The following is a 68,535-nucleotide window of genomic DNA, read 5'->3' as shown; positions in this document are numbered from 1 at the left end:
TATCAGGGCAGCACAACATTTAAAGAGTCTAATTTCATATAACCATGGATTTTTCAATCAATGATATTTATGTAGCATTCAGTTCATCTCCTTTTTTAATGCATTTTTATTTCATGTTTATCATATTGTACAATACAGCCAAACATACAAAAAAGAAAAAACAACGACAGTAGTACCACACTACCTTCCGCTCTCTACTGGTCCGGGCTGACCAAGAATCTCCACAATAGGGACAATAAATTTACCTTTGTTATCTGACTCCATTTTAAAGTATAATTTAATCATGCCTAACACTCCACTCTCCCTTCTATGCCACCAGTACTCAATGTATGCTCCCAGGATTAGCACTATTGCTGAAAAAGGTATAAAATGAATTAGAGCCATGGAGATCACACAAGTTAAAAGTAAGAATTTCTTAACAGGCCAGTATCTTAGAATTCAGCAGTCAATTAATACAGAAATGAAGAAGACAACTACAAAGTCAATAATCAGTGGTGCGGCCTGTAGCATAGCGGTTAAGGTAAATGACTGGGACACGCATGGTCGGAGATTCTAATTCTGGTGTAGCCACAATAAAATCTGCACAGCTGTTGGGCCCTTGAACGAGGCCCTTAACCCTGCATTGCTCCAGGGGAGTATTGTCTCCTGCTTAGTCTACTGAACTGTATGTTGCTCTGGATAAGAGCATCTGCCAAATGCCAGTAATGTAATGTAATCTTACCCAGTCTTAACTACACACAAACACAGAAAACGCACATGTGGGAAGTTGGATGTGATCTTCCCTGATTGGTTTGTCTTCCTTCCTTTTATGTGTTATTTTATGTTTCCCTACATCCTCTGGCTTTGCTTGCACTATTAAAACTAACTGTACTGGTGTGACAGGGGCACATATCTGGAGGACTATCTTTAACAAATTAAAAAATATATTTTTGGTCTTTGATTTTACACCAAATTACAACTTGGATAGGTCCTAATGCATCAATCTCCTGGTGACCTGTTGAAGAAAGGCTGGTATATCCTCAGGGAAACATTAGTTTCTAGAATGGTGGATGCTGTTAAAATCAGCTGATCAGTACAAACATGAACTTAACATTAAAGTAAACAAATCTGCTAATTTATTTACTGTGGACAGGACTGAAGCTGAAGTGTGTGTGTGTGTGTGTGTGTGTGTGTGTGTGTGTGTGTGTGTGTGTGTGTGCGTGCGCATGCATGTGTGCTTGCGTGTGTGATTTCCCTGCAGGCTGGGTGGGTGTAATCTCACAGAGGGCTGCTGTGATGTTCTGGCCTCAGTCCTGCGCTCTCCTCACTCAAAGCTGAAAGACCTAGAGCTCAGCGGCAACAACCTGCAGGAGTCAGGAGTGAGAGCGCTCTCTGCTGGACTGGAGGACCCACACTGTAAATTACAGAGACTGGGGTGAGTATGAGCACAAACCCCTTCAACCAAAAAGGAGTCCAATGTGAGAAAATAGAACAGGGCCACTCCAAAGTGCACCGCAGTAGTACCACAAGACAGTAGTACCACACTGCCTTCCGCTCTCTACTGGTCCGGGCTGACCAGGAATCTCCACAATAGGGCCAATAAATGTACCTTTGTTATCTGACTCCATTTTAAACTAGAATTTAGAATTTGGTTTTCATCATGCGTGACACTCGACTCTCCCTTATATGCCACCATTACTCAATATATGCTCCATATATATTAGCACTATTGCTGAAAAAGGTATACAATGAATTACAGCCATGGAGATCACGCAAGTTAAAAGTAAGAATTTCATAATGACCTACCTACCTTAACAGGCAGGTAGGTCATTTTCTTAGAATATAACAGTCAATTAATACAGAAATGAAGAAGACAAATACAAAGTCAATAATCTTACCCAGCCTGCTTAACTACACCCAAACACAGAAAATGCACATGTGGGAAGTGGGATGCGATCTTCCCTCATTGGTTTGTCTTCCTTCCTTTTATGTGTTATTTTATGTTTCCCTACATCCTCTGGCTTTGCTTGAATGATGAAAACGGACTGTACTGGTGTGACAAGGGCACATATCCCCCCCCCAGTGAACTGGCAGGCAGTTCGAAGCATTTTCCCCACACTGCCAATACATGTCTAGTCCATTTCCTAAATCAGTCCCTTCAGTTAAATTAGTGTTCGTCATTTCCCGGATATTGGTGACATTTAAGGTTATATTACATTGGGTAGTTGTTCCCATATCTAAGGTATTGCAACATGGCCCCATTTTCCTGGTGTCAGCATACCTGGTTGTGTGGTGTTGGGTGGGGCACTGCTGTGTGCAGCATTTCCCACTGAGCAAGCTAGCTCAAATGATTCATTCTGGGAATGTGGTTGCGCTAAAAGAAAGGTAGGGGAAGCAGTGGAGTGAGGCATTATAGCACATACATAGCAGTCTGTGGTTATTTTAGCTTGTCCTTGTGCGGAGTGATTAATGTACCTCCACCAAACGTTTGAGTGGAAGGAGACATATTCAGCTCTGTGGAGCCATGATACATTTCTTAGAAGTGGGTTCTGTTGTCTGTCCCTTCTCTGAGCTAATTCAATTATTACATTTGAGTAGATGTGATCACAAAATTTTTTGGAGGTTCTGAGAGTAGGGGCAGCCGCATTTAATTTTGGCCTGTAACAGGCAGAGATGTCATTTGTACCATAATCCATAGTGCTTTTCATACAACCGCCACCAGGTGGCAAATCCCTGACTCCACAGTTTAGTTCCAATCTTCAAGCAGCAGTATTTCATATCAATTGGTGGCCCATAGCCCCTTCCCCTGAGCCCAATTAGTGGGTCTCAACAGCCCTCTCTCCTGAGAAGTCCAAGCCAAACAGCCTCTGCTCCTGCTTAAGACTGCTGCAGGCTGATCAGCAGTGCAGCACACCTGTGGCTCCTGCTTGTTGGGGGAAATGCTGGCCACTTGTGTGAGGTGTGAGGAGCGCTCCATGGTCCTGGCCAATTCAATGGGATAATATTGGTCTTCCAGCGACATCCCTTAGGCCCCGTGGCAGTAGTATGGCAGCTCTCCATGGTGCTGTCGGTGCTTCTGCAGTTCTGTGGGGCACCGATCTGTTATCAGGGCAGCACAACATTTAAAGAGTCTAATTTCATATAACCATGGATTTTTCAATCAATGATATTTATGTAGCATTCAGTTCATCTCCTTTTTTAATGCATGATTTTTATTTCATGTTTATCATATTGTACAATGCACCCAAACATACAATAAATACAAATAATATTACACCACACTACATAACACAGACAAAAATTAAAAACGTTACAAAGACAGTAGTACCACACTACCTTCCGCTCTCTACTGGTCCAGGCTGACCAAGAATCTCCATAATAGGGCCCATACATTTACCTTTGTTATCTGACTCCATTTTAAAGTAGAATTGAATCATGCCTGACACTCCACTCTCCCTTATATGCCACCAGTACTCAATGTATGCTCCCAGGATTAGCACTATTGCTGAAAAAGGTATAAAATGAATTAGAGCCATGGAGATCACACAAGTTAAAAGTAAGAATTTCTTAACAGGCCATTATCTTAGAATTCAGCAGTCAATTAATACAGAAATGAAGAAGACAAATACACAGTCAATAATCAGTGGTGCGGCCTGTAGCATAGTGGTTAAGGTAAATGACTGGGACACGCATGGTCGGAGATTCTAATCCTGGTGTAGCCACAATAAGATCTGCACAGCTGTTGGGCCCTTGAGTGAGGCCCTTAACCCTGCATTGCTCCTGGGGAGGACTGTCTCCTGCTTAGTCTACTGAACTGTATGTTGCTCTGGATAAGAGCATCTGCCAAATGCCAGTAATGTAATGTAATCTTACCCAGCCTTAACTACACACAAACACAGAAAACGCACATGTGGGAAGTTGGATGTGATCTTCCCTGATTGGTTTGTCTTCCTTCCTTTTATGTGTTATTTTATGTTTCCCTACATCCTCTGGCTTTGCTTGCACTATTAAAACTGACTGTACTGGTGTGACAGGGGCACATATCCACCCCAGTGAACTGGCAGGAAGTTCCAAGCATTTTCCCCGCACTGCCAATACATGTCTAGTGCAATAGCGGTTCCATTTCCTCAATCGGTCTCTTCAGTTAAATTAGTGTTAGTAATTTCCCGCACATCGGTGAGATTTAAGGTTAAATTACAATGAGTAGTTGTTCCTATATCTAAACTACCGCTTCCTTTGAAGCAGACAGGAAAAAGGGTTCTGGGTCGTATTTTGGCAATAATTTTTATAGGGGATTGGTGCTCGGTAGTTTGGGGTGGCTATTCCAAAAGGTATTGCAACATGGGCCCATTTTCCTGGTGTCAGCATACCTGGTTGTGTGGTGTTGCGTGGGGCAGTGCAGTGTGCAGCATTTCCCACTGAGCAAGCTAGCTCTAATGATTTATTCTGGGAATGTGGTTGGGCGAAAAGAAAGGTAGGGGAAGCAGTGGAGTGAGGCATTATAGCACATACATAGCAGTCTGTGGTTATTTTAGCTTGTCCTTGTGCGGAGTGATTCATGTACCTCCACCAAACGTTTGAGTGGAAGGAGACATATTCAGCTCTGTGGAGCCATGATACATTTCTTAGAAGTGGGTTCTGTTGTCTGTCCCTTCTCTGAGCTAAATCAATTATTACATTTGAGTAGATGTGATCACAAAATTTTTTGGAAATACTTATTTCATGTGAAAATATGATATTAAATTTATTAAATGTATATGATGTTGTTGAGGATTATTTTGTGATATGCTGTCTCTCAATGTTAAAATGTACCTATAATATAAATTCTACACAGTTCCATTCTTTGTAAGTGGGCAAATGTACAAATGTTAAAATTATTCAAGCACTGTTGCCTAAAATTGTCATTGAGAATGTGTTACTTGACGAGTGAACAATGTTAAGTGTTTAATAAAACATATGGATGTATGTTGAAAGTGCATGTTACCCTGTGTGGGGTTTGGGGGTGGCTGGGGGACTATCGGCTGGCAGGCAGCCCATGTCGCCCATACCAAAATCCACACCTGCAAAAGAGGATCCCCAAAGTCAAAGAAACCAACAAAGATTTTTTGGAAAGACAAATGTCCCAGAATTAAACTACAAACCATACAAACATAGGTGAAACGTCATCTGGAGGACTATCTTTAACAAAATAAAAAATATATTTTTGGTCTTTGATTTTACACCAAATTACAACTTGGATAGGTCCTAATGCATCAGTCTCCTGGTGACCTGTTGAAGAAAGGCTGGTACATCCTCAGGGAAACATTCGTTTCTAGAAAGGTGGATGCTGTTAAAATCAGCTGATCAGTACAAACATGAACTTAACATTAAAGTAAACAAATCTGCTAATTTATTTACTGTGGACAGGACTGAAGCTGAAGTGTGTGTGTGTGTGTGTGTGTGTGTGTGTGTGTGTGTGTGTGTGTCTGCGTGTGCATGCATGCATTTGTGATTGCGTGTGTGATTTCCCTGCAGGCTGGGTCGGTGTGATCTCACAGAGGGCTGCTGTGATGTTCTGGCCTCAGTCCTGCGCTCTCCTGACTCAAAGCTGAAAGACCTGGAGCTCAGAGGCAACAGCCTGCAGGAGTCAGGAGTGAGAGCGCTCTCTGCTGGACTGGAGGACCCACACTGTAAATTACAGAGACTGGGGTGAGTATGAGCACAAACCCCTTCAACCAAAAAGGAGTCCAATGTGAGAAAATAGAACAGGGCCACTCCAAAATGCACCGCAGTAGTACCACAAGACAGTACTACCACACTACCTTCCGCTCTCTACTGGTCCGGGCTGACCAAGAATCTCCACAATAGGCCCAATAAATGTACCTTTCTAATCTGACTCCATTTTAAACTAGAATTTAGAATTTGGTTTTAATCATGCGTGACACTCGACTCTCCCTTATATGCCACCATTACTCAATATATGCTCCATATATATTAGCACTATTGCTGAAAAAGGTATAAAATGAATTACAGCCATGGAGATCACGCAAGTTAAAAGTAAGAATTTCATAATGACCTACCTACCTTAACAGGCAGGTAGGTCATTATCTTAGAATATAACAGTCAATTAATACAGAAATGAAGAAGACAAATACAAAGTCAATAATCTTACCCAGCCTGCTTAACTACACACAATCACAGATAATGCACATGTGGGAAGTGGGATGCGATCTTCCCTGATTGGTTTGTCTTCCTTCCTTTTATGTGTTATTTTATGTTTCCCTACATCCTCTGGCTTTGCTTGAATGGTGAAAACGGACTGTACTGGTGTGACAAGGGCACATATCCCCCCCCCCCAGTGAACTGGCAGGCAGTTCCAAGCATTTTCCCCACACTGCCAATACATGTCTAGTCCATTTCCTAAATCAGTCCCTTCAGTTAAATTAGTGTTCGTCATTTCCCGCATATTGGTGACATTTAAGGTTATATTACATTGGGTAGTTGTTCCCATATCTAAGGTATTGCAACATGGCCCCATTTTCCTGGTGTCAGCATACCTGGTTGTGTGGTGTTGGGTGGGGCACTGCTGTGTGCAGCATTTCCCACTAAGCAAGCTAGCTCTAATGATTTATTCTGGGAATGTGGTTGCGCTAAAAGAAAGGTAGGGGAAGCAATGGAGTGAGGCATTATAGCACATACATAGCAGTCTGTGGTTATTTTAGCTTGTCCTTGTGCGGAGTGATTAATGTACCTCCACCAAACGTTTGAGTGGAAGGAGACATATTCAGCTCTGTGGAGCCATGATACATTTCTTAGAAGTGGGTTCTGTTGTCTGTCCCTTCTCTGAGCTAAATCAATTATTACATTTGAGTAGATGTGATCACAACATTTTTTGGAAATACTTATTTCTTGTGAAAATATGATATTAAATTCATAAAATGTATATGATGTTGTTATTGTGGATTATTTTGTGATATTATCTCTCTCAATGTTAAAATGTACCTATAATATAAATTCTACACAGTTCCATTCTTTGTAAGTGGGCAAATGTACAAAATCAGCAAGGGATCAAACAATTATTGCTCTCACTGTATGTGGGGATTCCTTACATATTTTGTTTTTTCAATTCACAAAAGTTTGCAGAGGGATAATGAGAATTGTGAAACTGCACTTCTGCAGTGTACTCAGTTCCATCAAATTTCCTAAATGACTCCATGCAGGGATGACATGATATTGTGGTGTCCGGGGGTACAGGCTGGCCAACAAGGGGGTCCCAGCATGGGTCAGCCACTTCCGGGTTGGCAAAATAACTTTTTTTAATTATTCAAGCGCTGTTGCCTAAAATTGTCATTGAGAATGTGTTACTTGACTAGTGAACAATGTTAAGTGTTTAATAAAACATATGGATGTATGATGAAAGTGCATGTTACCCTGTGTGGGGTTTGGGGGTGGCCGGGGGACTATCGGCTGGCAGGCAGCCCATGTCGCCCATACCAAAATCCACACCTGCAAAAGAGGATCCCCAAAGTCAAAGAAACCAACAAAGATAAATAAGGCAAAAATAAATAAAACTATGAGACAATAACATAATGGTAGCCTCGAGATTTTTTGGAAAGACAAATGTCCCAGAATTAAACTACAAACCATACAAACATAGGTGAAACGTCATCTGGAGGACTATCTTTAACAAAATAAAAAATATATTTTTGGTCTTTGATTTTACGCCAAATTACAACTTGGATAGGTCCTAATGCATCAGTCTCCTGGTGACCTGTTGAAGAAAGGCTGGTATATCCTCAGGGAAACATTAGTTTCTAGAAAGGTGGATGCTGTTAAAATCAGCTGATCAGTACAAACATGAACTTAACATTAAAGTAACCAAATCTGTTAATTTATTTACTGTGGACAGGACTGAAGCTGAAGTGTGTGTGTGTGTGTGTGTGTGTGTGTGTGTGTGTGTGTGTGTGTGTGCGTGTGTGTGCATCTATGTGTGATTGCGTGTGTGATTTCCCTGCAGGCTGGAATGGTGTAATCTCACAGAGGGCTGCTGTGATGTTCTGGCCTCAGTCCCGCGCTCTCCTGACTCAAAGCTGAAAGACCTGGAGCTCAGAGGCAACAGCCTGCAGGAGTCAGGAGTGAGAGCGCTCTCTGCTGGACTGGAGGACCCACACTGTAAATTACAGAGACTGGGGTGAGTACGAGCACAAACCCCTTCAACCAAAAAGGAGTCCAATGTGAGAAAATAGAACAGGGCCACTCCAAAGTGCACCGCAGTAGTACCACAAGACAGTAGTACCACACTACCTTCCGCTCTCTACTGGTCCGGGCTGACCAAGAATCTCCATAATAGGGCCAATAAATTTACCTTTGTTATCTGACTCCATTTTAAAGTAGAATTTAATCATGCCTGACACTCCACTCTCCCTTATATGCCACCAGTACTCAATGTATGCTCCCAGGATTAGCACTATTGCTGAAAAAGGTATAAAATGAATTAGAGCCATGGAGATCACACAAGTTAAAAGTAAGAATTTCTTAACAGGCCATTATCTTCGAATTCAGCAGTCAATTAATACAGAAATGAAGAAGACAAATACACAGTCAATAATCAGTGGTGCGGCCTGTAGCATAGTGGTTAAGGTAAATGACTGGGACACGCATGGTCGGAGATTCTAATCCTGGTGTAGCCACAATAAGATCTGCACAGCTGTTGGGCCCTTGAGCGAGGCCCTTAACCCTGCATTGCTCCCACCCCAGTGAACTGGCAGGATGTTCCAAGCATTTTCCCTGCACTGCCAATACATGTCTAGTGTAATAGCGGTTCCATTTCCTCAATCAGTCTCTTCAGTTAAATTAGTGTTAGCCATTTCCCGCACATCTGTGAGATTTAAGGTTAAATTACAATGAGTAGTTGTTCCTATATCTAAACTACTACTCCCTTTGAAGCAGACAGGAAAAAGGGTTCTGGGTCGTGTATATAGCAGTCTATGGTTATTTTAGCTTGTTCCTGTGCAGAGTGATTCATGTACCTCCACCAAACTTTTGAGTGGAAGAAGGCATATTCATCTTCCTGGAGCCATGATACATTTTTTAGAAGTGGGTTCTGTTCTGTCTGCCCCTTCTCTGAGCTAAATCAATTATTATGTGATTGAGTAGATGTGATCACAAAATTCTTTGTTATCATGAAATGATAAAAGGAGGGACATTTTCTTAATTGCTTCTTAGTTGACTTAAATGTGTGTTAACAAAGACAATGATGTTAAATAACCTTTTATTTTTAATCCTTATTACCATTAGACCACTTTCTGAATTAAGTCCTTACTAGGAGTCTCTCTCTGTCTCTCTCCCAGCAGACAGACAGCCTTTGACCTTAATGTCTCTGTTTCTCCTAGGAGGGGGTAGCTAGCACATTCCAGTCTCACAGCAAGGTCAACAAGGGGTGATCAGATGAGAAAATACTGATAAATGATCATGGCCAGCTTCATATCTTTTTTTTTTGGTAAAGCCTCCCCTTCTGGGAGAAAACTGTTTTTAAGTCTTACGGTAAACTTTCTTACTTCCTGTTATTTCTTTGCAAATAAATACGAAAGTTAAACTCAAGTATAGCTATCATTGTTTGACAGTGGATCTGTTTAATCAGACGATGCTCATCTGTGAAAGGTTAGAGGGCATTTTCCCTAACAAAAGCAAAGAATATTAATGTAAGTAATCCATGATGTTCTATCCCAAAAGCCCATTTTAAAACCCCTTGGGTTAGGTGTATCCATGGTGTGATTTCCTTGACTTTAACTGCTGTGGGTGACTTTAACACTTTGGGGGAGCTATGTGGCGATGATGGCCTATTTACATTCCAGCACCTTCAAACTAAGTTTGCTCTTCCAGTATCCTCACATTTTTTTTATTTACAACTGAGATCTGCTCTAAAGGCATACAGTGCCATGGAGCTCTCCACTTCCAACCCACCCTATGACACATAGGATTGAGCCCACTCCAACCTCAGGTGGATGCGTATCTAAAAGTTACTGTAAACTATTGGAGGCGATCAAAAAACCAATTGCAGTAGAAGCCAAATGGAGTCGAGAGCTTGGTGAATTAGGTTTCCGCCCAAATTGGAGTACAGTATGGTCCAATCTCAATTAAACCTATTCATTTCAAAGTCATCCACAGGGCCTATGCCACACCCTAACGAAGGTGCCAAAGTTACAACCCAATTACTACTGTCAGTTTTGCAATGCTAATACTCCGGGCGCATTCCTCCACATGTTTTGGGACTGTCCATCTGTGAAAATCTTTTGGAAACATGTCAACTCGTTTTGCCCTTATTGCTTAAGATTAATTTTGTTTCCAATCCATGTCTATGTTTGCGTAGTGATTATTCTGATCTTAACCTTAGAATCACCCAACAGAAAATGTTATTTGCTGGCTTTACATCTGGAAAAAAAACAATTCTGCAGCGTTGGATAACACCTGATGTATGCATGAATACATTTTGGATATGCTCTTTACAAAGGATTGTTCATCTTGAATGCACTACTGCTAGTCTAAACAAATCGAAACCGGCAACAGTTGACGTCTGGAAGCTGTTTTCTTCTGATATATATCCATTTATTCTGACTACAAAGTAATATGTTGATTAATGCTTGCCAATCTGATCTATTTTAGATATAACCCCCCCCTACTAAGAAGTAGTTCAAGACGGCACTGGTTAGGTATAGTCCCGGCAAAAATATAGTTCTCAAAAATGGCTGAACGGATTATGAAATAAACATCATGGTTCCCTGAAATGGGGAGACTATGCATAAACACTGCTGTAATTTCTGCATTGTGAAACCAGAATGTATAAACTGCCCTTTATTAAAATCGAACAATTTAACCACATGTGATTTTTTTATTATGAATCTCAAATTGTGGAAATAAATGATTGGTCTTTGTTCCAAACATTATGGAGGGCACTGTATTTCTGCCTTTAAGTCTTCTAAAAGCCGATTCACTGAAGTCATCTCAGCCATCACAGATTGCAAAGTTGTCTGCAAGGCTGTAATTGAGTCAATATCAGCAATTTTTTTCGGAATACATGCCCTCTGACCTCACATGAATTAAAAAAATATTTCTATGAACTCTTTATGATATAACCCTCCACAGACACACATTCCACAGAAAAATTCCAGAATCTGATCAGTTTATAAACCTCATCAATTTTATTCAAGCAAGGAATTGCTGAGTGCTCCTGGAATTGCTTGTGTCTGGTTTCTACATTTGTTTAAGTTATTGCCCAACAGACCAGAAGATTAACTTTTAGACACAGAAATGAAATAAATTCTGAGTAGTTCCTCAGTGCTTGCTGGAACAAATTTGTGAAGACATTGACTTCCTATGAACTATGAATCTATGATTTTTTTTCTGCTGGAACGTAGAAGAAATGTACAGTATCAATTTTTGTTGATGTACAGTTGTACAACTATTGTGCCATTGAGATGCGGTTCTACGCCTACTGCAGGAAAGAGCACAAATTTAACAACCTGGAATTCCTCATGTAGCTCAGGTTTGTGTCTACATAACCAGTAGACGTGTTCGTCGGATTGCCTTACCTCCTTTCCACTCACCGAGCCCCACCTGCAACAGTCACATTTTGTGAGCAATTTTTGGGGGGTGCGAGTAATTTTCACTTTTGCCATTTTGTATGAACTTTTAAAATTATTTGCTCTTTCATCATTTGTTCCCACTGCAAATTACGCAACTTGGGGTAAAATTATGTGGGGATTCCTGACACATTTTGTTTTCTCAATTCACAACAGTTCTTCAGTTTGCAAAGGGATAATGACAATTTTGAAACTGCACTTCTTCGGTGTGCCCAGTACCGTAAAATGATGCAGAGACACCTGCATGATATAAAAATAATTTCCTAAATGAGTAATAGATTAATGAATCAAGTGCACAAGTTTTTGAATTGAGAAACAATCCTCGTTTGATAGCCTATCACCATATGTCATGATGTGGAATTAGCCTATTTAATGGCCTTATTAAAAGAACGGTGGTGGTTCTCGCCTGTATGGCGCCCTGGGTTGACATACAGTACTGTGCAAAAGTCTTCACCATAACATTCTGTACAGATGAGATTCTTTCAAAAATAATGAATGGTCCTAAATAATCATACTATATATTTTACATTACGTTTTAGTAATTTGGCAGAATAGTTAAAAACTGAATCAAATCAAGATTTTTTGGGACCACCGTTCGGCGTTAAAACTGCATCACTTCTCGGAGATATAGAACTGCAGGACAGCGTTGGCAAAGACAATCGGCAGGGAGGTTGTTCCAAGCATGTTGGCGAACTTGCCAGAGTTCTTCTGCAGACTTTGGTTGGCTCCTTGATTCTGATCTCAGACCGCCTTGATCAAGTTTTTATGGAAAAAGTTTTTTTTTCTTTTCATTAAATACAAAAATATCTCTATAAAATGAAATCTTTTGGAAAATTGATATTTGGAAATATCAAATGTGTTCCTTTATACTAACACACACACACAAAATAAACATATATATAATAAAGACTAGGGTACCTAAGATTTTGGCACAGTACTGTATATAGAAAAATAATATTATATAATATATATTCACAGTATTATGAATAATTATTATTATTATTTGGTAGCATTCACTATGTGACTGATATTATTAATTGCTGTACAAAGTTAGAGGTGCACTATTTGATAGATTCACCCTCTCCCTCCCCCCTACCTCGGGTTTCCAGTGGGGAGACCTGACATCAACCTCCCTCCGCCCCCCTCCCCATCTCATACTTCTGAGTGGGAGACCTTCAGGCAGCCTGCCTAGCTCACAAACTAGAATCAGGGCGCCCACTCCATGCAGGGATGCCATGATATTGTGGTGTCCGGGGGTATGGGCCGGCCAACCAGGGGGTCCCAGTGTGCCTCGGTTTGCTAAGTCAGCCACTTCCGGGTTGGCGAAATAACTTTTTTCGTTATTCAACAAATAAGACACGGGGTCCTAATGTGTCAGTCTCCTGGTGACCTGTTGAAGAAAGGCTGCGAAATCTCCACAGACTTCATGATGAAATCCACTGAGCTTTTTCTCTGTGACAAGCTCAATTGTGTTCCAGGCCCATAATCCTGTATCTTCACACAATTTGGGAAAAAGTCAAGAAACAAACACAAACCATCTGCAAATGCCACTCCCATTTTTCATAACTATACACTGTCTAACAGACTTGCAACCTTTCTCATTTCCTGAAATGAAGAACACAGGGAATTCATACCTTTGCTGACATTGTTTAGCAAAATGGTAAATTTGTTTAACCTACTTTTGCACATAGCAATGAAAATGTATGGGGTCCCTGTAGAATGGAGCTTCCAACACATGCATTACATGCCATGGTTGTCCCCTGCAATCCATACATGGGCCCCTTGGTGACTAAGGTCAAAGGGCCCCCTCACCCTGCCATTCATGCAATTCTAAAGTGCATTTACCCAGCAAAACTAATAGCAACAGTAGGTTGTCATGGAGGTCACAAGTCATGGATTCCATGATTTTAGCTATTTTTGGCAGTTCCGTGACCTTCCTAATATTTTTCTTTTTTGGGGAATTTATGTGATTTTATGGCACTTCTTGTCGATTCTGGCTTCAATTCAATTCAATTAAATTTAATTTGGATAGGGCTTTTTACAACGCAAGATTGTCACAAAGCAGTTTCACAAAGAAGCTAGGCCTGAGTCCCCCCTCAGAGTCTAGGAAAAGCTCAGAGGGGGAGCCCATCTGCTTCTGGCCTGCACTGGGCAAACAATGAGATTAACAGTGGTGTTATATGTAATACATAGTCCATAAATTAAATTAATAAATGAAATCAATAATTATACAAATAATAATGCATATGACAAATATAGATGATTATCCAGGAAGGTCTGGTTTGGGCCGGAGCCCGGAGCTGCGGTAGGAAGGCAGAAATAAAACAGTGATTAGTGCATGGTAAAAGTGGTAAGTTGGAAAAGAGAAGAAGGAAAGCAGAAGATGGAGGAAGAGGTGCCTGTGCGCTATAAGGAAAACATGAAATGTAATGGGTTGCCAACGGAGAGATGCTAATACTGGGGTAATGTGTTCAATGTGTCTTGTTCTAGTTAGAATACGAGCAGGTTTTTGAATAGGTTTTTGACGACTGCACTCAAAGCCACACCATCAAACTGTTATATAATGTCAGTCATTTTGTTTCCGATGGACTTTGGGCCAACAACCAGTAATTTGGTTTTACCAGAGTTAACAAGGAGAAAATCAGAGGTCTGAATGCCAATCCTTGTGCTATTCCATAGTTTTAGGCAGGTGTGAAAAAATGCTGTAAAATAGGAATACTTTCAAAAATAGAAATGTTAATAGTTTATTTTTTATCAATTAACAAAATGCATGAACAGAAGAAGTGAAAATCTAAATCAAATCAATATTTGGTGTGACCACCCTTTGCCTTCAAAACAGCATCAATTCTTCTAGGTATATTTGCACACAGTTTTTGAAGGAACTCGGCAGGTAGGTTGTTCCAAACATCTTGGAGAACTAGCCCACAGTCCTTCTGTGGATTTAGGCAGCCTCAAATGCTTCTGTCTCTTCATGTAATCCCAGACAGACTTGATGATGTTGAGATCAGGGCTCTGTGGGGGCCATACCATCACTTCCAGGACTCCTTGTTCTTCTTTACACTGAAGATAATTCTTCATGACATTGGCTGTATGTTTGGGGTCGTTGTCCTGCTGCAGAATAAATTTGGAGCCAATCAGATGCCTCCCTGATGGTATTGCATGATCAATAAGTATCTGCCTGTCCTTCTCAGATTGACAAGACCATTAATTCTGACCAAATCCCTAACTCCATTTGGAGAAAGCAGCCTCAAACTTGCAAGGAACCTCCACCATGCTTCACTGTTGCCTGCAGACACCCATTCTTGTACCGCTCTCCAGCCCTTCAGCGAACAAACTGCCTACTGCTATAATCAAATATTTCAGTTTTTGACTCATCAGTCCAGAGAACCTGCTGCCATTTTTCTGCACCCCAGTTCCTGTGTTTCCGTGCATAGTTGAACAAAGCTTGGCCTTGTTTCCATGTTGGCGGTATGGCTTTTTGGCCACAATTCTTCCATGAAGACCACTTCTGACCAGAATTATCCGCACAGTAGATGGGTGTACCTGGGTCCCACTGCTTTCTGCCAATTCTGAGCTGATGGCACTGCTGAACATCTTCCGATTGTGAAGGGAAGTAAGCATGATGCGTCTTTCATCTGCTGCACTAAGTTTCCTTGGCCGACCACTGCCCTCAATGTTGCCCGTTTCTTTGTTCTTCTTCAACAGAGCTTGGACAGCACATCTGGAAACCCCTGTCTGTCTTGAAATTTCTGCCTGGGAGAGACCTTGCTGATGCAGTCTAACTACCTTGTGTCTTGTTGCTGTGCTCTGTCTTGCCATGGTGTATTTTTCTTCTGTTCACTCACTTTGCATTTTGTTAAAAATAAACCATTAATATTTCAATTTTTGAAAGCATTGTTACTTTACAGATTTTTTTCACACCTGCCCAAGACCATTGCGCGGTACAATGCAGGGTGGCCAGTAGTGTAGTGGTTATGATACATGCCTGGGACTCGCAAGGTCGGTGGTTCAATTCCCTAATTAATTTAATAATTTAATCTTAGTCTTAGTTGAGTAATTTAATCTTTACTCATTAATATGTGAGTTTCGCCTTGCGCAAATTCCAGCCCATCTCATTCAAATTGAAACATAGGCTATTTACATACAGAAACATAGGCTATTTACTTATTTTGAGGGAAACATTTTTCATCACGGAACATGTTTCATTTCGGAAAATGGCACAGATGACTGGACATCATGAGTAAGTGCATTTATTCCGTGTATACTGCAAGTTCTCAGGCTTCGTTTCAATATTCAGCAATATGTGCGTTTGTAAATTCCCACACTCTAACCATTGCATTTCAGAATAATACATACGTGATGTGTAGTGGCGTAACTAGGATTCTAAACCTAAATCTGACCAAATTCCTGTCGCCAGAATATTGTAGCTGAGTTTGTGCTGAAAACAAAGATATGAAACACTTTGGAATCACTGTCTATAAAGTTGATTAAAATGACAGAAATGTCCTTTTGTCCTCAGACCCCAGAGGGTTAAAGATTATCTTGTCTGCTGAAGGACAAAAATTGTTTATCAGGCATCACCTACCCTCACGAAAACCATGTTGGCTATCCCTTAGAATGTTATTATTTTCATATACTGTCAATGCGTTGGCACCGTCAGTAGGTCTGTAGTGTAGTGGTTAAGGCACATGCCTGGGACTCGCAAGGTCGGTGGTTCGTATTCCCTGTGTAGCCAAAATAAGACCCGCACAGCCGTTGGGCCCTTGAGCAAGGCCCTTAACCCTGCACTGCTCCAGGGGGGATTGTCTCCTGCTAAGTCTAATCAGCTGTAAGTCGCTTTGGATAAAAGCATCTGCCAAATGACAAGTAATGTAATGTACTGCAATAGTGACATCAGGACTAAAATAATGTGTTTGTATTTCCATTCAGGAAATTGTGCAAAGTTTCCCTTTTATACTGAAGTCAAAGACAACAAATCACAACAAAACATCCAACACGCAATATTATTGCTTACCAATATAACATTGTGTATCACAGAAATATAATTCTTTCCCAAAAATTACAGAGCTCACTTTCCTTCCCACAGTGAAGCCTGTTTCAGGCAGCAGTTTCAGCTCCATCAACCATATATTATGTGTACATACAGTGGAAGCAATAATTATTTGATCCCTTGCTGATTTTGTGGGTTTGCCCACTTACAAAGAATGGAACTGTGTAGAATTTTAATCATAGGTACATTTTAACATTGAGAAACAGAATATCACAAAAGAATCCACAATAACAACATCATATGAATTTTATAAATTTAATATCATATTTTCACATGAAATAAGTATTTGATCCATAGAACAATAGGACTTAATACTTGGTGGAGAAACCTTTGTTGGCACAGAGGTCAGATGTTTGTTGTAGTTTTTCACCAGGTTTGCACAGATGTTGGGAGGGATTTTGGTCCACTCCTCTTTGCAGATCCACTCCAAATCCTTAAGGTTCCAAGGCTGTCGCTTGGCAACTCGAAGCTTCAGCTCCCTCCACAGCTTTTCGATGGGATTTAGGTCTGGAGACTGGCTAGGCCACTCCAGGACCTTAATATGCTTCTTTTTGAGCCACTCCTTTGTTGCCTTGGCCGTATGTTTTGGGTCATTGTCATGTTGGAAGACCCATCCACGACCCATTTTCAGTGCTCTCACTGAGGGAAGGAGGTTGTCGCCCAAAATTTCCTGGTACATGGCCCCATTCATCCTCCCCTCGATACGGTGAAGTTGTCCTGTCCCCTTAGCTGAGAAACACCCCCAAAGCATAAGGTTTCCACCTCCATGCTTCACAGTGGGGATGGTGTTCTTGGGGTTGTACTCAGAATTTATCTTCCTCCAAACACGGCAAGTCGAGTTGATGCCAAATAGCTCTATTTTGGTCTCATCTGACCACATCACCTTCTCCCAAGCCTCCTCTGGATCATCCAGGTGTTCTTTGGCAAACTTCAGACGGGCCTGTACATGTGCCTTCTTCAGCAGAGGAACCTTGCGCGCGCAGCAGGATTTTAATCCTTCACAGTGTAGTGTGTTACTGATGGTTCTCTTCATGACTGTGGCCCAACTGCCTTCAGGTCATTAACAAGCTCCTTCTGTGTAGTACTGGGCTGATTCCTGACCTTTCTCATGATAATTGATATCCCACGAGGCGAGATCTTGCGTGGAGCCCCAGACCGAGGGAGATTGGCGGTGACTTTGTGTTTCTTCCATTTTCTAATAATTGCTCCAACAGTTGTTAACTTCTCACCAAGCTGCTTGCTTATTTTCTTGTAGCCCATCCCAGCCTTGTGCAGGTCTACAATTTTGTCCCTGATGTCCTTTGTCTTGCCCATGGTGGAAACATTGGAATCTGATTGATTGTGTGGACAGGTGTCTTCTATACAGCTACATAATGATGTAACGAGTTGACACAGGTGTTTTGGGTAATGAGTTGAGATTAGGAGTGCTTCTTAATGGAAAACTAACTGGTCTGTGGGAGCCAGCACCTACGGGTGAGGAGGATGGGCAAATCAGTCCATTGGCTAGGCAGGCCTCCCTTTCAGGTCTGGAGACATTGTAGAGACGGCTTGAGGGGAGTGTGGAACTGGGTAGCAGCTTGATGGCGCAGTCGTAAGGTCAATGAGGGGGAAGCTTCTGTGCCTGTGTCTTGGAGAAGACCATGGCTAGGTCGTGGCAAGGGGTGGGCACCTTCTCCAGGGAGGGCTTGGGGACTTGTGGTGGGTTGGGTGCACCCTCTGCTGGTGCAGGAGCGGATCGCAGACAGGATTGGTGACATGTACAACTCCAGGCTTGAATCTGGCTTGAAGTCCAGTCGATGGTGGGGTTGTGTCTCTAGAGCATAAGTTTGCAAAACTGTGACATGAATAAACTATATAACATGACATGACAAGACAAGAAAATACATCGTAACAAGAACTAAACATGAAAGGTAGCATGACATGAAAATGAAATGAACAAGAAATAAAACATAAAAACGTGGTGAGACTAGACTAACATAATATGTGATATGACAATAAAATAACTAAGACTAATAACGAAACATGACATGACAAGCATGAAATGTGATATTACCCCCATTCGAGTGTAAGAAAATTCGGTATAATTTCAACTCATCAAAATACCGCCTACGAGAATGTTATAGAAGTGACGAGTAAAAAGCATTTTAGCTAATGACATTATGTTTAAAATGGTGTACAATTTCTTAGGCTTGCAGAAGACAACACAGCATTCCACCTACGCAATGAAACTGTAGAATTGAAATCTGAGTGAATACATGAAGACAGTGGAAACACAGTTGACAACACAATAGAGGGCATTTTCAGTAACTTGACCCCATTTTATTTCAGTGAGCATCTTAATACATGCTCAAAATATTTTAGTATAATTTGGCATGCTTATTTAGGGTGAGCGATTGCTGCATTATTTGTTGTCGTATCCATTTATATACGTTAAACCAATTAAATGATATCTGTATATTTGTTACATGAATAAAATAATGCAGATCAAATTTGGTCAACAAACACTTGTGTGACCAGCGACCACACTCCCATCAAGATCCCTGGACCACTAACTCTCACAGCAATCTGTGACAGAGGCACCTCATTCAATACACTGGGCTCGCATTGATTATCGGTACATTTCAAAATAAGTAAGGCTGGAACAAAAGCCATACCTTGCTCTCAGGTGACATCTATCCGTCACCCACACTACAGTACATTCAGCCTGGCTGGGCTCCCAACCACCACCGAACATTAAAATAAACAGGCTTATTTCAATTCAGCTACTTCACCATTTTAGGACCTAAACATTTATTAATTGTGATGATTAAAACACTGTACTTACAAGTACGATTGATTTCTTTAACAACTCCGACTGGAGAATGCAGTAAGTCTGACCCAGGTAGAAAGCTTAGTCCATACAAAGTGCTGCCATTCATTCTTCAAAATATTTGGGGTGTGTCTAAACATTACACGTTTCGGTAGCAACCTGGAACTTACGCCTGATGGTTCGTTCAGGAACACCCAGTGACTATAATTCCTACCAGAGGTGCTTTCAAGACGGCGAACGTTCACAGCAAACAGTTACTGTCGAACGATTTTACATTAACATTCGATTTAGTTTGCCATCAATGCATTTTGAATACAAATGGATGCAACTTAGATCTAACAATGCCAGCTAGCTGATTTGTTGCTTATCTGTGATTTATTTTTTAAGGTAATAACACGTATTACATTGAATAAAGAGTAATATAACATTGTCTTTCATTGGATATCAATTTTCTCTTGACATTTAAAAACATTCAGTTCAATAAAACATACTTCAAAACAAAGAGAAATTCAAAATTAGGCCAATTACTAAGTATAAACAGATGTGCAGGTTGCACAAATTAACAAGTAAATTGAAATAAAGCATTTTAAGCAAAATTAGCAATTCAAAACTAAAGTAATTCATCAAAACAAATCCTTAAATCAGAATAAAAAAATACATACGTGCATATATATATATATATATATATATATATAAATTTTTAATTTTTCCATGTCTGAAAAGACAAAAGAAAGTTATCTTGCCTGGGTTTCTCTATTCAGGCCTCAAAGAGCCTGTGTCCCTACTAGGGGGGTGGACTATATAATGAGTTCTTTCCAATGGTCCACCCCCCATTTCTCTCTCCCAGTGTCATATTTTTATTAAAGTCCACCACAGCGCCGTCTTGGAGGAGATTTTGTTTTCTCCTCCTCAGAGTGAACAGGTCCACAGTTGTCTTTTGTTTGACATTGATGTTTCTTGTCTCCCTCAGGACCAGGACCAGGACCCACCTTTGAATTTGGTCTCTCTCAGCACTCAGGGAGGATCTTGGCAGCAACCTATTCTGAGCAAACAAACCAGCCCCAGACCCACCTGACCATGGAGCACTCCCAGAACAGATGATTTACGTGTCCTTCAGCGCTCTGTATGTGTATGGGGGTTCCCAGCTGTATCTAGCACACACATCGTTCTCAGGAAGGGAGTGGCATAGTACCTAGTGAAGGTAATTGGTAAATGGTTGGCATTTATATAGCGCCTTTATCCAAAGCGCTGTACAATTCATGCTTCTCATTCACCCATTCATACACACACTCACACACCGACGGCAATTGGCTGCCATGCAAGGAGCCGACCAGCTCGTCAGGAGCATTTTGGGGTTAGGTGTCTTGCTCAAGGACACTTCGACACAGCCCAGGCGGGGGATCGAGCCGGCAACCCTCCGACTGCCAGACGACTGCTCTTACTGCCTGAGCCATGTCGCCCCTTGAGAAGGTACCAGAGGCCTTCTCAACCTTGTGGACATTCTGGGCCAGTGTGGCCAGACCCTGCGCCAGAATGATCTTAACCATGTCTGGGACCCCCCGGCCCCCGTTCTTTTCCTCCTTCATAGGAAAAATTCACAGAACAAGGTGTTCTATCTCCATTTTATGACAGATCAATCACAAGTGAAAATCAGATTAAACCGTCAAACTGTCAGAGTTGAGCAAGCTGGTTCCTCCAAAACTCTCAAAAGCTTCATGTCAAAAGTATACCAATATGTATGCAGCCTATTACTCATGTAATCAATATGTATGCTGCCTATTACCCATGTAATCAATATGTATGCTGCCTATTACTCATGTAATCAATATGTAATCCAGTGAACCTATATAATTAATTACGGATGAGCTAATGGAAACGCAAGAAACCACAGTGTCAACTGTAGAAGAAAAAGCAAAAGAATGCGCCTGGCTGAAAAACCACACTTACTTAGAAGAGAACATTAATCAAATATTAATCAAGTATGCCTGTATATTTTTTAAACTGATAAAGTGCTTTGTGCTAGAAGTACACAGTGACCCATATGTAACCTGAGTTGAATACAATAATGTGTATGCTTAAAAGGAAAATTGGAAAGTACAGAATAGCACCATGTTTTGCATGAATTCATCTTTTATGATTCCTCTGTGTTAAAAAGCAGTTTGTGGGACGGGGGCGACTTGAACAGCTTGCAGGACAAGGAGTCTTGCTTTGTAGGCTGTCTTTGCCAAAATAGTTTGCGGGGCAGGGTGACCTGACCAGCTTGCAGGGCGGGATGTCTTTCTTTGAAGACTGTCATTTTCAAGGACAGTTTACGGAACAAGATGTGATAAGAACATTTATTTTTAAAAACGGCATACAAAGCAAAAATGTGGGCCTGCGCATTGAGGCACCACAGAGACCACCTGGTGTTTTTAGGAATGTTTTGAGAGGAGTTACGTTGAAAGAAGTGTATGAAATGTGTATGAAACTAACAATTGAGGTTCAGTTCTGCAGAATTGATCCGGCATTGTGCACTTATGCTAATAAAGTCTGATTTTCCTAAAGAGCTTGCTGCCGTGGTATCTTTTCCCTCGAGAAGTTGTTTTTCGACACATTAGAGATTGGACTTAGAATTTGTCGTTTCCTAGACACAACACCTTCAGCGTAACAGAGAGCTTGAGTTTTTCCATGGTGCTCCCCCAGAAAAAGTGAAAAGCCACCCGATAGATGTATACGTTAGCTACTGTTCATGGCGAACAGAAAAAAGTTTGAATGTGTTCGTGAACGATCTTGAACGCACCCCTGATCACACTATGACAAGTTAAATAGTGATATCCTTAATGTACAATCAACACTCTCAACAGAGAAATTAGGAAAATAGCAGCAGGCAGACATTTTTACTCATCTAAAGGGGAGGAACCAGGGAGGAACTGGCCTATCATAACTTTATGTGATGCATTCATCACTCATGTACAGCTACTGCAGCCAATATAATAAATAAATAAATAAAGCAGGCCAATTCTCCGATGACAGATAATGATCCAACACTCGTCATCAAAAAAAAGTCAATAATTGTTATGGGTACTGCTCTAAAATGAGGATTCAGATCACCCCCTAGTTTACACTTGTAAAGAAAAGCACTCACACACACACACGTCAAAAGGGTACATAAATCAACTATGCACAACTGCATTTACACTTTCTAGTTTATAAGTATTATCATGAGCGAGGCAGCAATGGTTAGTTGGCACTTCCATTCAAAATCGCAAATATCTCACCTGTTTCAAAATCAATCTTGGGTGAGATTGTCCTACAGCACAGTGTCCCCATCACTATTTGGATTTCTTTGAGCAGATGGAAAATCGCCACCTACTGGCCCACCAACACCACTTCCAGCAGAAACTTAGGGCCAGATGTAAGACAGCGGCTTTTGCACACACATGACGCATTCTGCCCAGGAAACATGCATTGTATATATCAACCTGGCGCACCTGATTTAGATGTGAAATTAAAGCTAAAAGTCTACAGTTAAAGCACATCTTGTTTGTTTCATTTCAAATCCATTGTGGTGGTGTATAGAGCCAAAAAGATGAGAATTGTCCCAATATTTATGGACCTGACTGTATATACACACAGCCTGTAATCAATATATCACATGTATGCTGCTTGTTATCAAATCAAATGAACCTAGAACATTTAATTACAGCTGAGCTTATGAAAACGCAAGAAACCACAGTGTAAACTGTTGAAATGAGAGCAAAGACTGCAAAAAATGCATCAGGCTAAAGAAGTACATTTACTCACTTAGAAGTGAGTATTAATCAAATGTTTAGTATATCGTATATTTTCAATGATTCACTGATGTTTAGTATATCGTGTATTTTTAATGATTCACTGCTGTTTAGTATGTCTGTATATTTTCTATGATTTACTGCTGTTAACATTTCTGTTAGAAGTGCATAAGTGACCCATGTGTAATCTGAAGTTGTAAAATGATTAACATGGTGTGGAAAGTACCAAAAATGAAAAAAGCACCATGTATTGAATAGCACCGTGTTTCACATGATTCCTATGTTAATGATTCCTTTTTGTTAAAAAAACAGCTTACAAAGCAAGATGTATGTAATAGAAGCATTTATTTTTTAGAAAGTCAATGGGCCGATTCACCACCATGGTTTCAGGGCCGAGAGGTTCTCATCAGTTGAAGCACAGCCAAGTCACCTGATGTTTTTTGGAGAAATTATAGGAGGAGTTGAAATAAGAGCAGTGCATAAATTGGGTGTGAGTCTGATATTCAAGGTTGAAGTCTGCGGATTTGGACTGGCTTTTGTGCACATGTGCCAATAAAGTCTGATTTTCTGAAGAACTTGCTGCTGTGGTATTTCTTCCTTCCTGAAGTTATTTTTCAACAAACTGAAGATTGGACCTTGAAGTCTGCCGTAGCAACGACAATGCTTCATTTTCAAAAAATACCTGAATAATCAACAATCTCACATTTGTGAAAACAACATACAAAACTGAACATTCCTTCCTAAGACCTTACACCAATTATGCAAGCAAATGTCTATGCATCGTAGAGCCGCGGTGGTGCAACAGGCTAAGATGCAGCAGACTTGTGGTTGCAGTTTGCTGTAGTTGCACACTGGGGACTGGGGTTCGATTTGTGACCCGGCAGCAGCTGATTGGATAGTGGGTGCCAGGGAAATGGCGGTTTGCCATGCCACCTCTCCCGGCCGGGGGATCCTCTCATTGGGTGGAATGTGTGGACAGGTGGGCAGGGAGCGAGTGCTGGGGTGTGTGGGCGGGGCCGGGCTAGAGGAGGGGCGGAGCCTGAGGCTGCAGTTGCTGCAGGTATCTTTGACATTCCGGTGTTGGCTCATGATGTCCAGAACCTGCAGCTTCCTCTGCTCCTCCTTCATGAACAGCTCCACCATCAGGACCTGCTCCTTTTGTATTTGCTCACTGATGTCCTTAGGGATGTCTGGAATCAACCAATCCACCAGGTCACTCATCAGCATCACCACATTCTGCCCCAGAGAGAGACAGAGAGAGAGCGACAGAGAGAACATATCACTTACAAACAAGTCTACACACCACACCTTCACCTGTATAAAACATAAATCCCTCATAGCTAACACACACCTGCAGTCCACCACACACCACACAACCCACCACCCTTTAAAAACACCCCGAATGTTACATGCAAATCATCTCCCTGGCGGCCCGGTAGCAGCACTACACAGCACAACAATAAATAAATAAAAACTACTCCCATTACAGACAAGTAGACAGTTCCCCCTCCATGCACCTGCAAGTAATCCCGTCTACACACCAGACACTCTGAAAAACATCAAGATCATTCTGAAAGCTATATTATTCATACTCCACCCAAAAGCCCTCAAGCATGAAAGCTGTGTCCACAGGCCCAGAACTCTGTATGTTATTCCGTTTTGTGAGCCATGTGGCCAACTTAGCCTGACCACATAGGAAATTAAGCAGGACAATTTTTACGCTTAAGGAATAAATTGGCAACCAGTATGTACAATCCCACCCCCAATTTACCACAGATCACATTAAGCATAACAACGACAGATGCTAACAGGATACACTCACACAACAGTTTCAGGTGAACTACAAAAAGAACACTCCTCCCCCCATGAGTCCACCATGACTAAATAGGTGTTGGTTGCCAGGACCATGTGTCATCCTCCACTACAGGGTCCTTGCTCTCATGGGAGAGGGATGTTTGTATAGCACCCTCCACTTAAACTCTGCCCTGACCCCTCAGGTAACCCCTCTGGTGCTCCTTAACATCCTGTAGGGTTCTGATGTTCCTGATTTAAGGGTGGCCTGTAGCGTAGTGGTTAAGGCACATGACTGGGAACCGCAAGGTCGGTGGTTTGATGTAGCCACAATAAGATCTCTCTGGATAATGCCATTAATCTAATGTAATGATTTTCACCATATCCGCTTCACCCCCTCAAACCTTCCCAGACCTAGAGTCTCCTCTACCCATGCCAGGTCCCCCCTGCAGATGTTTCTACAGTACAACAGTCTCTGCACCACCTGCAGTCAGAAAGCTGCCATCCTGCTTTTCAAGTCCGCCAAATTCACCTGCTCTCTCTGTACCTCTCACAGAAGGCCACCAGGTGAGTTGAGAAGGGCCAGTCTGTGTCACAAAAATGATGCCACCAGACAATCTATTATCAGGGCCTGCCCCTGCAAGAAACTCAGGAGAGGAGCCACTTCCATTTTGTCAGCTTGGTAGTAGTTGCTGGCCAAGCGTCCTCCCAGTTCTTCTTGACCAAATACATTCCCAGGAGTTTCAGGCCTGCCGGGCTCCAGACAGGCTTCTCTGGCAGCACTGGTACTGTAGAGTTCTGCTATGTCCTACACTGCAATGGCCCATTCGTAGTCCAGTCCACCTTGGCTGAAACATCAGCTGCATAGGCTGAGACAACTGTGCTTTCAAAAAAATCTCATGTTTATATGCCAGGGAAGGAGAAACATTAGTGTAATCTTAGCCATTGTATAAGCACACGTCTTTTCATATTATCCATCACAACGTTACATGACTACAAAGAAAACAAATACAATCTCTAGTCTGTGCATTGTACATTTTCACAGTCACTGCCTAGACATTGAAGTAAAATAGTGAATAACAAAGAATTACTGTTTGTACACTCAGTGAGCACTTTATTAGATATTTATTAGACTTATTCTTTTAGACTTATTGGTCTTCTGCTGCTGTAGCCTATCCACTTAGGTTTGACACATTGTGTGTTCCGAGATGCTCTTCTGCATACCACTGTTGTAATGTGTGGTTATTTGCTTTACTGTCACCTTCCTGTCAGTTTTGAGCAGTCTGGCCCTTCTCCACAGACCTCTCTCATTAACATTTAGTTGTCCCACCCACAAAGCAGGCAACCTTCTTGACCTCATCTTCACAAGGAGCTGCACAACAACCAACCTCTCTATAACACCACTCCATATATCTGACCACTCCTTCATCTCTTTCTCTCTTCCACTCTCCTCCAACACCCATCCATCTCTCCCACCATCCACTGTCACCTGTCGACGGAACCTACGTCACCTGTCTTCCTCCACCCTCTCATCTACAATCCTCTCCTCCCTACCATCTGCGGAGTCTTTCTCTCGACTGTCTCCCGATGATGCGGCTACAACTCTCATGTCCTCCCTCTCATCTTCATTTGACTCTCTGTGTCCCCTCACCACCAAACTAGCTCGGGCCTCCCCCCCCTAGTCCTTGGCTTTCTGATGCTCTACCAGCTGTCCGAACCGAACTGCGGGCGGCGGAGAGAAAATGGAAAAGGTCCTGTCTCCCCAGTGATATGGCTTCCTTCCATGCCCTCTTATCATCTTTCCATTCCTCTGTCTCTCTAGCTAAATCTTCCTTCTTTCACTCGAAAATTAACGCGGCCGCCTCTAATCCCCGCAAACTGTTTTCAACTTTCTCCTCTCTTCTGGCCCCCCCTCCCCCCCCACCCCCCTCATCACTCACACCTGATGACTTTGTCTCCTTCTTTGAAAAGAAGGTCGATGCTATTCGCAATTCCTTCTCCCAACCCTCCACCCCTGCTGACCCTCCTACCCTCCCCAACTCCCTAACCTCCTTTTCTCCCCTCTCTGACGCCGACATACTGAAACTCCTTACTTCCCACCGCCCAACCACCTGTCCTCTTGACCCCATCCCCTCTCCCCTCCTACAATCTATATCTGAGGACATTCTCCCTTTTCTCTCCTCTCTAATCAACACCTCCCTCTCTTCCGGCACCATGCCCTCTTCCCTGAAGAGGGCCAGAGTCACTCCCCTCCTCAAAAAACCTACTCTTGACCCCTCTGCCCTGAACAACTACCGGCCTGTCTCTCTTCTTCCCTTTCTCGCTAAAACCCTGGAACAGGCGGTCTGCTCCCAACTGTCCACTTATCTTCTCCACAACAATCTCCATGACCCCAACCAGTCTGGCTTCAAGAGTGGCCACTCCACTGAAACCGCCCTGCTCGCGGTCACTGAGGCACTCCACTCTGCTAAAGCAAAATCCCTCTCCTCTGTCCTCATCTTCCTCGACCTGTCAGCCGCCTTCGATACAGTCAACCATGAGATTCTGCTCTCATCGCTGTCTGGGATGGGTGTCACAGGTTCTGCACTCGCTTGGTTTTCCTCCTACCTCTCTGGTCGCTCCTACCAGGTGACTTGGAGGGGCGCAGTCTCCGACCCTCAACCCCTCCGAACTGGAGTCCCGCAGGGCTCGGTTCTTGGGCCTCTCCTCTTCTCGCTATACACCATGTCTCTTGGTTCTGTTATCTCTTCCCACGGCTTTTCTTATCACTCCTACGCTGATGACGCGCAACTCTTCATTTCCTTCCCCCCCGACACCCAAATCACCACACGGATCTCTGCCTGCTTGGCTGATATCTCTGCGTGGATGACTTCCCATCACCTGAAGCTCAACCTTGCCAAAACTGAGCTTCTCTACATCCCTGCTAAGTCCTCTCCGTCAATCGACCTCTCATTGACTGTTGAGGACTTTGTAGTTTCCTCCTCCCGTACGGCAAAGAATCTTGGGGTGACTCTTGATAACTGCCTCACCCTGGCTCCACAAGTATCCTCCACTGCCAGAACCTGCAGGTTCTTTCTGTATAATATACGCCGTATCCGTCATCTCCTGACTGAGAAAGCCACCCAGCTCCTAGTCCAGGCGCTCGTCATTTCCCGCATGGATTACTGCAACTCCCTCCTAGCCGGTCTCCCAGCGTGTGCCATCAAGCCCCTCCAGCTGGTCCAGAATGCTGCAGCCCGCCTGATCACCAATCAGCCCAGGTCGGCTCATGTCACCCCGCTTCTCATTGGCCTCCACTGGCTTCCCATTGCCGCACGCATCCGTTTCAAGGCCCTAGTGTTGGCATTTCAGGCTGCTAAGGGGACTGCCCCACCTTACATACAATCCCTGATCACTCCCTACTCCCCAGCTAGACCACTCCGGTCTGCCAGCTCTGGTCGCCTTACGGTTCCCTCTCTACGTGCACCTGGCGGTCGAGCTGCACGTTCACGCCTGTTTTCCGTTCTGGTTCCTCAGTGGTGGAATGACCTGCCTACCACTGTCAGAACAGCAGAATCCCTCCCCCTATTTCGACGCAGACTCAAAACCCACCTTTTCAAACTCTACCTTAGTCCTCCCTCCTGATTTCCCCTGCCCCTCCTTTCTGATATCCCTATCCTTGTCTAACCTCCCCCCCCCCCCCAAAAAAAAAAAAAAAAAAAAAAAATGCACTTCTGATGACAACTATGTTTAGAACAGCATTTCCTGTGTATTTTGCTAGTTTCTGGATGTGATGCTCTGACTTATGGTAGAACCTATGCACTTGTAAATCGCTTTGGATTAAAAGCGTCTGCCAAATGACTAAAATGTAAATGTAAATGTAAATGTAATTTATGTGAGCATTGTGTCTCCCCATGTTATGTCTATGGACAATTATCAAAATGTAGAATTTTGAGATCTAAATACGTAAGGAAAAAGGGATCTAATGCACACTGCAGAGGCGGTGGCACAGTGTGTTAAAAACCTTTAAGGACCACCTTGGACTGGATTATTCCGCTTATACCATGGTCTTTTACCAAATGTTCAAATATAAGCGGGGCAATTCGCCCTCAAATTGACAAATTGTGATCGATAAATAAAACTGCTTGCTTTGTGTCTCTCCTTGCAGCAAACAGAAGACAGTGTATTCATTTAGAACAATTAGGCTTGACCTGAACTATCTGGCAAACATTGAAGGATTATATTAATGTAATCACCACCTAGCATCCAATCATAATCGAGTATTCACCCAGACCATAGGGCAGCCTATAGCGTAGTAGTTAAGGTACATGACTGGGACCCGCAAGGTTGGTGGTTCAATCCCCGGTCTAGCCACAATAAGGTCTAGCCCCTTGCTCAAGGGGAGGATTGTCTCATGCTTAGTGTAATCAACTGTATGTCCCTCTGGATAAGAGCATCTGCCAAATGCCATTAATGTAATGTAATATACAATTGAATTAACTGTAGTTATGGAATTATAAAAAGTGGGCACTGGGCTGCAGAATTATTGGTAACCTTAATTAAAATGGGGAAAAAATAGCGATTTTCAATGAAACAGCCACTTCTGCCCACAGCTAAATAGCATCCGCTAAGTGACTACATTATAGTCTGTGGTGTGTGATTCTGAAAGAAAGACTTACATTTATTATGACTGCCACTTTTCCAATCCCTCTGAGAATGTTGTACCAAATCCCTAAACGGAAGAAGAGGAGACAGTGGGTACAACACATGCAATAACTTAACACAGGTCACAGTGTGAATGTGTGAAAGCAATAAGCTAATATGCTTCAGTGCGACTGTTAGAGTGGGTCAGTGCTCAGCTTATATGCTTTATTATGACTGCTAGAGTGTGTCAGTGCTCAGCTACTATCCTTTATGATGATTGCTGGAGTGGGTTAGTGCTAAGCTAATATGCTGTATTGATAGAAATAGTTTTGGTGTATATACTATATTTTACTTAATCTTCTAATTGTGCATATAGACACTATCCCTTCAAATCAGAAATACTATCTATTACAAACCTGGGAACTCAGTATTCAAGTAACTAAGCAAGTATTGAGACTGGTATGCTTAAATATAGGAAATTAGTACAGTGCCTGAGGGGGCATGCCTGTAATGTAAGAATGGGACCCTGTGGGCAGAAATTCCAGGTCTTTTTATTAATGTCATATAACTTGCAGATGACCTCATCCGAGTCCTAAATTATCCTGAAGTTCACAACAACCAATACACTAAAATTAGTCGAACCTCAGACCCTACTCACCGGTAAACCAAAAAAGGTATGAACCTGGAAGTAGAACTAGATGCAATAATGCAATAACTGCACCTATGAGCATTAAACTAAAATTATTGTCTAAGGAAGGTAAACGGTCATGTCATATGTATTGCTAATAATGCTATATGGGGAAGTCAGTTGTTATTGATATGCAATAACAAAAGACAGAGCAAAATTAAACAGTTCTGAAAACAGACCAATGATAGTCCAGAAAAAGACATATAATTTGGAAAGCTAAGATGAATGATGAATGTTCTGAGATCCTAATTACTGGCTTATTGCTCAAGTAAATGATAAATGGTTGCCATTTATATAGCGCCTTTATCCAAAGCACTGTACAAGTGATGCTTGACATTCACCCATTCATACACGCAATCACACACCGACAGCGATTGGCTGCCATGCAAGGCACCGACCAGCTCGTCAGGAGCATTTGGGGGTTAGGTGTCTTGCTCAGGGACACTTTGACACAGCCAAGGCGGGGGGATCGAACCGGCAACCCTCCGACTACCAGACGACTGCTCTTACTGCCTGAGCCATGTCAAGTGTACAGTAATGTAGAAAAGCAAAGCAAAGAGTGGTGCCAAAGGGAACGAGGCCACAAACAGGGTTATAAACCCGAATCTAATGCACTTCACACACTTCACTAATAACCCTTATGTGTCTAATAAAGTCAAATTAATAAACCCTAATCTGTCAAATACCCTAATATAATCCTCTTCACCTTCGGAGACCTCAGCATATTTTCCTTAACTTAAACTTTCGTCTGCCTTTACTTTCACAGACCAGTGTATTGTTTGTGTGAACGACAACAAAAGCCCCCCCAAAAAAACATAAATATCGTAAGTGAAATTCTGGTATTTTATAACACTCAACCAATACATAATGTATTCCAATGCTTTTAATTCATATTTTTCTTCTTCCAAAGTCTTGGCATCAGGAAAAAACAAAAACAATATCACACATCACAGAAAACATGATGAGGATCTGTTTTTCTACGGAACTCTCAGATTGGTTTTACAAAGTTGTCAGTAAAAGTTAAAAGACTGAAGCAGTGGTAGATATTTTGGAATCTTTAATATTTTTGTAAATGCATATTAGAATCAAAAAAACCCTTTATTAGAAAAAGAGTGCGAGAATTTGAGCTTTTCGATGTATTTTACAGATCAAAAATGCGTTAAGAATCAATGATTTTATTAACATTTGATTAGGAGACATTCTTTATTGCCCACTGGTGTCCAGCTAGGTCTGCCTAATAAACTTGACCAAATGAGCAGTAATTTCAATTACAAACACAGGAGCCTAGGTATTAAAATCCTGAGGTCTGGTGTGGGTGACTATGGGAAAGTTTAGGTTCTTTTTCTGTATCACCCTGAAGTGTCCATCTGATCTGATGGATCACACAAACTCGGGAACCAAGAAGTTCTGGTTTGATAAGAAGGGGTGAGGGTTGTACTCCCCACTGATTAAAACTATTCTGCTCAGCTCCTTTTATGCCCAGAGTAAATGTCCAAAATGAAAGTCTGAAAGTGTTTTAGGGTAAAGGAGCCTTCTCTAGTAGCACCATGTGGTTGTCATGGTGAGTGTGATTTATATGAGTGGCTTGGGAGGTAGTCAGGCAGGGAGAGAGGGGCCTGGGGTGGGGTAAGGGGCATGTTACAGGAGAAAACTGATTGCCTGCCCCTTGTCTGTGTGAGGTTGTGGTGGGGGGTCAGGTTTCAAAGCCTGGGGGGGGGGGGGGTGTACAAACAGCTGAGAGGGAGAGCTCTGTCCATCAGTCAACTCCCAGGCTTCAGTCAGGAGAAATGAATAATGTGGGCAAAGATGTCTGCCACATATATGAAAAACAGATGCTGCCCCAAGGCAGGCCTATAATACACTTCTGTCAATCCTTCTGTCAGAACATTACACAAGTTGAAATAATTAAGACTATTCACATCGCAAAACATAGTATAGCTAAATACCAAAAGTTAGTGAGCTACTAAGTGCATCCCTACCCTGCACCAACATGGCTGGTAATTGTGGCATGAAACGAATCTGGCTGGCAGGGAAGTGTTTTGGAGGAGAGCTGTGGATTCACTCTCCCGAGCCAGCAGCAAGCTTGTAAGTTTGACTTTGCTGAATTCTGAGGTAACTCCCCAAATAAAATGTCCATTCATTCCGCTGCGTTAAGTGAATCGGTTCTCTCTGCAAAACACATTTTCTAACATGCTGTAGCAAGTGGAGAAAATGGGAGGTATATTTAACATTGCTTCTGGTTTCATGGGAGCTGTTTTATCACAAGTATCGACACCTCGGCCCCTCGCCACAGGAGTTCCCCAGGGCTCAGTCCTTGGCCCGCTTCTTTTTTCTCTCTACACTCGCTCCCTTGGCCCTGTGATCACTGCACATGGGCTATCCTACCACTGCTATGCGGACGATACCCAACTCTTCGTCTCATTCCGGCCGTCTGATACGCAGGTTTCAGCCCGTATCTCTGCTTGCCTGAGGGACATCCAGAGCTGGATGGACAACCACCATCTAAAGCTCAACCCAGGTAAAACTGAAATGATATTCATCCCTGCTAATACCTCTCCCCATCTGGATCTCTCCATTTCCCTCGGGGATACCACACTCACGCCGTCACCCAGTGCAAGGAACCTCGGCGTGGTGATGGACAGCAGACTGTCCCTTTCCGAGAACATTGCGGCGGTGACCTGCGGTCTTGCAGGTTCTTCCTATACAACATACGGAGAATCCGCCCCTTTCTCACCCCCTACTCGACCCAGCTCCTGGTCCAAGCAATGGTTCTGTCCCGCCTGGACTACTGCAATTCCCTCTTGGCTGGCCTCCCAGCGTCCGCCATCAGACCCCTCCAACTCATCCAGAATGCAGCAGCTCGTCTGGTCTTCAACCTTCCCAAATACTCACACGTCACCCCCCTGCTTACTTCCCTCCACTGGCTGCCTGTCATGGCTCGCATCAAATTCAAAACATTGGTGCTAGCCTTCCAAGCAGTTAAAGGGTCTTCCCCAGCTTATCTGCAAAAAATCATCAGACCCTACACCCCTGCCAGACCTCTTCGTTCAGCCTCCACAGGCCGCTTGGCACCTCCCCCTCTCCGAACCTCCACCTCACGCTCACGACTACTGTCTGTTCTGGCTCCACGGTGGTGGAACGAACTCCCCGTTGAGGTCAGAACTATAGAATCTCTCCCCACCTTCAAGCGCAAGCTGAAGACACACCTCTTCAAGCAGCACCTCTCCCCATCCCTCCCTACCTCCCTGTGAACCTTAATTGTTGTCTCTGTGACTTGCTTTGTGTATCGGTATTTTTAGTCGGCTAGGTAAGCAGTGTTTTGATAGTTAACTTTGGTGACTTTTGCTCTGTTTGTTTTTTTTTTTTGTTTTTTTTTTTGAACAAACAAACAAAGGCCCTTGTCCTTATCTTTGTTGTACAGGTAGCAGTTGAAATTGTACTTACCTCTAGGGTCTTTCAGCGAACTTATCCCTGGTTATGGGTATGCACTTTGTTGTACGTCGCTCTGGATAAGAGCGTCTGCCAAATGCCAATAATGTAATGTAATGTAAAAATATAATGTTATGTACTTTTGTATTATTAATAAAATAGCGAGAGAGGGTCAAGTTCCACTGCTGCATTGACAAGCATGGGTTAACCCATATAGTTTCTGCCACACATACTCCCCCCAAGCTACATCAGCGACCGGGGCATGATCAAATGTACATTTGCAGATCTATTTGTTTCACAGCGGATAGTTCATGCTATCCAGGACTTAGCGTAACCTTACAGCAAAAGAGTGTTACATCCCCAGCCCTCTTCCTGCTGCCGCGAGTGGCATGGGTGTGTTGTGTGTTTCTAACTTTGATTGCAAGATTGGTGAGGGATGACTTCAGGGATGGCCGCCATATCGCTTGTTTTTGTCCTTCTTAATAAATTAATCTGGTTTAAAACATGTTGTTCTCCCGTTTTGTGTTGTGACCAGCCAGGGGGGCTGGTTGTAACAATGAGCCTCCTTGGGCTGCTTATATCACAGTACTGTAAGTTTACCAAGATGTTTTTCACCTTACAGGACTATGAGCCTGACCAGGTTAACCTTACAGAACTATGTGCCTGATCAGGCAGCTCATAACTTTACAGCACTATGAGCCTGAACGGGTTAGATGAACACTTATCTCCATGCATATGAGGTTTGGTTCGGTATTCACTTACCTCTGTGTATTCAGGGGTTTGATTCTGTACTCACTCATTCCCATATACACAGGGGTTTGATTCAGTACTCATTCCCGTGTATTCAGGGGTTTGATTCAGTACTCAGTCATCCTCATGTATTCAGGGGTTTGATTCAATACTCACTCATTCCCATGTATTCAGGGGTTTGATTCAGTACTCACTCATCCTCATGTATTCAGGGGTTTGATTCAGTACTCACTAATCTCCATGTATTCAGGGGTTTGATTCAGTACTCACTCATCTCCATGTATTCAGGGGTTTGATTCAGTACTCACTCATCTCCATGTATTCAGGGGTTTGATTCAGTATTCACTCATCTCCATGTACTCGGGGCTGAGGCCAGCGAAAGGCTCCAGGAAGTGGTCGGTTTCATAGCGCTGGAGTTTTTTTCCCTCTCCTCCTCCTGGAAGGAGCTCCTCTTTGATTTTATGTACCTGATCAACTTTTTAAGTTTGCTGCAGGAAGAGGGAAGTGTTATATGGGAGACACCAATACCCAATACAACCCTCCCAACTGCGGCAAATAGGCAAACAATGTTTTAGGACAGTGTTCACAGTGGGCAGGTTGAAATTTGTCATTGTGTTTTATTCGCAATTAATTTTACGGAATGCCTCTTTCAAAAAGAAAAAGAAAAGCTGGCTTGTACAGACAGTTTGGTGAAAACGCTGGGACCTTGGAGATTAATTTGACCTTCTAGAACAGTCACTGTAATTGTGTGATCAGTTCACAAGGTCATCCGCCTAGTCTACAAAATCATCCCTTAATGGTGCACACTATCTCTCCTGCTACAAGTCGAGGTTGTGTGTCTATTACTTATAGATCTATTACTCTTGTTGACATAACTATATGAAATGAGGAACTTCATAAGTGTGTAGATCAGGATTGGATTGTCACCTGGAAAAATGATCACCTCTTCCTGTAAAAACTCAAATTCATGAATGTCAAGCTTGCACACTGGTATTACGTCACTCCTGATCATGCTTTTCAAATACCACCACATGCATTTTTCTAATTGTGCCTGAGGCTCAGTAGACACATTACACACACTGTAAATGAAGGTGAAGAGTTTTACATTTCCCATCTATTTTCATTTTGGGCTGAATACCTCATATGCTATCGGGGGCTGAGGGCTGATATGTTTAATTATGTTCTGTGTTACTCTGTAAAGAGTCTTTGTGACAGTCTTCTGTGAAAAGCGCTATAAAAAAATAAATTGAATTGAATAATGCCAAATTTTCATTTTCATTTTTATTTTGGGCTGAATAATCCTCCAGACACTGGGCAACATATTCAATCGTCCAAAGAAAAAGACCTTGCTTTCAGTGCTGCAGGAACAATGTACACAAGCTTGAAAACTCCAAGGAACCAACACCAAAATAAAAGGAAAATCATTCCTCTCCAAAAATCCAACTTCTAACTCCTTCCTGCAGCCAGCATGAATCCCTGCCTATCTAAAAGCACAATCGTGTCTCTTCATAGACCGCAGGAGTTAATTCATACTTGCCTAGATTAGGCACACATATAGCTGCACCCACACGCATGCACACACAAACACATACAGACAGGCACACGCCACACATGCATGCATATATTGTGGCACCCCTGCTCCTGCATGTTGCGCCACGTGGGTGGAGAACCCTGGAGGGGCCCGTGCAGGTCAACCGCGCAGACGTCACGCATTGGGAGAGGGGTGCGAAGGAGTATATCTGCCTAAAGAGGTGATCGGGAGATCAGCACCTTGGAGAGGGATCCCTCTACCTGCAGTCCAGGACCCCGGACAGCACACATGAGTGAGCAGAGTGGTAAATCACTGATTCAGCTGCAGCCTCTTTTCCTAATGAGCAGGGAAGGGGATTTAAGGCGCAGTCGAGGCTGCAGCCAGAGTCAGTCGGTGCCATTCCTGAGCGTGTGAGAGCGTGGAAGCCAGAGAGAGGAAGGACCTGCAACGCCCTGCCATACTGACCCTGAAGGAGACCCCACCTTTACGGACGGCAACACCAAAGACCTGGAACGGACGCCGGTCACGTGAGCCAGAGAGAATCCCTTCCTATTCACCCCCTGTCTTTGTGTTTCCCGCCAGCCCTGACGCGGCCGAAGAGGGGAGGAGGGAGGAAGCCCTGGAAAATACCCTGGTCTGGGAAGAACCTTCGTTTATTTTTTGCCGAAACGGCCCCTTTTATTTCTCCAGTTTTCCCCTACCCTTGCCCTGAGGGGGGGCGCTATCACCGATACCCCAAAAAAAAAAAACATTTTTTCTGACATCTGCGATCTCCTGTGTTGGTTTCTAGCTGTGCCCACCCTCTGCACCTCAGGATCCACCCCGAGGCACCACATATGGTACTGATGCCACGCTGTGGAAGCTGATCTGGGCCGAAGAACCAACACGGGTGAGAACTGAGAGGGAATGGAAGCCACACCCCCTGGGGAAGAGCGAAGAAGGAGACGACTGACTGCCCCTACCCTCGCTGAGATGCAAGACGCGGAAGCAGAGGAGGGCGCCCGAGGGATGCTGGAAGCGGTCATCACCGAGCTGGCGAGGTCCCAGCGGGCCCTGCAGGAAGCGGTGGTCGAACTCTGTCGCCTAGCTCCACGTGACGGATCGAGACGAACCCCCCGAGATGCGTTGACAAAGATGACAGCCGATGATGACGTTGAGGCGTACCTCCAGGTGTTTGAGCGCGCGGCTCAACGTGAAGAATGGCTACAGGCAGACTGGGCGGCCATACTAGCCCCCTTCCTGACAGGGGAGGCCCAACAGGCCTATCGAGATATGGCCGTGGCTGATGCCACCGACTACCTCAAGTTGAGGAGAGCCATCCTAGCCCGATATGGGTTCAGCCTACCCGTACGAGCCCAACGATACCACGACTGGTCATATGACGCCTCCCAGCCTGCCCGGTCCCAAGTCGCCGCCCTGACCCGCCTGACCAGGAGCTGGCTGGCCGAGGAAGATGGGCCACCCCTGTTGGAGAGGGTGGTGTTGGACCGATGCACCCGTGCCCTACCGAAGGACGCCAAATGGTACGTGGCACAGATGGGCCCCGCCTCTGTAGAACTACTAGTAGGCCTCCTCGAAAACCACCAGGTAACCCAGAAGATGCTCCAATCAGAACGTACTGAACCCCAGAGCCGCCCAACCAGGGGCCCACAGCCTGTGAAGCACCCACCAACCCGCCCTGACCCAAATCGCCGGGGCAGACCCGACGCGGGGAGACCACGGCCCGAGTGGAGATGTTACAACTGCGGAGAGGAGGGGCATCTGGCCAGGAGCTGCCCTGGGAAGTGAGACGGGTGCGTGGGGGTTGGACCCAAAATGCACGACTCAGAAACAATAGTAATATAAAGACCCCTCAGGGCTTTATTCGGGACGAATCCCAGGAGCGTAGTCAAAACAAGCAAGTCCACACACGTAGATCCAGCCAAACAAATAGTAAACAAACAAAAGGCACGGTGCCGAGGGAAGAGGCAAACTCGTAGTCGGTTGACGTGCAGGGAGGTCCGGTAGCAGGAGAGCTGTCAGCGGGGCAGATGAACAGATGGACGGCAGGCAGAGGCGTAGTCGTGGGCGAAGCGGGAGTCGAAACCATGAAACAATCAGCGGGGCAAAAGTACAAAAACGGTAGGCGAGGACGTGGTCAAAAAACAAACGATGGTCACAAAACAGAAATCAATAATCAATGGTCGGTAAACAGGCTTGGATCGTAACGTGTAATCAATAGTAATAAATGCTCAAGAGTTGCGTGGTAAACAGAGGCAGACAATTTCGCGAAGAACAGTTGCCCGACTGGGTTATAAATGCGGGTGTAGACAGGTGCAGACAATTAGTTAGAGCGTAGCAAGGAAATGGAAAACAGGTGCGATGGATGACAAGTTTAACAAGGAGATCAGTAATCGTTAGTAATAAACCTATCCTGCCCTAGCATTAGTAAATTAGTAAATGACATGCACGAGAAACATAAGGTAACATGAACACATGATTAGTTTGTTAGTTTCTACCCAATCCTGATCTAGCGTTAGTAGTTTTAGTAAATAGACAAATGGAAACAATTAGGGAGTGAATGACAGAAAGAGAGAGAGAGAGAGAGAGAGAGAGAAAAGGCGGAACGCAAGGTTTGCGGAAAAACATGTAAAAGTGTATGCATAAACAACGACCAGTTAACGTAACAATAAACATAAATCAAAACATAACACAAAGTGAAACTAAGACGATAACCACTCAACATAACCAGGTAATATAATCGTACGAAAACATAACTAGACATGACAAGAAAATAAATCGTAACGAAACATAACTAAACAACATGACGAACCTAGACTAACATAATACATGATAAGACACTACGTGACTAAGACAACATGAAATAAACATAAAACATGGCGAGACAGACCTGAAACGTGACAGGAAGGAGGTGTCCATGCCCACCGCCAGTGGTGGGAGCAGCCCACCGCACCCCTGCCTGTACCTGACCACCTGCTGGGCGCACCAGAGTACGGAGGCCCCAAGATTCCCGGTACGAGTGGGGGGCCAGGACACTGAAGCAGTGCTCGACTCGGGCAGCACCATCACCCTGCTGCGACCAGACTTTGCTGGAGAACAGAGGGGTGAAGAGGTGGCAGTGGAGTGTATCCATGGGGACACCAGGAAATACCCTACGGTGTGGGTGGACCTAATCACCCCACGGGGGACGCACACGGTAAGAGCGGGGGTGGTACCAAATTTACCCGTACCTGTACTAATGGGAAGAGACTGCCCGTTGTTCCAGACTTATTGGGAGGAGGGGCCCTGGCCTCTGAGGGAGACGAGGCCACGACGGCCCCGACGGGCTGCCCGCCAGACCCCCCTACCAGTCTGGGCTGCGACGTCTGGGGACAGTGAAGGAGAGGCCCTGCCACCAGAGACGGAACGCCAACCAAGCGCCCCGGCCACCAGTGGAACCGTCACTGCGTCCGAGAAAGAGCTTGGGGAGGCCCTGGCCCCGGAGAGAGAAGTCCGTCTAGCCTTCTCGGAGGGCTCCCAAGAGGTGAGCCAGGAGGCCGCACTTTGGCACTGCCCAACTACACGAGCCCAAGTTCGCTCAAGCCTGGAGAGATGCCCGAGACATTAACGGGGTACCCCAAGGGCCGGTGAGTACACCATCGTATCCCTTCTTCAGGGTAAAACAAGACCTGCTCTATCGAGTCTGTAACCCACAGGGGGAGGAAGTTGAACAGCTGCTTGTCCCTCAAACGTTTGTGCCCCGAGGCCTCTACCTAGGTCATACTCACCTGCTGGGAGCCCATCTGGGGATGGAGAAGACCTACGAGAGGATCCTGGCAAGGTTCTATTGGCCTGGGGTGAAAAAGGCTGTGGAAGACTACTGCCGACACTGTGCCGTGTGCCAACTCCACAGCCCTAAGGTAACCCTTCGGAACCCACTAATACCCCTGCCGGTCATTGATGTTCCCTTCAGAAGGATTGCGATGGACATCGTGGGGCCCTTACCGAAGTCCAGCCGGGGACATCGGTACATCCTCGTGATCCTCGATTATGCAACCCGCTACCCAGAAGCCGTCCCGCTCAGGACCGCGACCGGAAAGACAGTTGCCAGGGAGTTGTTCCTGCTTTTTAGCAGGGTCGGAATAGCGGAGGAACTCCTGACAGACCAAGGATCATGCTTCATGTCAGGGGTCCTAAAGGAGATGTGCCGGCTGCTACAAGTAACCCAACTAAGAACCTCCGTCTACCACCCCCAAACTGACGGACTAGTGGAGAGATTCAATCAGACCCTCAAAGCCATGCTGAGGAAGATGATTGAAACAGACGGTAAGGACTGGGACCAGCTCTTACCCTATCTTCTCTTTTCAGTCTGAGAGGTGCCCCAGAGCACGACCGGTTTCGCCCCTTTTGAACTGTTATATGGCAGAGGACCCCGGGGGTTACTAGACCTGGCGAAGGAGGCTTGGGAACAGCAACCGTCCCGAACCCGCAGCATGATCGAGCATGTGGAGCAGATGGACCGGCGGATGGCCCAGATCTGGCCCATGATGAGGGCCCACATGGAACGGGCACAACGGGAGCAAGCCAGGCTGTATAACCGGGGAGCACAGGTGAGAGAATTCGCCCCGGGAGACAAGGTGATGATTCTAGTCCCCACCAGTGAATGTAAATTTCTGGCCCGATGGCATGGGCCGTATGAGGTCGTGGAACGCATAGGACCTGTAAACTACCGGGTGAGACAGCCGGGACGACGACACCGCCTCCAAATCTACCACGTCAACCTGATGAAGAGGTGGCATGAGCCACCCCCAGCTCCGACCCCAGTCCTCGCTGCCCAGTGGGTGCCCCCACCCACCCCTGACGTGAGTATTGGAGAGCAGCTGAGCTCCCGCCAGCAGCAAGCGCTACGTGAGCTGGTGAATCGGAACCGGGATATCTTCTCGACTATGCCCGGCCGCACCCACCTAATCACCCATGACATCAGCACTGAACCTGGGAAGACGGTAAAATTACGACCCTACCGAATCCCAGAAGCTCGTCGACACGGCATACAGGAGGAGGTGAAGAGAATGCTCGACCTCGGGGTTATTGAGGAAAGCCGCAGTGCCTGGTCCAGTCCTGTGGTGCTAGTCCCCAAGCCGGATGGGACCTGGCGGTTCTGCAATGACTTCCGCCGGCTGAACGATGTCTCCCTATGTGACGCGTACCCCATGCCGAGAGTGGACGAACTAATTGAGCGGCTGGGACCGGCCCGATTCATCAGCACCCTGGACCTGACGAGGGGATATTGGCAAGTTCCCCTAACACCCCGTGCCAGGGAGAAGACGGCCTTTGCGACCCCGACGGGCCTCTACCAATACACAGTCCTCCCCTTCGGCGTACATGGAGCCCCAGCCACGTTCCAGAGGTTGATGGACCAGGTGTTGCGGCCCCACCAGAGGTATGCGGCAGCCTACCTGGATGTCATCCATAGCACCGACTGGGACAGCCACGTCGACAAAGTCGAAGCGGTGCTGATGTCCCTGAGGGAGGCCGGGCTGACGGCTAACCCTGCAAAGTGCCGGCTCGGATTGAAGGAAGCCGCCTATCTTGGCCACACAGTCGGGAGGGGGCGGGTGAAGCCTCAGTCGAACAAGGTCGACAGCATTGCCACCTGGCCCCAACCGGCCACGAAGAAACAGGTGAGAATGTTCCTGGGTCTGGTGGGTTACTATCGGCAGTTCATTCCAGAGTTTGCAGCACGAGCAGTCTCCCTCCACGACCTCACCAAAAAGGAGCAGCCCAACCGGGTCCAATGGAACCCTCTCGCCGCTGCAGCCTTCCAGGACTTACGGGCCGCTCTAGGTGAGGAACCAGTACTAATAACTCCCAACTTCCAGAAACCCTTCGTGCTGCAGACCGACGCATCGGAAGTGGGCCTGGGAGCGGTCCTGTCACAGATCCAGGATGGGGTGGAGCATCCAGTAACCTACATCAGCAGAAAACTCCTCAGCCATGAAAGGAATTATGCCACGGTCGAGAAGGAATGCCTTGCCATCAAATGGGCGGTAGGTAAATTAAGATATGCATGCTTGCATGCTTGTTACCTAATTTTTTTTAAACTCATGTGAAGCAGGAAGTGATGGAATGACACAATGGGCCCTTTGCAGGGCACACTGGTGCAGTCAATCGCGAGATGCGTGGCGCACTGGCATGGCTATTGAATGTTGATATTTGTGTAAAGTGAACCGAGGTGGGCACAGCCAAAGGCATGTGGAGCAGGTGTAAAATGGTCTGGGTTATTTGGACTATATTATCAGTGTTCATTTCTGTAGTCTCTACAAATACTATGAAAGACAGATGTTTCTCCCAAAAAGTAATTTTGTAGCAGGTGGAGACTTGTTGAGCTCTAACAAATCTCATAAATAAGAGAAATCCGTTTGAATTTGTATGTATCTTCTTCTGTCACAATTTCAATTAAACACTGCCTAAACATTTATTATGTGCTCGTTTTGATCCCCTAATGAACCTGTAGCTCAATAGTTTAAACGCGCTATTCTATAACCAAGAAATAACAAGAGCATTGTGGCATTTGGTGTGCTTTGTCTCTCTCCAGCTTCTGTTGCTCCAAATGAACTCAGGTAAAAACAGACATTTTTCATATCCACCGGAGTGGAGGTGTACGGGAGGCCTGTTTCATTAGTTTGTTTTTTTAAATGATTCTGTTGAACCACAATTCAAAAGCAATGTCTGATTTTCATTGGTTAATTTTCAGTAAATCTTTATTTATTATTACTTTTGTCAGTTTCAAGTTATTTCAGTGACCATTGTGGGTTTTCTTTCATTAACAGAGGGGTACCAACAATTTTGTCCACGTGTGTATATCCATATGACTCATGTCATCTATCCATACATCAAATAATAAATTATGTAATAATTCCTTTTACACTTTTCTTATTCACAAAACAATCTTATAAATGTGTTGTTAGAAAGGATGTAAGGAATATTTCTAAGTTATAGAGTGAAACCTTTGTTTTTGTTGGATGAAGATTTTAAGGAAGCAGTAGTTTTTACTGATCTCAGGGGGAGGAACCAGGGAGGAACTGGCCTATCACCAAACAATGTTAGCTTCATGTTATGTATTCGTCACTGATGTATAGCTACTGCAGCCAATGTAAAAAAGAAAAAATAAAGCAGGCCAATTCTCCGATAACGCATAATTAATCCAATTACTCGGACAACATTCGTATTCGTAAAAAAGGCAATACATACTCATTACGAGTACTCGTTATGAATACTCAGCTCACGCCTACTGAGCAGTGAGCCCGCAAAAGACAAAAACAAAAGTTATGATATTTCTAGTTTACTTTATCTTTAGAGAGGTGTAAGGGTAATTGTAATCTTAATTGATTCTTAATTGACAATGTGCGTTAACATAAAGACAATCACATGATTACAAATAACCTTTAAGTGTTAATCCTTATTACTATTAGACTACTTTCTGAATTAAGTGCTTACTAGGAGTCTTTCTCTGTCTCTCTCCCAGCAGACAGACAGCCTTTGACCTTGATGTCTCTGCTTTGCCTGGAAGGGGGTAGCTAGCACATTCCAGTCTTACAGCAAGGTCAACAATGGGTATTCAGAAGACAAAATACAAATAAATGTTAATGGCCAGCTTCAGGTCTTTTTGTTTTGGTAAAGCCCCCCCTTCTGAAAAAGTGTGTATAATGTATGTCTGATTCAAAGCAGAAAGCCGTAACTTCCTGTAATTTCTGTATTTCTGTAATAAATACGAAAGTTAAACTCAAGTATAGCTATCCTTGTTTTCACTGGGATCTGTTTCATCAGACGATGCTCACCTGTGAAATGTTAAAAAGGGCATTTTTCCCTAACAATAGGTTTGGAAAAATTTGTGGACTGTTCTTGAAATGGAGGCCTATATTAAAAATACGACACTCTGCTGCCCCCGAATGTCAGAACATTGCAAGTATTTCAGACAGCTCTGGATTAGCATGCTCACATTTGCCACCTGTGTGAACAACAAGTAGTTACTGAGGAAAAACTAAAATTACAGTGGTGTGAAAAAGTGATTGCCCCCTAAACCTAATAACTGGTTGGGCCACCCTTAGCAGCAACAACTGCAATCAAACGTTTGCGATAACTTGCAATGAGTCTCTTACAGCGCTGTGGAGGAATTTTGGCCCACTCATCTTTGCAGAATTGTTGTAATTCAGCCACATTGGAGGGTTTTCGAGCATGAACCGCCTTTTTAAGGTCATGCCACAGCATCTCAATAGGATTCAGGTCAGGACTTTGACTAGGACACTCCAAAGTCTTCATTTTGTTTTTCTTCAGCCATTCAGAGGTGGACTTGCTGGTGTGTTTTGGATCATTGTCCTGCTGCAGAACCCAAGTTCGTTTCTGCTTGAGGTCATGAGCAGATGGCCAGACATTCTCCTTCAGGATTTTTTGGTAGACTGCAGAATCACAGCAAGTCTTCCAGGTCCTGAAGCAGCAAAACAGCCCCAGACCATCACACTACCACCACCATATTTTACTGTTGGTATGATGTTCCTTTTCTGAAATTGTATTCATGTTTTTGGCTGCTTCCATCTTGGGAGTCAGCACCTTCCTACCTATTTCATTCTCGATCCTCCCTGTCCACCAAGTCCCTAGTTTAAATAATCCTGTGCAACCCTAAGCACACCCTGTCCCAGTGCAGAAGTTCCCCTCCAGTTTAGGTGCAGCCTCACCCCTGTCCCAAAAGTAGTCCCAGTGCTCCATAAAGCTGTACCCCTCTTTCCTCACCAGATTTGTAGCCATGTGATAAACCTCCAGATAGTTTTGGCTTCCCTCTGCTTGCACATCGTACATATAGCATTCCGGAGAATACTGCCGTGGAGGTTCTACTCCTAATCTTTTCAGCTGATTCCACAAATTTGCTATGCAGAACCTAAAAACCCTATGTGGACCATGACAACTGATAAAAGCACCTCTTCAGATGGAGTTTCAGGCTCTCTCTTGGGGGGTGACATGGCTCAGGCAGTAAGAGCAGTCGTCTGGCAGTCGGAGGGTTGCCGGTTCGATCCCCCGCCTGGGCTGTGTCGAGGTGTCCCTGAGCAAGATACCTGACCCCCAAAATGCTCCTGACGAGCTGGTCGGGGCCTTGCATGGCAGCCAATCGCCGTTGGTGTGTGAGTGTGTGTATAAATGGGTGAATGGGTGAATGGAGAAGCATCAATTGTATGGTGCTTTGGATAAAGGTGCTATATGAATGCCTGCCATTTGCCATTTCTCTCCCTCCGACTTTTTTTTTTGTTGCTTTATCCGGTTATATATATCTTGACCATTTTTGGGTGTCATGATATTCTTTGGTTTTTTGTGAATAACACTTCTATATTTAAGGTGTTATTTTGAAAGAGGCACAGTTAACGTTGATTTATTTTCGCGGCACCTATGGTTGTTATTGGTTCAGGTAATGGCCAAGTTTGCTGGGCCGGTAAATGGTTGTAATAGCCTATGGTAGTCCTGTCTCATCCCAGATGTAGTTGTAGTTGCCAGGCAAGTCAGGGGGCTTGTCATTTTGTTATTTTCCATATTTTGTTTTCGGTGATGCTTAGGAGTAGGGGTACACTTTGGAGCACTGAAGCTGACTGATCAATTGGTTTGCTGGTCACGTCAATGAGCTCAGTGTTTAAAGCCACCTCAGGCCCAGAACTCGAGGCTAGTTTTTATACAGGAAATCTGTCTGCGACTGGCTTGCTATGATATATTTGGTTTGCAGAGTTACGCAGAAGGGATATTTGTAAAGGCGGTCCCTGTACGACCAACGACCAACACTGTATATAAGCTACGTGGCACTCCATGCCCTTACTCCTGTGATCCGTCATGGAATATGGTTAGCTTTATTGCAGATCTGTCAGAAGAACTACTGGAGGTATGCCTGAAATATCAGCTGACCATTACGGTATTGAAATTTACAGTCGTAACAACCACCTTTGCATACAGTTAAAGTGATTTTAAAAGCCACCCTAATAGAGTATGGAGTTCTTCTATTTATTTTGTTCATAACCTTTATTTATACAGGGTAGATTAACTGAGCTTGCTTGCTCTTTTGCAGCAACGCCCTGTTAATCCCCCCCCCCCCCACCCCCAACATGCATTACAGAGCGGGAGGAAGAAGATATTCCTCAAAGCTGTCGAGGACCCGGCCCTAGGCCCCCCTGATAAGAGATTGACGGGGGATGGGTTAGAAAGGAATGCATTGTTAACCCCTCGCACACGCCATCGAGGTGGTAGTAAGAACGCCCGTAAGAAGAAAAATATGTGGTTCAGAGAATGAGCAGCCATACTTGTCAGTAGAGGAGTCTGAAGTCGGGAGACTTAGATTTAGGGTTTTAAGGAGCAAGGTTAAAGTTCTGACTGAGAATACCCCAACCCTACAGGGGAGGGGCACAATGCCTGGCTAAAGAAAAACAAAAATAAGGAAAACGGAAGGGATGTCAATACCAAAAGAAAATTAATGATTAATGGCGGATGATTTACACTCAGCTATTGGCTGGATGTCCTTTGTAGATCCCTTAAGGCGCCGCGGAGAGGGGCACCTGAAGAGGGTGTTGGGATGGTGGCAGGCTTTAACGTCTGGCTTGCATGAGATCAAAGTTTAGAGGAAGTCAAGGAGAGATTATGAAACTGACACAGACACCAGTGATGAATAGGTTCATTAAAAACAACATAAGGGCTAACGTTTTTCCACTCGTATATTAAGATGGTGGAAATTCCCAAACCAGAGGGGCCCATGAAATAAAATATTGGGGACAGTTCTTTTGAGGTATGAGAAAATGACAATTGGAAAAACAGAAATAATTAATATGATCATTAAAAAACAGGTTATATAAAAGATAAATGTCTTCCCGCTTGACATAATGGGGGCATTTCTTATCAAAAAAGGTACACTTTTGTATGCAAAAAAGATAAATAAGGAATAAGCTTTTAGACCTTAGAGCAGGATCCCAGAATTTGGCTTCAGAAGATATCTACGAGCTGTTGAAGAGAGAGCAACGCAAGACAGTCAAGCTGGAGTGGCGCGCTCCCTCTGCGCGCCACTCCAGGATATGGATATGGAGAGAGGAGTGACGTACGCGGTGCGGACTCATCTGAAGAAAGAGCCACGCAGAACAATTATAACCAAGCTGGACTGGTAATTATAATCTATATTACTTGTAGAAGTAGGAAAAGTAACATATTATAAGTTTACTTTTATATATCTTTTATTTCTCATTAGGGTACTATATAAAGTAGAAAAATGTAGAGAAGTTATCATATTTAGATAAATATAATATTATAGGAATAGTTTCTTTTTAAACGTCAAGAAGGGGGAGCTATAGGATAAGGCTAAGGCCAAAGAGGATGGATATAGGAAGGGTGTACCTTGATTTTTTAACATCGTGGTGGAAAGGTAATTTAGAAAGAGCTAAGAGGGGTATATGTAACTTGCATGTGATTAGCAAACTGCAAAAGATGATATGTACACTGTAATCTGTATAACTCTATTCTTTTGATTGATTATAATAAAGTATATCTTACTATAATCATATGTGATAAAGAGTCTTTAGAGGAATACATTGAATACAGGACATCGATTACCAGATTTGCATCACACCCTTCACTTCGAGACTGGGCTGGAAGTTCAGTAGAACTTACCAGGGCTCCAGGACGTTCGGAGTACTTGAGTTTGTCCCCGAGACACCTCATTGTGAGGTACTGCTCGTGGGAACGTGAGGTCTGAGCTCGGCAAGGGGTCCGTGGCTCACGACAAAGCCCTGACCTGTGCGACTCGAAAGAGTTAGGGTTATGGCTAAAAGAAATGAGGAAATGAGAATTTGAGGCATTAAGGGAACTAGGGAATCAAAACAGAAAGAGATGGAAGATAGAGAAAACGCAGTCCACAAAATGTAAAATCCACTTTGCTCCCTTGTGGTTGAATCGTCAATGTCTCAAATTATTGTTGCGTTCATATTCACATCATGCAAAAAACTGTGATGTAATAAAACCGAATCCAGACAAAAAGACTCTCCGCTAGCAGGAACATCAGTTTAGATGCCTATTAGCCTCCTATTTGCAGAGCAGGGCAATAAAACAACACCTTTCCGACACGCCACGCTCATGGTTTACAACACTCACCATGCCACACAAAAGTCAAATTCTAACAATGTGCCCGGCCGACATATTTCCGGTTTGGTAGAAATATAATAGAGCCCTGATTGCAATCGCCTCAGTCACGTTTGTGGGAAATTGAGATGATGCAGCTTGTAGAAAGCATATGTCTCTCTATTGTCCTGATCCTCCTGGGCTGCTGAGCGACAGGGCTGTTGCGGTGTATCCATAGCCACATGGGTGAATAGATAGGGCATAATTGGCTAGAAATTGGGAGAAAATAGGTAAAAACACGTATGCAAATGCCATCTTGTACGGGTCGCTCCTTCCAGGTTGCCTGGGCTGGTTCGGTATCGACACCTCAGCCCCTCGCCACAGGAGTTCCCCAGGGCTCAGTCCTAGGCCCGCTTCTTTTTTCTCTTTACACTCGCTCCCTTGGCCCTGTGATCACTGCACATGAGCTATCCTATCACTGCTACGCAGACGATACCCAACTCTTCGTCTCGTTCCCGCCGTCTGATACGCAGGTTTCAGCCCGTATCTCTGCTTGCCTGAGGGACATCCAGAGCTGGATGGACAACCACCATCTAAAGCTCAACCCAGGCAAGACTGAAATGATATTCATCCCTGCTAATACCTCTCCCCATCTGGATCTCTCCATTTCCCTCGGGGATACCACACTCACGCCGTCACCCAGTGCAAGGAACCTTGGCGTGGTGATGGACAGCAGACTGTCCCTTTCCGAGAACATTGCGGCGGTGACCCGGTCTTGCAGGTTCTTCCTATACAACATACGGAGAATCCGCACCTTTCTCACCCCCTACTCGACCCAGCTCCTGGTCCAAGCGATGGTTCTGTCCCGCCTGGACTTCTGCAATTCCCTCTTGGCTGGCCTCCCAGCATCCGCCATCAGACCCCTCCAACTTATCCAGAATGCAGCAGCTCGTCTGGTCTTCAACCTTCCCAAATACTCGCACGTCACCCCCCTGCTTACTACCCTCCACTGGCTGCCTGTCATGGCTCGCATCAAATTCAAAACATTGGTGCTAGCCTTCCAAGCAGTTAAGGGGTCTTCCCCAGCTTATCTACAAAAAATCATCAGACCCTACACCCCTGCCAGACCTCTTCGTTCAGCCTCCACAGGCCGCTTGGCACCTCCCCCTCTCCGAACCTCCACCTCACGCTCACGACTGCTGTCTGTTCTGGCTCCACGGTGGTGGAACGAACTCCCCGTTGAGGTCAGAACTGTAGAATCTCTCCCCACCTGCAAACGCAAGCTGAAGACACACCTCTTCAAGCAGCACCTCTCCCCATCCCTCCCTACCTCCCTGTGAACCTTAATTGTTGTCTCTGTGACTTGCTTTGTGTATCGGTATTTTTTAGTTGGCTAGGTAAGCAGGGTTTTGATAGTTAACTTTGGTCACTTTTGCTCTGTTTGTTTGTTTGTCTCTTGCTTAAAAAAAATAAATAAATAAAAATTAAAAAAAAAAATTGGCCCTCGTCCTTATCTTTGTTGTACAGGTAGCAGTTCAAATTGTACTTCCCTCTAGGGTCTTTCAGCGAACTTATCCCTGGTTATGGATATGCAGTTTGTTGTACGTCGCTCTGGATAAGAGCGTCTGCCAAATGCCAATAATGTAATGTAATGGGTTTCCCACCGTTTCCAACAAGGTATAATGTGTCATATTCAGGTGATGGACAGTTTAGGAATATCGCTGTGTTCAGATAGCAGAATGAATATACAAATGTGCGTAATTACAGGATTTGCTGAAGAGAAACCTACAATTGTACTGGCTAACGGGGCTCTGGATAACCACATTTTTAAGTAAAGTTCCATTTTAAATGTGATGCAGTTCGGTTAGAAAGTATTAGGGTGAGTAATCATTTTTGGACACTTTGGGAATGCTTTATAAAAACATACTCTCATGAAAAAAATGTGAATAAAACATTTAGTCTCATAAAATGTGTTTTATATATAAATAAGCTTTTCTGATGATTCATGTGCCTGGACAAAAAGACATGCAGATGTTTTGTACTTGAAGAGATTTGGGGAAATCTGGCTGCTGTTTTAGGAAACTGCCTCTCGGTTTAAAAGAGTTGGAGCGATAGGCCCACAATGTAAGGTTTGGAGCTAAGCGGAGAGCCAGGGGCGACCAAGGGTAGAACCCTTCTAAACCAACACGCGAACGTGTTTGTCACAAAATCCCAGGGAGAACAGAAATGGGGGTACACAGCTAGGAACAAGACTTCCCCCGGAAACAGTGGGAGGAATAGAAATGACAAAAACCAATCTTCTAAATCGAAAACAGAAAAGTAGCTCAAAAACGGCTAGAGAACGTAAAACAATCCTTAATACCCAGGGCGAACCAATAACTTTGGTACCGTGCCAAATAGCTGGGCACAATGAGAAAACCAAAATAAAATACAACCTTGCGTGAAAAGCTAGGCACGAAAATAAAAACCTCGAGACTCAGCTCGGGACAAAAATGCAAACCAAAATACAACACCGGGGACAACGTCTCTCTACCGTCGACTCACACGAGTCCAAAAGAAAAAAACAAAACCCTTGAGGAAGGCGCCAGCACACACAATACTCTCAGCTGTACGCCTTCCTTACCTTTTAGATATTTCTCTTTCTTAGAACTTCGAGAATTACACCCCAGCACCGAACCTGACTCGTATAGTTTTAGAGTCTACCAGGTGCTTTACCGGCTTTGTGCCAAGGGCGAACGGTTGAACACAAAAGCACTGAAACCTAGTCCATGCTGGTCTTAAATACTCTTCAGGGAGGTAATTCCCCTGGAGTAAACGAGGAACAGGTGGAAACAATGATCCTCGGCCCTCTCGTGGCACCAGCAGGAATTAACTCCCACCGTGACACACGAGAGATAAATTGTGGGCAGAATTGAACTTAAGAACTTGGAAAATGTTCCTCTACAGACTCCCCTTCCCTTTCCGTCACCATTGCCAACTTCCGAATTTGCATTTATTTCTTGTGTGGGCAGTACAAAACTTTGATGTATATTTGGGATCTCTTCAGATACCCATACTAGTACAAGGGAGTATAATCCCTTGGTTTTCCTACAGTGAATGCAAAACATGTGCTGGAATGTTTCTCTTGTTTTTTATTCTCCTTCCAGGATGGAAGGTCCGAGTGTTGCTGTAGATTCCTCAGCTGTGTAGCACCTGGAGCCTTGTTTTCCTTGGTGTGCCTGAGCCTCTATGACTGGCTGATTCTGGATCTGTTTAATAGACCGCAACAGATTTTACAGTGTGATTAAATTCTTAATTTACTTTGGAAATAAAACTTTCCTTTGTACAACCCCGGTGTCAGCTTCTATGATTACGGTGTCCCTGCGGCTGTAACAATCAGGTTCAGAAAGCCATTTGTAAGACTCTGGGACTCCACCAAACCACAGTGATAGCCATCATCTCCAAATGGAGAACACTTGGAACAGTAGTGAATCTTCCCAGCAGTTGGTGGCCTGCCAAAATTCCTCCAAGGGCGCAGTGACAACTTATCCAGGAAGTCACAAATTATCCCAGAAGGACAACCTGCAAGCCTCTCTAGCCTCAGCAAAGGTCAGTGTTCATGACTCTACAATAACAAAGTCTAGGCAAAGGGATTCATGAGAGGGTAGCAAGTGGAAACCACAGCTAACCAAGAGAACAATCAATGCTCATTTCACAATCGCAAAACCACATGGCTGATCCCCAAACCTTTCAGTCATGTTCTATGGACAGAGGAGTCAGAAGCTGATCTTTTTGAGTGACATACATAGGTCCCATTATGGCTGGCTTAAAGCAAATGCAGTAATTCTCAATACTAATATCATACCAAAAGTCAAACATGGTGATGGTAGTGTGATGGTGTGCAGATGCTTTTCTGCCACGGGATCTGGACAATTTGGCGTTATTGAAAGAACCATGAATTCAGCCCGTAACAGAAAAATCTTAAAGATAATGTCTACAGCCTGCAGGGACTGTAAAACTAGTTGGAGGAGAAATGCAGCACTGTATAAGAAAACAGCACATTCTAAGTTAATGCAGTCTAAATACATCCAGTAAAAGCCCGTAAAGAATCACCAGATCATATGGTGGCTTCAGAAAGTATTCTGATTCCTTCAGTTTTTGCACACTTTATTGTGTTGCAGATTTCATTTTAAATGAATAAAATTGTAATTTATGCCCATCAATATACATTCAATAACTTATAATGACAAAGTGAAAACAAGCTTTTTACATTTTCTGCTAATTTATTAGAAATCAAAAACTGAAATCTCTCATTTATATAAGTATTCAGACCCTTAATTCAGTACTTTCTGAAGCTCCTTTGGCAGCAATTACAGCTTCAGGTCTTTTTGGGTAAGTCTCTACAAGCTTTGCACCCCTGGATTTGGGCAGTTAATCACATTCTTCCTGGCAGGTCCTCTCAAACTCTTCAGGTCTCTCTGCAGATGTTCTATGGGGATTAAGTCTGGGCTTTGGCTGGGCCAAAGTATGATTTAAGTATGATTATAGGTTGCAGTAATTCATGACAACTCATTGTGTTGAGAAGAATATCAATTCTTCTTAGAACATTAAAATCAACATACAAGTTCAACAACGACCACACTTGAGAAACCTCAATGTGATCAAGAATCTTCAAGAAAATGCTTCAAGAAATCCCAATGCAAAAAAGAAACCCCAATGTGTTAGAGAAAACCCCAACAGATTAAAGAAAACCCAAACATAGATAAACCTCAATGCATTACAGAAAAATAACATTTTAGAGAACATCCCAACATGATCAAGGAAATCCCATCACATCAGAGAAAGCCCCAACAGCAGCTTAGAGAAATCCCCAACAGCAGCTTAGAGAAATCCCTAACAGCAGCTTCGAGAAAACACCCAACAGCAGCTAAGAAAAATCCCCAACAGCTGCTTAGAGAAATCCCCAACAACAGCTTAGAGAAATCCCCAACAGCAGCTTAGAGAAATCCCCAACAACAGCTTAGAGAAATTCCTAATAGCATTTTAGAGAAATCCCCAACAGCAGCTTAGAGAAATCCCCAACAGCAGCTTAGGGAAATCCCTGAAAACAGCTGCTTAGAGAAATCCCCAACAGCAGCTTAAAGAAATCCCCAAAACCATCTTAGAGAAATCCCCAACAGCAGCTTAGGTAAATCCCCGAAAACAGCAGCTTTGAGAAAACACCCAACAGCAGCTTTGAGAAAACACCCAACAGCAGCTCAGGGAAATCCCCAACAGCAGCTTAGAGAAAACACCAACAGCATCTTAGAGAAAACACCAACAGCAGCTTAGAGAAAACATCCATACAGTATCCCTAACTTGCACACTTCTGCATAACGGAGAGCTCATACTCAATCCTCGGCTGGCCCTAGGATATAAAACACAGTATTATCAAAGATATCAGGCAGACAAGGAATTTGTTTCATCTGTATGCAATGGTGCAGGCTTCAGTAATTTGCAGTTCAAAATGTTTATTCTCAAAAGATGTACATTAAATCGACTGTAGAATGGACCTTCCAGTCTGAGCTGAGTCAGTCAATGTAGAGTACACCTTACAGTGGGAGCCAGTCAGTGTAGATTACACCTTACAGTGGGAGCCAGTCAGTGTAGATTACACCTTACAGTGGGAGCCAGTCAGTGTAGATTACACCTTACAGTGGGAGCCAGTCAGTGTAGATTACACCTTACAGTGGGAGCCAGTCAGTGTAGATTACACCTTACAGTGGGAGCCAGTCAGTGTAGATTACACCTTACAGTGGGAGCCAGTCAGTGTAGATTACACCTTACAGTGGGAGTCAGTCAGTGTAGATTACACTTTACAGTGGGAGCCAGTCAGTGTAGATTACACCTTACAGTGGGAGCCAGTCAGTGTAGATTACACCTTACAGTGGGAGCCAGTCAGTGTAGATTACACTTTACAGTGGGAGCCAGTCAGTGTAGATTACACCTTACAGTGGGAGTCAGTCAGTGTAGATTACACCTTACAGTGGGAGCCAGTCAGTGTAGATTACACCTTACAGTGGGAGCCAGTCAATGTAGATTACACCTTACAGTGGGAGCCAGTCAGTGTAGATTACACCTTACAGTGGGAGCCAGTCAGTGTAGATTACACCTTACAGTGGGAGTCAGTCAATGTAGATTACACCTTACAGTGGGAGCCAGTCAGTGTAGATTACACCTTACAGTGGGAGCCAGTCAGTGTAGATTACACCTTACAGTGGGAGTCAGTCAGTGTAGATTACACCTTACAGTGGGAGCCAGTCAGTGTAGATTACACCTTACAGTGGGAGCCAGTCAGTGTAGATTACACCTTACAGTGGGAGTCAGTCAATGTAGATTACAACTTACAGTGGGAGCCAGTCAATGTAGAGTACACCTTACAGTGGGAGCCAGTCAGTGTAGAGTACACCTTACAGTGGGAGCCAGTCAGTGTAGATTACACCTTACAGTGGGAGTCAGTCAATGTAGATTACACCTTACAGTGGGAGCCAGTCAGTGTAGATTACACCTTACAGTGGGAGCCAGTCAGTGTAGATTACACCTTACAGTGGGAGCCAGTCAGTGTAGATTACACCTTACAGTGGGAGTCAGTCAGTGTAGATTACACCTTACAGTGGGAGTCAGTGTAGATTACACCTTACAGTGGGAGTCAGTGTATAGTACACCTTTTATTAGACTTATCTCACATGCACAGAATATAAGCAGCTAAGAGTGAAAACTGTAATACTGGGTCTGTGGCATGGCTATATGGCAGAGGATCAAAGGAAGGAAATAGAGTGATCAGGAAGAAGATTGTAATGTGGCAACTATTCACATCTTTGTCAGAGATTAACCAATTTGAATAGCAGAGCTTGTTAATAATTTATTCATAATTATTTATTCATAATCATTTGTGTATGCTATTGTTGGGTAAACTATTCATATTTTTGCTAATGCTAATAATTACTAATCTAATATAAACCCAGAGCTTTTAATTTACTACTAAATAAATATCTTAGTTGGTTTCACATTAGTTGGTAAATATGTGAATAGGTACCACTTCCACAGGGTACACAAATCATATTAAATAAAAAGTACCACTAGTTAATGTGCTTAAGCTATGGTTTCACATTCGCTAATCATTTAGTATGAAACGGTGCCTTGCCACATATAATTGGAGTATACATTGCAATTAACTGATCTGCACACTGTGCTTCTTTCTGATGAGAAATCGGCGATTAAAATGTAATGGATGTATTTTAATGCCCATATAATTTAAACCGGACCAGCAGCTTAGAGAAATCCCTAACAGCAGCTTCGAGAAAACACCCAACAGCAGCTAAGAAAAATCCCCAACAGCTGCTTAGAGAAATCCCCAACAACAGCTTAGAGAAATCCCCAACAGCAGCTTAGAGAAATCCCCAACAACAGCTTAGAGAAATTCCTAATAGCATTTTAGAGAAATCCCCAACAGCAGCTTAGAGAAATCCCCAACAGCAGCTTAGGGAAATCCCTGAAAACAGCTGCTTAGAGAAATCCCCAACAGCAGCTTAAAGAAATCCCCAAAACCATCTTAGAGAAATCCCCAACAGCAGCTTAGGTAAATCCCCGAAAACAGCAGCTTTGAGAAAACACCCAACAGCAGCTTTGAGAAAACACCCAACAGCAGCTCAGGGAAATCCCCAACAGCAGCTTAGAGAAAACACCAACAGCATCTTAGAGAAAACACCAACAGCAGCTTAGAGAAAACATCCATACAGTATCCCTAACTTGCACACTTCTGCATAACGGAGAGCTCATACTCAATCCTCGGCTGGCCCTAGGATATAAAACACAGTATTATCAAAGATATCAGGCAGACAAGGAATTTGTTTCATCTGTATGCAATGGTGCAGGCTTCAGTAATTTGCAGTTCAAAATGTTTATTCTCAAAAGATGTACATTAAATCGACTGTAGAATGGACCTTCCAGTCTGAGCTGAGTCAGTCAATGTAGAGTACACCTTACAGTGGGAGCCAGTCAGTGTAGATTACACCTTACAGTGGGAGCCAGTCAGTGTAGATTACACCTTACAGTGGGAGCCAGTCAGTGTAGATTACACCTTACAGTGGGAGCCAGTCAGTGTAGATTACACCTTACAGTGGGAGCCAGTCAGTGTAGATTACACCTTACAGTGGGAGCCAGTCAGTGTAGATTACACCTTACAGTGGGAGCCAGTCAGTGTAGATTACACCTTACAGTGGGAGTCAGTCAGTGTAGATTACACTTTACAGTGGGAGCCAGTCAGTGTAGATTACACCTTACAGTGGGAGCCAGTCAGTGTAGATTACACCTTACAGTGGGAGCCAGTCAGTGTAGATTACACCTTACAGTGGGAGCCAGTCAGTGTAGATTACACCTTACAGTGGGAGTCAGTCAGTGTAGATTACACCTTACAGTGGGAGCCAGTCAGTGTAGATTACACCTTACAGTGGGAGCCAGTCAATGTAGATTACACCTTACAGTGGGAGCCAGTCAGTGTAGATTACACCTTACAGTGGGAGCCAGTCAGTGTAGATTACACCTTACAGTGGGAGTCAGTCAATGTAGATTACACCTTACAGTGGGAGCCAGTCAGTGTAGATTACACCTTACAGTGGGAGCCAGTCAGTGTAGATTACACCTTACAGTGGGAGTCAGTCAGTGTAGATTACACCTTACAGTGGGAGCCAGTCAGTGTAGATTACACCTTACAGTGGGAGCCAGTCAGTGTAGATTACACCTTACAGTGGGAGTCAGTCAATGTAGATTACAACTTACAGTGGGAGCCAGTCAATGTAGAGTACACCTTACAGTGGGAGCCAGTCAGTGTAGAGTACACCTTACAGTGGGAGCCAGTCAGTGTAGATTACACCTTACAGTGGGAGTCAGTCAATGTAGATTACACCTTACAGTGGGAGCCAGTCAGTGTAGATTACACCTTACAGTGGGAGCCAGTCAGTGTAGATTACACCTTACAGTGGGAGCCAGTCAGTGTAGATTACACCTTACAGTGGGAGTCAGTCAGTGTAGATTACACCTTACAGTGGGAGTCAGTGTAGATTACACCTTACAGTGGGAGTCAGTGTATAATACACCTTTTATTAGACTTATCTCACATGCACAGAATATAAGCAGCTAAGAGTGAAAACTGTAATACTGGGTCTGTGGCATGGCTATATGGCAGAGGATCAAAGGAAGGAAATAGAGTGATCAGGAAGAAGATTGTAATGTGGCAACTATTCACATCTTTGTCAGAGATTAACCAATTTGAATAGCAGAGCTTGTTAATAATTTATTCATAATTATTTATTCATAATCATTTGTGTATGCTATTGTTGGGTAAACTATTCATATTTTTGCTAATGCTAATAATTACTAATCTAATATAAACCCAGAGCTTTTAATTTACTACTAAATAAATATCTTAGTTGGTTTCACATTAGTTGGTAAATATGTGAATAGGTACCACTTCCACAGGGTACACAAATCATATTAAATAAAAAGTACCACTAGTTAATGTGCTTAAGCTATGGTTTCACATTCGCTAATCATTTAGTATGAAACGGTGCCTTGCCACATATAATTGGAGTATACATTGCAATTAACTGATCTGCACACTGTGCTTCTTTCTGATGAGAAATCGGCGATTAAAATGTAATGGATGTATTTTAATGCCCATATAATTTAAACCGGACCAATTTATGGGGTTTAGTAGGAGTCATTACTTTGGAAAATGCATTAATGTGAATTAATTAATTCATTCTTGTTTTTAATGACTCAGTCGAGAATTTCTTTTTTTTTTTTGACTATTTTACACCTTCTGTACTTCTGCGGTGATGCTGGTATCAGACATGTAGGATGTGTAGAAGTAAAAACAGTCTTGCCTCACCTCCTCATCTTCAAAACCTGTGATATTCCATTTGTAGTTGAGTCCCATCTGTTTCCTCTTCCAGTGCTCCAAAAACATAGCAGCTGTATAGGGCAGGGCTACCACCTTAATGTGTCTCAGTAGAAAAAAACAAAAAACATTTGAAATCACTTCTGATCTGACATTCATTTTGACTTCAGTCAACTGTGATTTCAGATGACATTTTTTCCCCATTCTGATGGTTGATGTGATTACAGTTTTTTACAATCGTTTTCACACTTGTCTCAATACCATGTCCACTTTTTCAAAACTCTTCACACAGTGTGCTTTTGAAACACACACCTGAGCACATCAGTTAACCTTTGGTGCAAAATGCACTTCAACCACCAAAACACTTAATATTTCACTCAAAAGTGACTCATGCTGCCATAACTATAGCATATGCTTTCTCCCATAAGACTACTTTGTCACTCAATGTTCAATGAACTACAAAACACAAACAACTTGGAGCATTGCTAAAAACATACATTATGTGTTTCCCTTTCCTCTATTTTTGCATCCACAAATATTTCAAGCCAAGCAGCTAAAGAAACTTTTGATCTGTTGGTTTGCCTCTCACAATAGATGTCATGACTGAGTGTGGTGAATTTACAGTAAACTGTAAATTAATGAATGTTTTACTATATTGGAAACCCAGAATAACAATTTTTACTGTGTAGTGTAAACAATATATGATAAAGAAACAAATCACAAAAGCAACAGTATTCTTCAGAGGGTTTACAGTATTTTGACGTTTGTTCTCACAGTGCAATATACTGTAATTCAGAAAAGAAAAATACAATACAATCAATTACTCAAAATACTTTGCAATCAATAGCAAATACATACCAAAAAGCAATATTTTCACTATATACAGTAATTCGCACATATATTGTCTGCCTATCAGTATCAGAACTCTACTGTTGGCCTGGCCCATCCATCCTGTCCTCTGCATTTGGCAATAGATTTTCATCAACATCACTTCGAATGTTATCTCTTGCTATACACCAAGAAAAACATCTTTTTGCGTGCCTTATCCAGCCCTGGATGTGTTCCACTGTTATGTCCATACACCCAGCAGCCATTGCATCTAGAAGAGACATCTGTTCATGTGGGTGGTGGTCCTAAACCTTCACATATACCTTCATAAACTTTATGTTGGTACCTGAGTTCCTTGACACCATCAGAGTTCCTGTCAAAGGGGACAGTGTACAACTGTTTCATCCTGATCTGATGTGTTCTTGTCTGCGATTATGTTGTTGCGTATTTCTCTTAGCCTGATGCTGTTGTTGACAATGACCATCCCAACTATTGTATCCTCCTGCTGAGGCGTAAACATTCTTCCCCCTGTGTTACTGTGTGAGGTAACCGCTGGGCCCTGTAGTGAGTCAAAGACAAATGTGCACTGATACATCTGCTTTTTCTGGAGACTTCTCAAATCACAGTACTGCTGTAATATACACATCAATTGAACTCCTTCAGTCAGAATGCTGTAAACACTGTATAGTACCTGTTGGTTTGCCTGAAAATCCTCACTATTGAAGCCACTGTGGATCTAGGCAAGTTTGGTTGAACCCTCAACCTGCTTCCCTCAGGGACAGACCATGATTTACCACATGATCAATGACTGTGGCTCTGATTTCATCAGACACAACTGTCCTTGCTCTTTCATGACGTCTTCTTCCTCTACCTCTGGCTGCATCCATTTTCCCCACCAAGGCTAAAGAATGCAAATGCCAATCCAAAGGTGGCCCCTTTTGTATATGTGGTAACGGGGCACAAACAACAAACACCTGGGTAGGTTGTTCACTGAAATGACAGCCAGGTGTTTCAACAGCAGTAATAGTGGAAAAATCTCTTCAGTGAAAACTACATCTATATTTACCCTATATACATGCACATTTCAATGCAAGTATGATGTATAGATGGTAACAAGGCTGCAAACAAAAAAAAAAGAATAAACTGAATAAACTTTCTGCTCAAATCAGAATGATCTGTTAAGCATATAGTTTCATTTATATGCCAAAATGCAGCATATTTCCTTCCACAATGATCAGAATTGTATTGGGTTTTGAACTGAAAGTTAACTGTTTTGAACAGAGTATCTAAATGTCTGCAAAATTTGCTGTATTTGTACAAACTTTTGCTGCTAGTGAACACTGACTGAGAGAGGTATTCATGAATTTTGGAAGAAGTGGTGATTGAATGCCTTTAGTATCAAAGCAATGGACAAATATCCACAGTTTAGTTCACATAGTCTAATGATATGGTGAATGTGTTAAGTGTTTTGAAAAAGTGGACATGGTATTGAGACAAGTGTGAAAACGATTGTAAAAAACTGTAACTGAAGCTCCTGACCCATAGCTACATGATTGTACTAATTATACTGCTGCCACACAATTGGCTGATTAGATCACATGAATAAGTAGGTGTAATAAAGTAAAAAGTTTTTGTTGCAATGTGTATGAGTCTGATTGAGAAATGAATTCAAGATTTTTGAAAACTGTGTCTATTGACTGTATTTTCCAAACAAGGAAAAAAGTATTCGGTATTTCTTCTTTTTAAAGTGGCAACATTATCAAGTGTGCTTCTGAGAGTAAGAGTTAAATGGTGAGGCAATTGGTTCAATAATAATTTAGTGGCCTTTCTTCGTTGAAGAGGAATGACTCCGGGAGCATATTTACTGTATATGTGCTCTGTGTGTGGTGCTGACTCTGCGGTTGTGCATGTGTGTGCGAGTGTGTGTGTTTGTGTGTGAGTGTGTTTATGCATGTGTGTGTGAGTTTGTGAGTGTGAGTGTGTGTGTGCATGAGTGTGCAAGTGCATGAGTTTGCATGTGTGAGTGTGTGTATGCAAGTTTGTGTGTGTGTGGTAGTGCAGAAATGTGTGAGTGCATGAGTGTGTGTGTGTGTGTGTGTGTGTGTGAGTGTGTGTGAGTTTGTGTGGGTGAGTGCATCTGTGTGCGAGTGTGCGAGTTTGTATGTGTGTGTGTGTACGCTCTTGTGCGTGTGTGAGTGCATGTGTGCATGTCTGCACCTGTGTATGTGTGTGTGTGTGTGAGTGCATAAGTGTGAGTGTGTGCGTGCATGTCTGTACCAGTGTGTGTGTGTGAGTGCATAAGTGTGAGTGTGTGTGTGCATGTCTGTACCTGTGTGTGTGTGAGTGCATAAGTGTGTGAGTGTGTGTGTGTGAGTGTGCGTGTGTGAGTGCATAAGTGTGTGAGTGAGTGTGTGCGTGTCTGTACCAGTGTGTGTGTGTGTGTGTGTGAGTGCATAAGTGTGTGAGTGTGCGTGTGTGTGTGTGCTCAGAGCTCACCCCACAGTGCCATGAAGACGGAGAATAAGACGGTAGCGGGATTGTCAAAGAGGTGGCTGGCTCAGGCTGTGGCACATGCAGTGTAGAGGTTCCAGTAGCTGCAGGCGCGGTCACAAGGGGCACATGGTAATGTTGTTCTGGGGGTCACAGATCTCCATACTGCAGCAGGAAGGGCCTTGGCATTAACAACCTAAAATGTGGCCTGAACCGTATAATACACTCTGAAACAGAAACTAATCAGTAAAGTAAAGTACGAGAAACTGTACTCTGGAACAGCAGTAAGGCAGGTGAAAGGACACGTCACCTCACCTGATCAGGCCAATGGGCTGATATTTGTAGAACACACTATAGCTGGCCCACTCCTCATACAGAAGCTGGAAAATACCACAACACACATTAAATTATATTCTAAACACTGCATAGTTGCTGGCCGGAGACTCCCTTGGGCGGGATGCTAAATTGTATCTGGACAGAGTAAGTTTGGTCCCAACACAGAAATAAGCAAGTCCAAAAACTAGTCTAGTATGGAACTAGTGGTTCCATAACATATATTCAAAAGGTAGCCATGTGCTCTTTTAGGAGCTGTAGATATAGGCCTTATAAAAACTTTTAACTTTTCTCGCATTCAGGAACAAAGTTTTTCAAAGTGCGCATTTCTTGAAAGTCAATACTCAAATTTCATCCAAAAGGAAAAGGTTTGATGGTGGAGCGATAATCTATCAGGTGTATGCCCATTTGCCAGAAACCGCATTAGAGCTTATGAAATACATACATGACGATTTCAAGCTTTGGCACTCTAAGTTTCATAGTTGGTGAAAATTAGCTTATCTTGAAGAGAGAATACACTAGCTGCTTCCAAATTAAATATATATGATGGTGAGGGGTTCCATATCATATATTCAAATGGTAGCCATGTGCTCCTTTAGGAGCTGTAGATATAGGCCTTATAAAAACTTTAACTTTTCTCGCATTCAGGAACAAAGTTTTTCAAAGTGCGCATTTCTTGAAAGTCAATACTCAAATTTCATCCAAAGAGAAAAGGTTTGATGGTGGGGCAATAATCTATCAGGTATATGCCCATTTGCCAGAAACCGCATTCAGAGCTTGTGAAATCCCCAAAATGACGATTTCAAATTTTGGCACTCTAAGTTTCATAGTTGGTGAAAATGAGCATATCTTGAAGAGAGAATACACTAGCTGCTTCCAAATGAAATATGTATGATGGTGAGTGGTTCCATATCATATATTCAAAGGGTAGCCATGTGCTCTTATAGGAGCTGTAGATATAGGCCTTATAAAAACTTTAACTTTTCTCGCATTCAGGAACAAAGTGTCACGTTTCAGGTCTGTCTCGCCATGTTTTATGTTTATTCATTTTGTCTTAGTCTTGTATTGTCTTATCATGTATTATGTTAGTCTAGGTTCGTCATGTTGTTTCGTTTATTTATTGTTACGATTTATTTTCTCGTCATGTCTAGTTATGTTTCGTTACGATTATATTACCTTGTTATGTTGAATGGTTATCGTCTTAGTTTCGTTTTGTGTTATGTTTTGATTTATGTTTATTGTTACGTAGACTGGCTACTGTTTAAACATACACTTTTACATGTCTTTCCGCAAACCTTGCGTTCCGCCTTTTCTCTCTCTCTCTTTCTGTCATTCACTCCCTAATTATTTCCATTTGTCTATTTACTAAAACTACTAACACTAGATCAGGATTGGGTAGAAACTAACAAACTAATCATGTGTTCATTTTACCTTACGTTTCTCGTGCATGCCATTTACTAATTTACTAATTCTAGGGCAGGATAGGTTTATTACTTACGATTACTAATCACCTTGTTAAACTTGTCATCCATCGCACCTGTTTTCCATTTCCTTGCGACGCTCTAACTAATTGTCTACACCTGTCTACACCTGCATTTATATCCCAGTCACGCTACTGTTCACTGCAAAATTGTCTGCCTCTAGTTTCATTACGCAACTCTTGAGCATTAGTTTCTGATTGATTCACGTTAAGATCCAAGCTTGTTTTACCGACCATCGTTATTGATTTCTGTTTCGTTGACCATTGTTTGTTTTTGACCATGTCCTCGCCTACCGTCTTTGTACTTTTGCCTCGCTGATTGTTTTATGGTTTCGACTTCCGCATCGCCCTCGACTACGATTCTGCCTGCCGTCCGCCTGTACATTTGCCCCGCTGACAGCTCTCCTGCTACCGGACCTCCCTGCACGTTTACCGACTACGAGTTTGTCTCTTCCCTCGGCACCGTGCTTTTTGTTTGTTTATCGTTTGTTTGGCTGGATCTACGTGTATGGACTTTGCTTGTTGTGACTACGCTCCTGGGATTCGTCCCAAATAAAGCCCTGACGGGACTTTATTCCATTATTGTTTCTGAGTCGTGCATTTTGGGTCCAACCCTCACGCACCCGTCTCACAAAGTTTTTCAAAGTGCGCATTTCTTGAAAGTCAACACTCAAATTTCATCCAAAAGGAAAAGGTTTGATGGTGGGGCGATCATCTATCAGGTGTATGCCCATTTGCCAGAAACCGCATTCAGAGCTTGTGAAATCCCCAAAATGACGATTTCAAGCTTTGGCACTCTAAGTTTCATAGTTGGTGGAAATGAGCATATATTGAAGAGGGAATACACTAGTCGCTTCCAAATTAAATATGTATGATGGTGAATGGTTCCATACCATATATTCAAAAGGTAGCCATGTGCTCCTTTAGGAGCTTTAGAGATAGGCTTTATAAAAACTTTAACTTTTCTTGCATTCAGGAACAAAGTTTTTCAAAGTGCGCATTTCTTGAAAGTCAAGACTCAAATTTCATCCAAAAGGAAAAGGTTTGATGGTGGGGTCATAATTCATCAGGTGTATGCCCATTTGCCAGAAACTGCATTGAGAGCTTGTGAAATCCCCAAAATGACGATTTCAAATTTTGGCACTCTAAGTTTCATAGTTGGTGAAAATGAGCATATCTTGAAGAGAGAGTACACTAGCTGCTTCCAAATGAAATATGTATTATGGTGGATGGTTCCATTTCATATTTTCAAAAGGAAGCCATGGGCTCTTTTACGAGCTTTAGATATTGGCTTTATAAAAACTTTATAAAGACCCTAGAGGGAAGTACAATTTCAACTTCTACCTGTACAACAAAGATAAGGACGAGGGCCAATTTTTTATTTATTTTTATTTTTTTGAACAAAGAAACAAACAAACAACAGAGCAAAAGTGACCAAAGTTAACTATCCAAACACTGCTTACCTAGCCAACTAAAAATACCGATCCACAAAGCAAGTCACAGAGACAACAATTAAGGTTCACGGGGAGGTAGGGAGGGATGGGGAGAGGTGCTGCTTGAAGAGGTGTGTCTTCAGCTTGCACTTGAAGGTGGGGAGAGATTCTACAGTTCTGACCTCAACAGGGAGTTTGTTCCACCACCGTGGAGCCAGAACAGACAGTAGTTGTGAGCGTGAGGTGGAGGTTCGGAGAGGGGAAGGTGCCAAGCGGCCTGTGGAGGCTGAACGAAGACTCCAACAAAGTGACAACAAAGTGACATGACATGGCTTGAATTGGCTTGATAGGGTATAGCCCACCAAGTAAAAGTTTTCATAAAGCTCATATCTCAAGCTCCTAGATATGCAGTTTCAAAAACTAAGTTGAAGTTGTCATAATGATCATGTCTCAAGCTCCTAAAAGCGGGAATGGATACCTTTTCAAAATCATTTTTTGTCAGGCTGATTTCTAACAGTTGTAGGAGAGATGTATCCGGGCGGCTGTCGTCCGGGTATTTCTCCATCCAGAGTTTTACAGCTGTTAGCCCTGCTGCAGTGTTTATGTTTGTGTAGAGACTATCTATGTCAATTGTGAATAAAATGGTGTCCTGTGTTATTTTAGTGTTTTTAACTATGCGTATGAAGTCGTATGTGTCTTTTATGTAACTGTTGTGTTTAGTTGACAGTGGAGTGAGGAAATAGTCTATGTATTCTGCGATCCTGTAGGATTCGCTGTTGCAGTCTGAAACAATAGGTCTCCCTGCCGGGATCTCATATGGTACACTCCAGGACTGAGGCTGTTTGTGTATTTTGGGGAGGAGGTAAAAAATCCTTGGTCTAGGATTTTCCTCCCCCCTTAGGTAAAAACTTTGTTTTTTTGTGATGTAATTGTTTTCTAATAGTGTCTGTATAATGTCATATATTTCTTGTGCTGTGTCTAGATATATGGGTCGAATTAATTTTTTATAGTGTGTAGTGTTGTTTAATTGTCTGTGTGCTTCTTGAATGTATTGTGTTCTGTCCATGATTACTATGGCACTCCTCTTGTCAGCTGGTTTGATGACAATTTGTTTATTGTTTGCCAGCTGATGTAGTGCTTGGCTCTCTCCTCTGCTGAGGTTGTTTTTGTCTTTATGGGTTTGGGGGTTAAGTGCCTTGATCAGGGTGTTGTTGTCTTTTATGAGTTGTGTGATTGTACCCGGGATTTGGCTCTCCCTAGGTTCCCAGTTGGAATTGCGGTTGGGTTAGGGTTGGGGCTGGGGTTACGGTAGGAATTGGGGTTGGGGTTGAGGTTGCGGTTGGAATAGTGGTTGGAGTTGGGGTTAGGTTGGAGTAGGGGTTACGATTAGGGTTGGGGTTAAAATTAGGGTTAGGGTTGCGATTAGGGTTGAGGTTAAAATTAGGGTTAGGGTTGCGATTACGGTTGGGGTTAGAATTAGAGTTAGGGTTGGGGTTGGGGTTGGGGTTAGGATCAAGGTTGTAATTAAGGTTGGGGTTAGGGTTGGAATTAAGGTTGGGGTTAGGGTTGGGGCTGGAGTTAGGTTAGGGCTGGAGTTGGGGTTGGGGTTAGGGTGGCGATTAGGGTTGGGGTTGAAATTAGGGTTAGGGGTTAGGTTCAAGGTTGGAATTAGGGTTGGGGTTAGGGTTGGAATTGCGGTTGGGTTAGGGTTGGGGCTGGGCTTACGGTAGGAATTGGGGTTGGGGTTGAGGTTGCAGTTAGGGTTGGGGTTGGAGTAGGGGTTGGACTAGGGGTTGGGGTTACGATTGGAATTGATGTTAGCGTTGAGGTTGCAGTTAGGGTTGGGGTTAAAATTAGGGTTAGGGTTAGGATTAAGGTTGCAGTTGGGGTTGGGGTTACGGTTGGGGTAGGGTTGGAATTGGGGTTTGGGTATGGTTGCAATTGGGGTTGGTGTGAAGTTGCGGTTGGGTTGGGATTGGGGTTATGGTTGGAATTGCAGTTGGGGTTAGGGTAAGAATTTGGGTTAGGGTTGGTGTTTGTCTTGGGGTTGGGATTAGGGTTGGAATGGGGGTTAGGTAAGTAAGAAATCTTTATTTCCCAAGTTGTCCCATATTAGGGCCTCTTGGGAAATAAAAGTTTGCACTGGCCATTCAGGGTACTGAAGCCTTTAAGTAGGAAGAATTTGGTCCCTCTTGTGTCGGTGCTCTATGTGCGTTGATTTAGTCCTCTTGGAAATAGAGTGCTAAGTTTGAGAATCCAGTGTTTCTCAAACCTGCGTCTCTCCTCCGGTGTCCAATTGTTGTTCATTTGAAGGCCCGATATTTCTAGTGCCTCAAGTCCATGGTGAAGGAAATGAGCCACCAGGTGTGTGTCTGTCTCTCTATGATTTCTAATGTTGTATATATGTTGTGCTAGTCTACATTTAATTGTGTTCCCTGTTTCTCCTACATATATTATACCACATTGTTTGCACTTAATGGCATATATGCAGTTTTTAGTGTTTTTATTTAGTGTTTGTTTTATTATGTAGGTTGTGTTGGTAGTGGTGTTTCTGACTGTAGTGGCTTGTTTGTAAAATATTGGGCCCTGTGTCGGTAAAGTATTAATTTCTGGTAGTTTGCTGCTTACCAGATGATCTTTAAGATTTTTATTTCTTTTATATGCTGAGATAATTTTATATTCCTGGATAATGTTTGTGTTCTGTAGAGTGCGGGTTAGATTTAATTTAATTTTTCTGTTTGCAGCTAGGCTAAATGCTGAGTAGGTGGTGATTAGCGGAATGATTTTGCGCGTGTCTTGTTGTCTGGTGGTTAAGAAAGTTTTCCGGACCTGTCTAAGGAAAGATCTGGAATACCCCCTTGGTTTTAATGCATTGAAGAGGGTCTGGGTAGCCTCTTCAAAATCTATTACCTGTGTGCAAATCCTGTTGAACCTGAGCAATTGTGATTTGATCAGGCCCTTGAAAGTGTGTTTAGGGTGGAGACTGTTTTTATGTAAAAGTGTGTGTGTGTCAGTCTCTTTAAAGAAAACTTTAGTGTCTAAAGTGTGTGTTTGGGAAAAAGAGGGTCCCTTGTATGTGGTAGTGTCCAAGAAATCTATTTGTTGGTTATGCGTGATGTATTTAACTGTTATCATTCTATGGTGTGTGTTGAGGATTTGTATAAAGTGTTTGAAGTCCTCTAAACTGTGTGTCCATGTTCCCCATATGTCATCTAAGTATCTAAAATAATTGGTGGGTAATTTGGGGCATTTTTGAAAAACAGTCTCCTCCCAGTGTGCCATGTAAATGTTAGCGTAGGCCGGTGCAAATTTCTTACCCATCGCTGTGCCGCTGATTTGTAAAAAGAATTCTTTGTTGAATTCAAAATCATTTTTTGTCAGGTTGATTTCTAACAGTTGTAGGAGAGATGTATCCGGGCGGCTGTCGTCCGGGTATTTCTCCATCCAGAGTTTTACAGCTGTTAGCCCTGCTGCAGTGTTTATGTTTGTGTAGAGACTATCTATGTCAATTGTGAATAAAATGGTGTCCTGTGTTATTTTAGTGTTTTTAACTATGCGTATGAAGTCGTATGTGTCTTTTATGTAACTGTTGTGTTTAGTTGACAGTGGAGTGAGGAAATAGTCTATGTATTCTGCGATCCTGTAGGATTCGCTGTTGCAGTCTGAAACAATAGGTCTCCCTGCCGGGATCTCATATGGTACACTCCAGGACTGAGGCTGTTTGTGTATTTTGGGGAGGAGGTAAAAAACCCTTGGTCTAGGATTTTCCTCCCCCCTTAGGTAAAAACTTTGTTTTTTTGTGATGTAATTGTTTTCTAATAGTGTCTGTATAATGTCATATATTTCTTGTGCTGTGTCTAGATATATGGGTCGAATTAATTTTTTATAGTGTGTAGTGTTGTTTAATTG

The 68,535-nt window shown here is 43.3% G+C and overlaps 1 long non-coding RNA gene across 1 annotated transcript; it reads left to right on the top strand.

Moving 5' to 3' along the window:
• The first annotated feature begins 8,032 nt into the window (after nt 1–8,032).
• Nucleotides 8,033–21,999, top strand: LOC133116700 (uncharacterized). Its single transcript, XR_009705899.1, has 2 exons — nt 8,033–8,149; nt 20,427–21,999. It is a non-coding gene; the product is annotated as an uncharacterized LOC133116700 (long non-coding RNA).
• Nucleotides 22,000–68,535: the final 46,536 nt, after the last annotated feature.

The sequence above is a fragment of the Conger conger genome, chromosome 17 (genome assembly GCF_963514075.1).
Source record: "Conger conger chromosome 17, fConCon1.1, whole genome shotgun sequence".
Taxonomy (NCBI): Eukaryota; Metazoa; Chordata; class Actinopteri; order Anguilliformes; family Congridae; genus Conger; species Conger conger.
Note: the sequence above shows the minus strand (reverse complement) of the source record. Positions and strands in the feature narration are given on the sequence as shown.